Source organism: Rutidosis leptorrhynchoides, chromosome 3, assembly GCF_046630445.1.
Source record: "Rutidosis leptorrhynchoides isolate AG116_Rl617_1_P2 chromosome 3, CSIRO_AGI_Rlap_v1, whole genome shotgun sequence".
NCBI classification, from domain to species: Eukaryota; Viridiplantae; Streptophyta; class Magnoliopsida; order Asterales; family Asteraceae; genus Rutidosis; species Rutidosis leptorrhynchoides.
Window position 1 is genome coordinate 47,109,072 of NC_092335.1, and position 72,089 is coordinate 47,181,160.

At 30.9% G+C, this 72,089-nt stretch overlaps 1 protein-coding gene across 1 annotated transcript; it reads right to left on the bottom strand.

Annotated features, from left to right (window-relative positions):
- Nucleotides 1–28,454: 28,454 nt before the first annotated feature.
- Nucleotides 28,455–29,018, bottom strand: LOC139899947 (secreted RxLR effector protein 161-like). Its single transcript, XM_071882771.1, has one exon. It carries the CDS (start codon nucleotides 29,016–29,018, stop codon nucleotides 28,455–28,457), a length of 564 nt encoding a protein of 187 aa, XP_071738872.1.
- Between the last annotated feature and the right edge of the window lie 43,071 nt (nucleotides 29,019–72,089).

Consider the following 72,089-nt stretch of genomic DNA (forward strand, 5'->3'; position numbering starts at 1 on the left):
GTTATGATAAACATCGACATACACGGTTTGTAATTTCGGTGTTGTTGTTGGGCTTTATATTTTCCCCTATGTATTGGAGCTTCATACTTTTGTTTTCTCTTCCCGACTTTAAGTCAAGCGAATAATGGTCCAGAATTCATAGATATGAATTTCGAAATGAGCATAGTTAATGTTCTAAGATAGAAATGGTAATAGCACGATCTTGATTCGTCAAATTACCAGAATATCCAGGAAAGATAGAACTATCAAGAAAAATATGTTCTTGATATGTTTATAGATTAGACAGAACGTAAGAGTCGTGTAACATAGCACATGATGACGTTGTAATCTGTGAATCATCACATTCCATTTAGAAACTCAGCATGACTTACTGTAATATAATCAAGTTGATCAAGTGTCATTATATTATACTAACTCATGCATGCATCAGTTCCCAACACAACTTCAAAAACATTCATATTTTAAATTCGAAAGTTTACAGAATATAGAAACTAACAGTTTCTATATGATGTAACACTGATAGCACGAAGAGATTAATGATTTCAGATAAGATTAGTTATGAAAATATATTCAGAAATATCAAGGATATTTATAATGAAAGATACGATTATATCTAGGAATATCTAAGATCAGAGGATGATAGAAACTATTGTCCGCAAGGGTTTAGAGTAAGGAGCATGATATTCACTAAAGACTTTAGCAGACATTGAATCATTTGGATTCTTTGAAGTCAAACTTATTCTTTGTGATTTTTCCACGGCTTTCTTCATAGTTTCGCATAATCTGCTTTTCGGTACTAAATTTTTCTATTGAATGTTTCCAATATAATGACACACAGGAAGCACGAAGAGGTATATAATTTCGGACGAGAATATTTATGAAAATATCCTCAGAAATATCGAAGATATTGATGATGATATTTTGGAATTTCTAAGTTCGATGGTTGATGGAGAAAGATTTTCCGCAAGATTTTAACATGATTCCGGAGCAAGATATTCTCTAAAGATTTCAACGGATCCAGAATTACCTGAATCCTTTGAATATAGGGTTTGGTCCTTGTATTTGTCATTGGTCTCCTTCATGGGTAGCTCAATCTGTTTTTCAATACCCAATTTCGAGCGTTCCTAACACTCCTTTCTTTATCATCAAACTTTTGGCCGTTTAGACCATCTACCATTATTCTGTTTCTTCTGCATTTAATGCTATGATATCTGAATCATCGGTTATTAATCTGAGGTGGTTTCAGGAAAATTATATTTTTAGATGATTAAACGCTGATGGTAATATGGTGGAATATGAAAGGTTTCCTGGTAACAATAAAAGAGCACGCGTATATATCAACGTTATAATAAGGTTGTTTCGTACGAAAAGTCGAAGTTGTCTTGCTGGAGCTGTGACAAAATTTGGCTATTTTGAAGAAGAACTGCAAAGTTATTTTGGATAATAATAACACTAAAGAAATTAGCACAGTTATGTATTGAATGTTTACTCAGTTTCCGAGAGTCTTTCAAGTGCATTACTATATGCATCAATCTTTTCTTCCGTAAATGAAGTGCGGTTGGTTCATCCTCTCGATTGAGGTGTTTTCAAGAATCATGAAAGGTTTGAACGCAGAATGCAATCGTGAAGATACAAATGATGTTTAAGACGAAATCAAGTGGCAACTTGAAGAATTGTTTAGTTTCATATGTTATAATCAATATTTTAATTCATTTTAATTGTCCAATGTTATTAGTCCACAGTCGATAGTCCACAGTTGACAGTCCAATAATTCATATATAGTTTAATATATAATATTCGTATTAATTAATATGTGTCGTGACCCGTATACGTCTCAGACTCGATCACAACTCAAACTATATATATTATTGTAGAATCAACCTCAACCCTGTATAGAGAACTCGATCATTACTGCATATATAGTGTCTATGGTGATTCCAAATAATATATATAGATGCGTCGATATGATATGTCAAAACCTTGTATACGTGTCCCGATATTTAAAGTGCGTAAAATATATAACAGAAAATTAAATAACGATAAATAAAGTGCGTAAAGTAAATAGCAGAAATTTAATGACGATAAATAAAATTGCGAGAATGTAAATTGCGATAAAATAAATTGCGATAAATAAAATGTAATCAGTTAGCTAGGATTTTGTTAGCGTGGATTCTTAACAAAATTTCTCATAGTTAATTTGTTTGTTTCTAACAAATTTTATTTTGTCCAATATTTTCTTCATTATGCCACTTGTCAGATTCTGATAGGTCAAAATCCAAATATGAAATTGAATGAAAATGGTTATTCTGTGATGAACGGATTCGTATAGCTGTGGTTGCAAGTTGGATAGTAAATGACTGTTGAATCAGATTCGAAGAATGTACAGTGTAACTTATTAATGCGAAATCTAAATATTCCTCGGGTATTACCTACCCGTTAAAATATTTTCACAATTAACAGTTTGTACAATAAAAATTTTAATTACAATCTTTATGAAAACATATATACATATATATTTTCTTCAGATGTAATTATGGATTTAATGAGTCAATATGATATTAAACTCATTTGATTTACAGTTAGAATAAGAATATATAATCTCTAAAACATTAGAGATTACCTAATCGCCATGTCGAACGAAGATAAATGATGTAGAACGATTCGTAGAACGATGATTATACTCGAGGTACAGAATGAGATGTTGAGGCATGGATTGTTGAAACTTGGGTTGTTGGTTGTACTGGTCCCATTGGTGCTGAGGCTGGTGATGTTACCGGTGTTAGTGATACAGCTGGTGCTTGAAAATTGTATATCGTGCTCTCTAAAGTTAATACTCGAGCTCGGAGTTCTCTAACTTCTTCTACTAACTCTGGTTGATTATCAGTGTGAGGTAGTGGTCGGATATCTTCTCTAGTTCCGTTAATGGTAGATTCAAGATGAAAAATTCTTGCAAATAGGGTATAAACGGTGTTGCGAACGGGTTCGCCGGTGAGCGGGTCAAGTACTCCAAGGTTAGGTGGTAGATTCGATTCATGATATGGAGTACCTTCTTCCCTTTTCCATAGGGTGAGTATGTCGCGAACCCACCCCATTTTCTCCAGTAATCACGGTAGTTGATTGGTTGGTGTGCTCCTGTCACGCTGTCTTCGGAGTCAGAGGAACTTGGTTGATTCGTAGAGGCCATCTTACGCGATCTCAGGAAAGATTTTTGGTATGAAGAGTTTAGTGACAGCAATTTATAGTTGGATGGTATTCTCAATGCATAATTTGCATAGATATATATAGTACCAGGATCCCTTAAATTAAGGAGAAATTTACGAGAGATATCAGGCAAGGTCTACAGTAACAGATACGCTAAGATATGAATTGTCAGATACGCTAAGATATGAATTTTGTCTATACACTATTCATGCAGTCAATGCAGCAAGACGTGTCTAGACTAAGAATGATAAGCAGATAATTTTTGACACAAAATGATAAGCAAAACTTTTTGACATGCAGACACGGTCGAAGTCCAGACTTACTAATGCATCCTAACGACTTATCAGTTAGACACACTAATGCAGACCTGGTTCGCTAAGACCTCTGCTCTGATACCAACTGTGAAGACCTGTCCTAATCCATCCGGACGAAATCCATATAGATTATAAACGATTCACAACAGTTGATTACATCGCGAGGTATTTGACCTCTATATGACACATTTTACAAACATTGCATTCAATTTTAAAAGACATTCTTTCTTTACAACAAAAATTGACGGCATGCATACCATTTCAGAATATATCCAACTATAATTGACTTAATAATAATCTTGATGAACTCGACGACTCGAATGCAACGTCTTTTGAAATATGCCATGAATGACTCCAAGTAATGTTTCTAAAATGAGCAAATGCACAGCGGAAGATTTCTTTCTTACCTGAGAATAAACATGCTTTCAATTGTCAACCAAAAGGTTGGTGAGTTCATTAGTTTATCATAAATAATCATTTCATAATTTTAATAGACCACAAGATTTCATATTTCCATTTCTCATAAACATACGTCCCATGCATAGAGACAAAAATATCATTCATATGGATTGAACACCTGGTAACCGACATTCACAATATGCATATAAGAATATCCCCATCATTCCGGGATCCTCCTTCGGACATGATATAAATTTCGAAGTACTAAAGCATCCGGTACTTTGGATGGGGCTTGTTGAGCCCGATAGATCTATCTTTAGAGTTCGCGTCAATTAGGGTGTCTGTTCCCTAATTCTTAGATTACCAGACTTAAAAAAGGGGCATACTCAGTTTCGATCATTCAACCATATAATGTAGTTTCAATTACTTGTGTCTATTTCGTAAAACAATTATAAAAACAGCACATGTATTCTCAGTCCCAAATATATATATTGCAAAAGCATTTAAAAGGGGATTAATGAAACTCACCTAATGTATTTTGTAGTAAAAATACATATGACTATATTGAACAATGCAGGGTTGGCCTCGGATTCACGAACCTATATCAATTGTATATTTATTAAAACATATAATCGTAATCGAGCAAGTTTATATATATTATTATTAATAATATACTTGTTATATTTCATGTTATTTGGATCATTTTAATATATTTAATTTATATATTTTATATAGTTAATATTTATCATTATTTATATTATACATATATATGTAAGGTTTTATATATGATAGCAATATATATTTGTGTATTAACTGATACATTTTATATATATTTAATTTAGTAATTATCATTTTAATAATAACCATATAATGATACGTAATATTAATATTATTGTAATGTATTGTTGTATAAAATATCTATTTGTAATAATACCAGTATTGACAAGAATGATAATAGTAATGATAATAATAATAGTAATAATATTAGTAGTAATAGTATCTATTTTAATGTATATGGTAATCTTAATAAAAAAGCTAATTTTGATAATTTTAATTAAAATGATACTTTTAGTAAATGATAATAATATCAGTGCTAATAATACATATCAGATTTATAGTAGTGAAAGTAATATTAATATTAGTAAAGGTAACAACTTAATTGCATTAGATTTCTTATCTATATCTATTATCTATAACAGTATAACTAATACTGATATTAATTATTAATATTAATATTAGTATTAATAATAATAATGAAAGTAATAAAATCTTATTTAATTTGTTTAATAATATATTGTTAATTATGTAATATTTAATAATCATATAATATATTATATAGTAACTTTTACTGAATCTTTATCATTTAACTATATATATATTATTTAATAATATACATAAATCTCATATGTCTATATATTCATTTTAAATTTTACTTGATTATTTTGTATCTTATTTAACATATCTAATTCCAATGTTTAAATTATATTTTATAATTTTAAATTACTACACATATTTATATTTACATATATATATGTACAATTTTATTTACAAACAATGGTTCGTGAATCATCGGAATTAGTCAGAGAGTAATTGATTACATGACTATAGTTCTAAAACTTTTGAGGTTAAAAATTACAGACTTTGCTTATCGTGTCGAAAACATATAAAGATAAAATTTAAATTTAGCCAGAAATTCCCGGGTCGTCACACAGTCTCCCTAGGCCCGACTGGTGCCATTCACACAGTGTACACAAAATTCACATACAACATCAGGCAAACGATATTATTATTCTAACATGGCAATTTTTACACTATGCATGGTAAAAGAGTCAACCACAGTAGCCTGATATGCTACTTAAACTCTATCCGTAGATAGACCCACTCACCAATTACCAGCAACTGCTCAGTTATTATTTCTGAGCTTCCTCCTTGTCCTTATCTCCTCAGAACAGCAAAAGCCAAGTTAGAATAGTGTTCCCACCAAGATTAGACACACTGATAGCGAATTATAGCAATTTAGTAAAAAAAAAAATGCGTCCGCTAAAATTTTCATGCTTAACACTTATGCACTTTCAAAATTTACATCCTGAAAATCATAAAAACACACGGACAGCATAACAGCTATAATTCAACACTTAGTAAAATTTTCACTACCAAAGACCATCGGTCGATGGTCCCATCCATCGGCCGATCGTCAACACACCATCGGTCAATGGTCTCCCCCAATCGGTCGATCGTCAAAATTACATCAGCTGGTCAGAAATCATACACCATCGGTCGATGGTCTTGTCCACCGGCCGATCGTCCCTCACCATCGGTCGATGGTCAACGACCATCGGCCGAAGGTAGTTCATCAGCTGCAACAGCAGCAAAGTGACGGGTTTCAACCCAAAATCACCAAATCTCGACTTTGGACACGTTTTTGACCTCAAAACTGGTTACATCTTATACACTAGACATTTAGAAACATAAACCCACAACTTTTATGCACAAACAACAACAAATTGAACCAATTTGACACAAAACTCCATTTTAACAAAAACTAACTTAAAAACCCCTTTAATCACAGATTTGATCATGAAATCTTACAAACTTTACCTTGTTAGATTCACAATGACACAAGGAACGTTTTGACACCAAAATCAAGCTTCAATTCGAGATCAAATGATTTAGGGTTTGAGATGAAGATGGTAAAGTTTAGGTTAGGTGAATGTGTGAGTGAGAGGAAGGTTCAGGAAACCTCAAGAAATGAGCTGGTCACTAGCTTTTATTTGTGTTAAAACACAATACCCCATCGCACACGGGTATTTACCAGTTATCTGAAATCTTTCGCACAAGATTAGGTAATCCAAACGTGGTCCAAATAAAATAAACAAACCTGTTCTGGGACCCTTGTCACAAACTGGTCACAACACAAATATAATAAAACAATAATAAAATAAATAAAATAAAAGCACTTAAGACTAAGCACAAACCCTAAGGGCAAAAATAGTCCACTTACAACTAGCCCGGGTTTCAGTCTGTTACATATTCTAATTAAATTTCACTACACCAACAAAGACCCTCACATTTTTTTCAAATATTAAAATCGACCCCCCAAACAAGGGGGTAAAGTGTCAAATAACCATTTTCATAAAAAATCTTAAATAAACTTCACTCAAATATTCAACGGGTCATATCTTCTCACTCGCAACGAGTTAAATTTTTCCGACACCATCGTTAAACTCGAAATAATTTTAGGAACACAATGTCACTAACTATACGCAAAACGGACGCTTTTTAAAAAACGCTAAATATTTGGGGTACTTTTCATACACGTTGATTTTGCGTTAAATTTTCAATAGTCGATAATTACATAGCTAAACGCGGAGATGGACATATATTGTTAATTTAAAATAACATTTAAATCTTTCACGAGTTATACCTTTTAGTTCGACTCGAGTTGCACTTCAACGCCATCATTCTTTAGCCACGAAATAATTTTACAAACTGAACGCAATAAAATACATTGAAAACCGAACCTCCAGCGCGAAGCGAGGGTTCAACAACTAGTTAAATTCAATATCTAGTTCAATAGGAACTATATTCATCACCTTAGAAACTAGAGAGCTAGTGCAGTTTTTCTTTTTCCAACAACCGTTAATAAGTATGTTTGAATGAAGAAATCAAATGTGATAACTAAGTTATTGAGTGGAAGACAAATGACAATTGTCAAGTAGACATACCCACTTGTTAAGTTTTACGAGTAGTTTGTTTTGGTATGGGTTGTCAGTAAGTGTAAGACACACAATAAGAAGATAAGCTAAAAAATAAATGGATAAAGGCTTTTTTTCATACTGAAAAGTTAATGATTTTTATTCATATGTATACAGTTGAATCGGGATGTCTTATAACCCTTTATCCATGGCTAAGTTCAAGATACACTACTATTGAGATTTGAACATGAGAAGTGTTCAAGTGCGAATCTAGCTTACATCATGTTGTGTTCCTTAACACTACTAGTTTGGAATATTTTTACAAAAAATGTGTTTGGCTGAACTAGTTGGAGCTTGAAACTTATAGCTTAAGCTTTTTTAGTGAGAGGTTGAAGCTTATTTTTTGTAATTATTTAGTAAAGTAGCTGACATGTAGAGCTTATAGTTATAGTTGTAAATTGACTAAATTATAAATTACAAAAAGATATGACAGGGTATGTTAACAATTTTACATTATTATAAGCTCTACTTAGTTTTATGAGCTTTAAAATCTAGAGTTTATTTTTTTCTATAAGTTTTACATTTCAATGTTTATCAAACAAAACTTATTACGTGTAGTTTAATATAAGGGTCAAAGTCACAAATTGGCTATATACTTTCTCAAATGTCTCGATGCCGCCCATATACATATTGGCGTCCCACTGTCGTCTACAAACTTTCAAAAAATGTACTGATGTCGCCACTATACTTTTTTTTACATGTAACGAAAATAATTGATGATATGACTTCTAAGTAGTCGTGACACTCGGTGATACATCGGAACAGAAAATGAAAGTATATGGGCGACATCGGAACACGACTGAAAGTATATGGGCGACATCGGGACATATAAAATAAAGAAAAAAAAGTTAAATAATTAACTTTACCGGTTCAACAGGTAACCGGTAACGAAATGTCGACATTGATACATTTTTTGAAAGTTTTTAGACGATAGTGGGTCGCAAATGGGTATATGGCGACATCTGGACATTTGAGAAAGTATATAGCCAATTTGTGACTTTAACCCTTAGTACAATTATAAGTTTAAACTCTCATAAACTACATAAGCTCCCGTAAACTCATAGAAACTATTCATCCAAACACATCCAAAGTACTTTTCAAATTGTACTACATGATATCACTAATTTCAAGTATGCACCCCATATATTTGTGGGTTTATTGTTAAACCACTAAAATATCTTTCAAATATACTTACTTTTGGTAAAAAAAAAAAAAAAAAAAAAAAAAAAATTGTAACCCCTTTCATCTTTTATTTTAGATTCATCATTAAAAGTTTTATAAAGATATCATGACTCAACTACGAGACTCCATCCTTATGGTTTAAGATAAGGTACAAAGACCACACAAATTGAAGGGGAGGGGAGGAGACTTTTGGTCCCCAACCAACTTAACCAATATAATATACTAATAGAGTTGAAAGTGTAAAGCCATGAACATGGGACACTAGAAAAGACAAGTCTCCTATTCTATTTGCACACATTGTGGAGTTGTGGTCACTACCAAATGGTGTTAACTCATTACATAGTCTTTATATGGATACATAGCGTATACGTAACGTCACAAGCTTAGAACCCTAATCATAAGAATTAATACAACTTGACACTCCATTATGATAACAATTTCAAACAAGAAGATAATGCGATGTTTCTTGTTAGTTTGGATAGATTAATGTACTTACTCCTTTGTCTATCATGTGTAATATTCTGTATCTTTTTTCATATGGTCAGTTAGTAATATGTATTTTTGTCTTGATTTAATTGTATTTAAACTTATTTATTTATTTATATAAAATTTATTGTTTTGAGAAAAGTTATCGACTCAAATTTAATCACTCGGAAATATTTTTAATCAGGAGTATGATAATCTTACTTTTCTAATAAATATGTGCCACTTCTAGATAGGACAATAAAAATGAAAGAGAGGAGATAATAATCGTAATATTATTTAAGATTTTTCCAAACCCCGTCTTCATTAACATGCATAAAGTATTGCTTAAATTAATTATTAATTTTTGAGTGATTGGATGATAATGTTTTGCGTATTAACAACAAATATAAAGAGCACGTTTTAAAAATCATATCACTCCGTATTTAAAATGATCTTTATTCCGAATTAATGTTATACTCTTTAGACCTATTGCAACGCCCGTTGAGGCAACACGCCTGTAGAGGGGCGTGTTGGAGGGTGTGGATGGCCGGCATGCTGGCCAATGACACATGTCGATTTGCAAGCGTGTTGGACACGTGCAGCTCAGCAACTGGCTCCAGGCTTCCGGTCAAATTACCGTTTAAATAAAACACACACACACACACACACACACACACACACACATATATATATATATATATATATATATATATATATATATATATATATATATATATATATATATATCACCAGTTTCAACAAAATTTTATCACACTCGACTTAAACTCTCTCATCTCTAACTTTTTTACAATTCTTCTATTTATTTTTTATAAAACATTACTCGTCATGGATGCTCTTTAGCTATTGCCGATGATTTATCAGACGACGAACTATTGTTTAATTTAATGCAATCGTACGCCGAGGAATCCGATCGAGAAGCTGATGAAGTTTCAAGTGAGAGACCCCCACGAGGACCCCGAATTTATATTCATAGATAACGCAAATGTGCGGCACAACGTATATGTGATGACTACTTTGCCGAGAAGCCTATGTTTCCTTCTCAGAAATTTAAAAGATGTTTTAGAATGTGTAACCAATTATTTCTACGTATCGCACAAGGTATTTCTGAATGCTGTCTTAATCCGTTACTCGAGTACTTTATAATTTAATAAAAAAACGACGCACTTGTTTTGCTTGTGTTTTCATCATACTTGAAGTTGTTGCTTGGTATGATATGTGAATATGGCACGCGTTTTTTAGCTTTTGGCGTTTTTTGGTATTCCATGTTCCAACAATGACTTTGATGTTTTAAAGCGTTCATCATTATTTGTTTCTATGAAGGACAACAATGCTCCACCCGCACCATTTACCGTATATGGTCATAACTACACAAATAGTTATTATCTCGCCGATAGTATTTATCCGAATTGAGCTACTCTTATTAAGGAATTTTCATCCCCGACTGACGAGCAACGTGCAAAGTTTAAAGGGTTTCAAGAAAGTGCACGAAAGAATGTGAAACGCACCTTCAGTGTTCTTCAAGGGTTAACATACAAACTATCTATACTGAGTCTTATCTAACATAAACCGAAACATAACCAAACCCCAATTACAAACAAAAGCAACAAACTTTGAAACCAAAAGTAAACTACGAAACAAGAAACCCATAAACACGAACTTAAAATTTTATGTGGCAATGCAGTTGGCTGCTAAGTAAAACTCGTAATAAAATCACGTTATCTAGATTTGATTTCATTTATTATAAAAGTTCAAGCTAGGTTAAACAAAAACTTTATAATTAAACTTTTTTTCAAAAAAATAAAAACTTTATAATTAAATTTTTTTTTTTTTACCACATAGAGGAAAAAACAAGATACAAATAAAAACGTGAACGGGCAGGAAGAAAACTAATCCTTAACTACTTTTAAGTTATAAGGTAGTTGGTAAAGTTAGTAAATCCGAGCATACTTTTCATAGGGTTCGCCTATCTATAAACCGTCATCTAGGCTAGAATATACGAATATATGTATAACTGTATATGAGTATATATAGAATCATATCTAAAGCCATACCATAAAGATATATTCCGTATAACTAAAAAAATGACCCGTAGAATCACACGTTTCTTTAAACGAAACAGTTTAATGATATATTTTAGGTATTAAGTGAATGTAATTACTAAAGTCATGAGCTGTTTTGTAAAAGATTGTACAATTTTGTAAAGTTTGTACATATGATAATGAATGTGTTTTATTATAAGGTTGTATATAATGCTTCAAATATTGTACATATAGTTATGAGAGTGTTTTACCATAAGGTTGTACATAATGTTTCAAATATTATACATATGGTCATAGGGTGTTTTATTATAAGGCTGTACATAATGCTTCATATATTATACAATTAACATGTTAATATTATTATTAAATACAATTAATTATTTTAATGACATCATCATGAGGGTTTAGATTTTTTCTATTTATTTTTAATTTTTTTAAAGTTTGAATAATCCTTATTTATTAAATTATTATTTTAGAGATTTATATAATAGTATCTATCTATACATTATTATAAAACACGTGCTATAAATTCTAAGTGTCATTTTCTTAATTAATCTTAAATAAATAATCCTACGTGTCATTTTTTTTAGTTACCTAAATTAAATAATTATTAATATTTTTATTTGGTAAATATATTATGAAATCTTCTTGTACATCCATTTTATTTTGGTAATTACTGCAATTATTATTATTATATTATATTTATAAAAGTTAGATTAGATTTAACTTATCAAAACTTAATCGTCTCATAGAATTCATGTGACGCATCTTTTTTTTTAGTGTTTGTTAACCAGCTTTATTTTTGTTGAGATGCATCCCCTTAATTAAAAACATGGTTTATGTACATGCTTCTCATTAACTCGATGATATGTATTTTCAATCGTATTTATTTGTTTTGACATAAACTAAATCAAAAGCAATCATTGACTACTTTTTTTTTTTTTTGAAAAGCAAGCATGAATTACTATTAAAAAGAAATGCACAAGAACAAAAGATCAAAAGGATCCGCCACACATAACACACTTGGTTTGTGAGAGAAGCAAACAAATTACAATACACCGCAAGCACTCTGGATCCCTTCATGCTAAATATTCAAATTACAACACAAAATTCACACTAAATATTCAAATACACACTAGGATCACTTAACCACGTGAGCCAATCTAGATCCCTTCCATTAGATCTATTTAAAATCCAATCGAAGGACTTAACTTGGATCTCACTTAACGCCACCGGGATGTTCCAACTCTTATCTCGAAAAACTTTATTGTTTCTATTCTTCCAAATATAATATGCACACACTCATTCGACCGTTTGCCAAATTTTGTTACCAAATTTAGACGTTTGAGCCGAAGCATTACCTCTTAAAATCTCGTTGATACTAAGATTTGGAAAATTGCCCAAGGGCCACCATTCAAACACACGATTCCAAAGATCCAAAGAATGCTTGCAAAAGATAAGTGAGTGCTCCACCGTCTCCATGTCGTCATCACATATTGGACATCTAACAGAGTGCAAGTCAATGCCCTTTTTATCAAGCTCGATTCTAACGGGGAGTCTTCTTTTTAACGCACGCCAAACAAAACTCTCGACTTTTTTCGAAATTAGGTTGTTGCGTAGAGTTTCTGTAGAGTTGATGGTGCTTGTCAGAATCTGGTCATCGATACAATTGGACAACACCACCACCATTTACCCAAAAGAGCAAGATTTTTACTTTTTAAAGACCCAATGTTTAACCCCCCATTCTTGTAAGATGACAAAACAAGATCCCACTTAACCCAAGACATTTTTGAACCCGAAAGAGACCCGCCCTAAAAAAAATGTCGTCTCACACTCTCTAGATTTTTTAGCACACATTGCGAAGCACGGAAGAGTGAAAAGTAATACAACGGGAGACTACTTATAACCGACTTGATGAGAACTAATCTTCCACCGAATGACATCGATCGCATTTTTCAATCCGAGAGTCGTTTTTTATTTTTTCAACAATTGGGTTACAATTTTTTTTTTATTCATATTTGCACCGATTGGCAACCCGAGGTAAGTAAAAGGGAATTCTCCTACTTTGCATCCAATACGATTAGCAACATAGTTGACATCGCCATGATTAACCCCAATACCATACAAGCAACTTTTGTTGAAATTAACCTTTAGACCCGACACAAACTCAAAGCATTAAAGTAAATTTCGTAAACTATAAACATTAGACCTACTCCATTCACCTAGAAAAATGGTGTCGTCCGCATATTAAAGATGCGAAACGAGAATTTTATCACTACCAATCTCAACACCTTTAAATAGACCTTTTCCCACTTAACAATCATTGACTACTACTCCTTAATAAGTAATAACCATTCAAAATAACTCCCTGAATTATATCTTAAATAAAATATAATATAATATATACAATATTAATATAAAATAATATAATATATTAAGATATGGATTATTACCATATATTTAATATTATAAATAAAATAATATAATACTATCTTTAATATTTATAATCTCTATCTCAACTATATAAAAAACATAAAAACTTAATAGAGTAATTATTTAATTTATGGTTAATTTTTAACCATTAGATTAGGTAAATTACAATCGATACTTCTATAATCTAGCCATTCATCATTTATCCGAGTCCTCTTTATATATATATATATATATATATATATATATATATATATATATATATATATATATATATATATATATATATAGAGAGAGAGAGAGAGAGAGAGAGAGCGCAATACATACATCAAACCTTTAATTTTTATCCTTTTTAAGGCAAAATATTACACGCCAGTATCACGAATTAATTTACTAGATACACACAAATTTTTACGATAGTTATTATAATTATCAATGTGAATATATTCAGTGTATTTATCTACATCGAACTTTATTATAATATAAATTTATTCTTTTATTATATATTTAACAGTTGCAAATAATTTTTACACAGCTTTTTGTTCAACGGAAAGACTCATAAAAAAATTCCGTGTAATTATCTTCAACGAACTTCACCATGATATGTACTTTTGTTTTTGTTATATATTCAACACTTGCGAAATCATATTTTTACAATTTCTGACAGACAGCCGAATATTACTATAATATGTACATTTGTTTTTGTTATATACTCAACATTTGTGAAATCATATTTTTACAATTTATGTTGAACGGACAGGCTCATAAAACTATAAATTATATAAAGCGTGTGTAAATAATTTTTACGTGTTATCTTCTCATTGAAACTAACACATATCCTCATTTACTCATGTCACGTGTCATTCTATCAGTTATTTACATTTATTAATTGATTATTACATTGAATAATTTTATTTAACATACATATTTCATTTAAAATATTATATTACAAGTATTGATTAATTAAAAATTATCTAATTAGAATAATTAATCTATTATACTCGCTTTCTATATATAATAAAAGATATTAAGATATGATATGATTTAATAATTTTATATTTAACTTAAAAACACCATGCAAAGCACAAGCTCTTACATGAAGGATCTTCATGTAACAATTCTATTTTATTCACGTTTTCTTGTTTCTAATTATTGCCTACATTTGATCGATAACATCTGTATTTTCGTCAATACTAACAATTTTAAAACTAATATTCACAATTGTCGTTCAAAGGACGGGCTCATAAAACTAGTAATAGATAATAGATATCCTGTACACCCTATGCATTGAGCTTTATGTTTCATGTCCTCCAATTTCAATATGTATTTTTTTTACAGTGAATTTGTAACCGTAATTATAATCTCCATGGTTAATAGCACATATATAATATACTCCGTAATCAATATGGTAATTATATAATATAATCAACAAAAAAGCCAAATTTGGTTGGTTATTATTGTCTTATGATATGATATGAATCGTGTTATTCGAGTCGCGGCTATGAAAATAGGTATTACTCCAATATTATATTATAGAGAGGATACCAGTAAAAATATTTTCAGATTGAAAAACATTAGAATAAATAATGAATTTGAATAACAACAATGTACAAAACGGATTAATCGAAAATTGGAAATCTAGTCTAAAACAAATTGTGAAAACACACAAACGAACGAGCCACCAACACAGTAGGCCAACAGATGATAAAGCTAGCTAAGACAAACAAGGCTAAAATCTAAAGCCCTAAACTTGAATGCACCTAAACCATTATCGAAAATGAACGAACCATCAGGAGAACGTCGAGGTCCACTGAGCCGTCGAAAATCAGAAAACATAACAACTCCAATCACCACGAAGTTTCACGAGCCACCACAAAACTGATCCATGTTGTAAAAAAAAAAAATCCATCCCACTCCCAAATCTGAAACCAGATTTTCTACAGAGAGATCGTCGCCTAGTCCAAACCTGAAGGCGTACCTGGAAAGGAAATGACCCAAAGAAAATACACGGCAACAAGCACAAACCACCTCCTCCCGCTCCCATTGATAGCGAGAAACCACCACTTGCATGGTGGTGGACCACCTAGCAGGTTGACGAAGGAAAAGCTATGATGCCACCATGACTAGCCACAATCGGTGGTCACCACCAACTAGGTGGTGAACCACCGAATACTTCAGCTTAGGCCCATAAAAAGAATGAAAAGGAACTATCACACAACCCGTAATTAGTTTAATACTTTACGGAGTAATATGTTAGTGTGTTACTATTTGGCCATGAGCTACGGGGCATTTATAATGCCCTTTTTCTGTTGTGGCTAAATTTAACGCTCGTAACGCTTGTTACAGGGCGTTAAATATAACAAATTCAGAGTGTTAGAAGAGTTTAACAACCAATCTTCAAAGGAGACCCAGATTTAATCCCCACCAACCTCACTTTAGGGCTTTGCTTTTCAAAAAAAAAAAAAAAAAAGATTTTAACAACCAATAAAAATTTAACATTGCATTTGTATTTAATTATTTTATTTCTTTTTAATTCAACACCCAATTAATTATATTTTACCATATCACCTAACCATTTAACTCAAATTTAACATTCAAATCTAACACTCACAATAACACATCCATCAAATTTAATATTGTTACGTCACAATCAAGTTTTTCTCTTTCTTTCAAAAAGTGCAAAAAATCCACTACATGTCACTGCTAAAAAACCAAAACAATTCAAGGTAAACTCATGGTCTAGCCTTGAAAATAGAAAGAGTAGTAGTGTGCGTTTCAGTTTAATTTTTCCCTATCATATTAGTACAGTATTATATATTTGACGGATACCAAGAGGTTATGTGACTGGAGAAAGAGAATTAACCAAATTTAGAAAGGATGTGAGTTGGGGACAGCATGCTTTGGTGGTTATGGGCAAAAAATGGAGAACATATAAAAAATGGGAAATGTTTCCTATGAATACAGCAATCGTGTCTCGTGACCAAACCCGGATCAGGGTACAAACATGAATACTTGATAACCCATTGCCCACATGTTTTTAAATTTTAATACTCCGTATAATGTAATTTTAAATGGTCGTTTGGGCTTAGAAGGTGTCGACCTTCAATTGTATCTATGTACTCTTTGATATAGCTAATAAAATTTCCTGTTGCTTTTCAAAAAAAAAATAACTATTGTCAGCCAACTTAATATAAGTATCGATATATCGATATATAAATATATAATTCTTGAATCATCTATATATAGATATAGAAATATTCAAATCTAATTATTACTACCATATTATCTATTAGACAAACGCTATGAATAGTACCGAGGACATTTTCGTCATTTCAACTTTTTTCTTTCCTCAATAAGGCCCCAACACTTTGTTCAAAAAACAAAATCGACCCCCCAAACAGGGGGCAAAGTGTTAAATCAACATTTTCATAAAAAAATCTTAAATAAACTTCACTCAAATATTCAACGGGTTATATCTTCTCGCCCGCAACGAGTTAAATTTTTTCCGACAACATCGTTAAACTCGAAAAAACTTTACGAACCCAATGTCACTAACTATACGCAAAACGAACGCTTTTTAAAAAATGCTAAATATTTGAGTCCACCTTTCATACACGTTGATTTTTTCCTCACGGGCTCCGTAACTATTTTCATCCATATATTAACAGCATATACATATGGGTCTTATTATTTTTTTTAAAAATTATTTAGTAATTTTTTTGATATTACTCAGTAAATATTATATTCTTAAATCATACAGAGAGTTAATATAAGCTAACGAGTTAATTGCGTTAAATTTTAAAAAGTCAACAACTTCATAGCGAAACGCGGAAATACATATATATTGTTAATTTAAGATAACATCTAAATCTTTGACGGGTTATACCTTTTCGTTCAACTCGAGTTGCGCGTCAACGACATCATCGTTAGCCACGAAATAATTTTACAAAATAAACGTAATGAAATATATTGGAAACCGAACCCCGGCGCGAAACGAGGGTTAAAAAACTAGTTTACTCTATAGTAATTTGTCTTAAATTAAGTATCTACTTAGAGCGCTCTCATCCATCCCGTTCAGGAGCCCGCCCAAGACACCGCCCACCTGGGCGCCAATGGTAGCGGGCAGCCCACGCAGCCGTCCAGCGTATCGTCTCCATTTTCGTGCTTTCTTGAAATATTTGTGGACTGTCGGACGGTAGAATAAAGCTTTTTTTTTAGCTTAAAAGCCATGAAGAATTGAAGATGGAGATAGAGATAACGTCGACTGTATATGTATATGTATATGTATATGTATGTATATGTAAATGTAGATGATGAAGATGAGATATTTTTAATTTTTATTATTATTATTGTGGGTCCCACTTTTGTTGTGGCCAAAAATACTCCGTTATTAAATTTTTATGTAATTTTATTTTAAACTCTTTGTTTTAATTTTAATTATTTGTAATGTTTTTTTTTAATTATCAATGAAATAGTGTTTTATGTTATTAAATATTTATAATTTATAATAATATAATTAAAATAATTTCATTTTTGAAAAAATAAAAAAAATAAAAAAATAAAATAAAAAGGGAAGGAAGAAGTGTCATGGTTGGGAGTGTTTTGTCCTGAGTTTATTCCTGGGAAGGAAGTGGGAAGGAAGTGCTGATGTGGCGCTGATGTGACACTGAGGACTTAGATAGAGGAACTTCTCCATTGGGAGCGCTCTTACAAAAAATAACTAAGCCGTACCAACTATAGTTAAGCTTCCTAGTTCCTAATTTACCGTCATTTATTATTGACTTATATCTTAAATAAATTTAGTTAAACTTATTTTAAATATAATGACAAAAATGACATATATTATTCATTATATTATTATATTATACTAGCTTAATGCTCGCAAATTCGCGGAACTTTTTATTAGACTAATCGAGAATAAATTATGATTTATAGATGATTATGGCATCATCAAATATCAATACACAAAGTTTTGTACAGTAATGCACACTTCATAAAGCTTCTGTACATTGCAACAATTTAATTTTGAAACATAACTCCATAAAAGAAGTAAAAGATGATTTTAATACTATTAAACCTATACACAGTTGCATACAATGTATGATGCATACAACCATATAATAAAAAATAAACAACTTACATTATTAGTTGTGCCAATTTCACCTGATAAAAGTCCACCTAAGCTATATCATTTATGCAATTCCCAAAAAAATAAAATATAACTGTAACATCCTCAACTGGGCTTAGTTGTATGACTACTAAATTGCCCTTAAGTTGTGTTGCGTTATTATATGCTTTTATTTTTAATTAATATTTATTATTATTTAATGATGTGGTTAGGACCAGTTTAATGATGTCGATCGAGTGTGTATGACCCATGGCCGAGTGTGTCTGTGAGAGACCATCGACCGAGTGAGTGTAGACAGTCGACCGACTGTCTCTTACAGTCGACCGAGTGTCATTGGCGGTGAAATATTTTACTAAGTGTTGATTTTTAGCCGTTATGCTGCCCGTTTGTATGTTGATGATCAGGATGTAAATTTTGAAAATGCATAAGTGTTAAGAAGAAATTTTTAGCGAGCGCTTTTTGATACAAAAATTTCTGTACTGTGTTGTTTGATGTTAACGAACAGCAACTAACTTGATTTGCCTTATGTTCAGTTGATATGGATAAGGAAGCCGCTCAGTAGTAGATTATCTGAGCTAGTTGCTGGTATTTGGTGAGTGGGACTAACTGGAGTATATAGTATAGAGTAGCATGTTATATTATGATTGTCATGCTTGTTAGATATACTTGTTACTATGGTAGTTAGTATGTTGTGATGACTGCATGTTAGTTGATGCTTGTCTGTTGGAGCCCAGTGCATCCCTATTGTGTGGTAGCCTTAGTAGGAGAGATCAACCTGCGAGTTTGGTTCCTCATGTGGTAGCCTAGACAATCGTGGTGTATATATGTGTGAATGACGCGTCTGTCGCTTGTGGATTATATATATACAACACGGTGGTGGAGGAGCTTCTGGTAAGCCCCAGTCTGATCAACTGGTGGTTAATGGTTTGGCCGAGCCGCCAGAGTCTCTGTAGACGGCACTTGGGTGATGATTATGTGTTAGCCTTTGTGACTTAATTAGTATAACGGTTCCTGTATACTATTATCTGTAGTTAGTCGTACTCACTTAGTTTCATGCTAATTCCCCTCCATCTCCTCCTTGCAGGTTGATAGCTTTTGTAGATAGTGCTTTTTGGGAGAATATGGGCATGATGATGTTATGTTTGACAGAGTTAACTCTGATGTGGTCTTTTATAATTTGAACCGTGTACTTTTGAAAAACAGAATGCAATTACGTCTTTTCTAGTTAAATATGTAATTTGTTTTAATGACACGTGACATCGGTTTGTACAAATGTTGATTACCATTTATATCGTATTTGTTTAATAGAATGCTTACGCCACGTATAAAAAAAAAATTTAGCGGTGTCACAATAACCACACAAACAGAAAAATACTACACATTCATATTCCATTTGCTAAACTGAAATCACAAACTGATAAGGTAGACGTGAATAACATCACTTGATAATTTAATTTAACAAAATTTGAAGTACTTAAACACATAGATTTTTCTAGAATTTTATTTACATAAGATTATCTATGGAGTATATCTATTTCATGAAACAATCCCCTTATCTACTCATAACCATGGCTACTATATTACCTGTTTAGACCCACTCAGTTAGAACCCACTCAGTTAGAACCCACTAACTTTGGGTCATTCACCCATATATCGCACCATAAAACCATCGATTTAATATGCACTTTCATTCGTTCAAAGCTTCAAATCTACACCACTTGAGACTATCCAACACTTCTTAATTTTTTACCTTCAATAGGCAAACGTCATGTGTTTAAAATTGTTCAAATTCGGCTTCTTCTACTATCTTCAATTCATCTTGTGTTTATCCACTTTCCCTATTAAGAATTTTTTGCTGAAATAAAATCAACTATTTACAATGAAACGCCAAAGTTAATAGACAGTGAACTGAATACATAGTTGAATTGTGTTATAAAGTTATTCCATTATTAAACGTTTATATCACATGTGTTGTGGCGAAAGGTCTTTTAATGGAGGAATTATATGGAGAAAGAGATGACAACCTCAACCCATATACTAATAAATGGGCCAATTAGAGATATGCTTCAAAAATGATATAATAGGTAAAACGAAAAGAATTGTGATTATATGTTATAAGTAATAGGCTATAAGTCAAAAGGTTTAATAGAGCTAAAATATTGATTTCACTGTCAAAAGTAATAGAAATAAAGCCATGGAAGTGAATGTTTAAGACGATTACTCATAATTGTGAAAAAAATGAACGTGCGCCTTTAAAAATCATAATGCCTCAAACTACATACACATAAAACCAATCATAAGCAAGGTTAGCTCAAACTGATGCTTAATGCCGTCATCGTAAGTTGCATAGTAGTTACGTATAAAGATTACAGCCAATTACTTATGTACATATGTTTTAAGATATAAAGATAAGGTTTTTAAGATTAAATTAAACACCCAATGATAATATGAACTATACTTTACTTTAAATTTATCTAGAAACAGTTACGAAACACATACTCATAACCAATTACTTAAACCAAAGTAAAATCAGTCTTAAAGTAATGTTACATACATTTGATTATTTACGTAATTATAAAACACGATAGCACCTGCAAGTATTACTCTAATCTGCAACTATAACAACAATGGTTATATCAAAACTCGTATCCTATAAGAAGTAATTGCACTAATGGCTTCTTCTTTTCAGCTCTTGGTCTCTTCAAATAATGGATTTTATTAACAATAACCTTCTTGAAACGATTCGAGTTATATTCAATAAACAGATAATAATAGTATAGTTTTAGTATAAGACATAAAACAGGCCTTATTAGTAAGACTGGACTTGACTAACTTACATATAATGGGGTTACACTACCAACTACATAATCATACAGTTCTATATCAACGATGTTGAACTGTGTCGTATCCGTATGAAGACATAACATGCAAGCAAGATCAACCAAAAAGATGTCAGAGCGACGCTCAATAAAATAAAATACAACACAGAATCAAAAAATTATACAAACGCATAATGTTACAAATACCTAAGACATGATGTTGCATCACCTTTAGAAATTGGTGGTGATCATCGCCTTTCGAATAGAACTGTGAAATGACAACACTTTAAATAGCTAACACATATGACCTATTCAGCAAAAAAATATGGGCTAATGATATTATCACCATCATCAATGTTGATTGGTTTATTTTTGAAATGGCTTAATTATAGGTAATTAGTTTGAGTTTATTTTTAAATAAAATTTTATTTTCCTAAATTTGAAATGGTTAATCAAAATTTGAAGGGTAACGTATATAGATTCCATAATTATATGCAACTTATCGTAATCTTATACTAATATACTAAAATATAATCTGTGATATATTATTATAATTTTTAAATTTATTAAGAGTTTGTATTGTATAACAATTGTGAGACGTCTTAGGTTTTTTTATGAATGAAATTAACGTTCGATTCTAAAATATGGCTTAGGAATCTTGCATAATTATAGGAGTTATTGTGGAAATAATTGCTGATAGTAATCATCATTTGACTATAATTCAAAATCAAAGGGAGAATTATAGTAATTTGATGTTATCTAAATTTTTAAGATTGATTTATAACGTGATTGTAGTCATTTTAGCTATATTTGGAATATACATTTACGTGATTTAACTTTTGTTTTATCAACATTAATTTATAAAAAAAATAAATATGGACATACATCACTTTAAAATAGCGTAATCTGTAATATTAAGTTTTTGAACATAGGATAATTTTAAATTGTTACCATGTGGTCCTTTTTTGTATCAATATTAATTTTTAAAGATTATAATCATCGATATATTTATATAAATTAAGAACCGATATAATAGATAAGATCATATACATATATATATATATATATATATATATATATATATATATATATATATATATATATATATATATATATATATATATATATATTGAACATTTGAAATTCTGAAGTGTTACTATTTGGTCAGTTGAATATGTGTAATCTTTATTTCAGAATCTGATCACTTCCAAATGTGTTATCGTGTATATAAAATTGTTAAGAGAGATAATTAGATAATATCTAATTTCTTTTTATATATTTCATTATTAACCGATTCAAATTTGAGATGCATATTCACGACTAAAAATTGAGTTGTGTTTTATTATTATCATTTAGGAAGTGATGTTCTAAATAATGTTTTATGAATAATAACAATACAATACCTTCCTCTACTAACTTTTATATTGCAAATTTCAAATTTTAAGGATTATTAATCATATCGTAGTTAATAAGGATAACTTAAAAACAGACGTTTGATATATTTTTTTTATCAATTGTAAGGTTTAACGAATGTTCATAATATTCATGTTAAACATACTTTGATATTATTGTTTTTGTTTTATTCAAAATAATGATTATATCTTTTGAAGGTGTAGAGAAGTAAATGATTATGTAAGGTATAACCTCAACCCCAAAACATTGAAATGTAATATCGTTTATTTGAATTAGACATTAATTATACACATAAGAGACATTAATTTGATTGATATTTAATAACATTGACTTTTCGACTTCGTATTTTAAGGAAAGGTAGTAATTGTGATTTTGAATTTGAATTAGTATTCGTAATCGATAGAATTAAAGAGTATTTTAGAGAGGTTAAATGCTAATAATGATTTATTAGCTACTCGTAATATGTTTCATAGGATGATTAATGACCATTGGATCAAAGGGTAAGATGAAGTAATTAATTAATACAATAGTTATTAAAGAGTGTTTTCAAAAAGTTATTACTTAATAAAACTTCTCTATCATACACCCTTATATCTGTTTAACAAAAGCTTAATAAAACTATTTAAAATAAAAAACATGTAACTATCAACTATAATCACCAAAAATAACTCACAAAAATGTGAAAAATTCATGAGAACTTACAGTAGCGTTAGATTTCATGATTATCGATTACGAATTGTTAATTACACTATCGCACCGAGTTCCTACACGTATCTTCAATCAATTTGTAAATTCAATGATGGAACGATGTATAATTAGATAGATTAGGGTTAGCAGCAACAACCCTTTTAATAATCGATGAGATTGACACCATTAACAGATTACATTATGAATGATGATTATATGTTTCACAAAATGAGATTGACGCCATTAAAATACCCGTTCATCTGAAATTGAAATCATCACAAAGTCAAGATCACTACTTAATTCTTTAAGTTAATTAAGTTCTTAATAAATGTATTTAGTGTTTTAAAAGTATTAAAAAAATACATAATGCAGATTATGTGATATAAAATACATCATTTGATTCATTCGTTTAAGAACAAAAAAAAAAAAAAAAATGAAAACCTTAGTTCTGAAAAGTGTTTGAAATCTATGTGATACAATGTTCCAATAGTCCAAAATTTTATATCCATTAATCGACAATACTAAATACATGCAGTGTATTAAGGGAAACAAAAATTAATAAACCCTAAAAAATGAATAAAATACAAATCTCTATGATTTATGAATCATAGGTGACATGCAATACAACAGATAATTTTCAAGAATATGTATAAGGCAATTGAATATTAAAACCTTATAATTGAAACGAAAATTAAGTAACCTGTTGTTTACAATTGAACATGACTGGACACAAGATGTTAGTGCAAGCATGCTGCTGGCAAACGTTTGCCGAAAAACGATTGAAGATGAGTGATTTGAAGTTGTGATGTTTAGGAGGAGACGACTGCAGGAGGTGATTGCGTTTGTAGGAGTGTGATTGTAGGTGACGATTTTAATGTATATAACATAATGGTTTCTTGTAAAATACCTTTGTAAGTAACTAGAGGGGGGTGAATAGTTACTTAGTCAATTTTTCAAAATTTTCTTTAGTGTTTTGTTGAACTTGAACTTGATATAGTGTGATTTGAAATGTTTGTTCTCTAATAATGCTAGCGATACAAATATATGTTAAATTGTAAATAAAAGATAAGGAAAGAGAGAACAAACACAACGATTTATAGTGGTTCGGGAAGATGTTAACTAATCTTCCTTAATCCACTCCTCAATTCTACGAATTGAGATTTTTCTTCACTATGATACTCCAAAATCGGTGGAGTGTCCGGATACAACACTAGTACTTCGATAAGCCGCTCCTTGTGAACTCTTACGTCCCTTTGAAGACTTCACAAACACCTATAGCTCTTACCACAAGATCCTAATGAACTTTATCCTAGTGAAAACACAACTATCCTCTAGATCCCTTTAAGAAGATAGTTTACAAGTAAACTTACAACTTTAAGCTTACAAGTACTCTTGCTAGAATCACTCTAAAAGATTACAAATTAAGTATAAGAATGATATCAGTAAGTATGAGAAAATATGAGTCCAAAAGGTGAGTCTTCAAAGATTCAAGGCTTGGCTTTTATAGGAAAGAGAAATCTTCCTGGAAGTCATACGGATCACTGCACGGTCGACCGTGGTTCGACCGTGTACTCCTGACATCTGATTCTTATTGCCGTTTTTGTCCTTTGAAAATTGTCATTTTCCCTTGTTGAATAACTGCAACTAAAGGCCAATTACTTCTGAAATTATCCTCATTACCCTTTATGTTTTGGACATAAGCTTAGAAGTTGACATATCCATTAAAGAAGAAAGCCTTTAATCTTTGACCATTTGTCATTGATTACCAAAAGAGGTAATTGCAGATTTTTGTCTCTTGACAAACCATTATCTTCCAAAATCTTCATCAACCTTTCTTAATCACTTGTCATTTAACTTATGGGAGTTTCTTGCCTTTTAGAACATTGTTACAACTTAAATGAACTAGTTTGAACATAATGATTCTTGTTACAACTTGACTAGACTTGAACTAATTACATTCTCATACAAATAATGATACATAGAACTAATGGGAGAGCAACTCTTTAATTGGGACTTTTAATGACCATTATTAGTATGTTTAAATGACACTATGTATTTAGACCAAAGGATATGTCACTTGAGTGTTTTAGCCTAAATCAAGCTTAAAGTGTCATTAAGATGTCATTAGGTGTGATTAGTAAAAATTAACATCTTTTGGTTCAAAACTCTTTTGATATCAAAAAGGGCAACTATTATAAGTGTGTTTCAAAAGGTTTCATAAATTATAGATGCCTCAAAGTGGTTTATCTTAAAGTGGATGAATTTGGTAACAGAGAAAACTGCGGTCGGGCTGCAGTCGTCCGTGAAGTCAACTGTAGATTTACAGTTTTAGAAAAACTTGAACTCGTTGATACAAGACACACACGGTTGGTTTCACGGTCGACCGTAGTACAGTCGGGTAGCATTTTTACCAAGATAATTACTTATGTGTTGGTCTTTTGCTAGAGATAGTTTAGGCTTATGAACTCATGTCGTCCTACATATGATTAACTACTAGGTTCTTGTGTGTCATCATCAAAACAAGGTGATTAACTTTTGAATATTATTAGTTGAATCTTAACCAACATTCTCCCCCTTTTTGATGATGACAAACACATGAGTAAGTGTTAGCTATGTAGGTTGACATAAGTGTTAACATCACTTACCATACACTTTATCCCCCTTTTATCAAAGCAAAAAGGTTAGTCCCACATGAAACTAAGCGCACCCTAGAGTAACGCTCCCCCTTAAATCGTACACACTTATCAATTGTTCTTGTTAATAAAATGGCTCCCCCTCGAACCAATAGTAGACATAAAAAGTAACAAACATGATAAGCATAGCAAGTGCATTACAATAATCAATACATAACAAGTTTTAATCCTAGGAGAAATGTTGTATCTACCCGCCCTTATAAATAATTCTTAACCAACATTAATTATTTTTAAGGATAAATGTCGTTGGTGCTAAATGCATCGGAGATTGTTGAGCTTTCATTGTCGGAAGAGAGAATAATCACCGAATGAGCTATCCAATAGGTTATCGGAATAGTGGACACGGGTTGAGAAATTTGAGAGGAGTTGATGGCACCAACAAATTGGAAAAGTCTATTAATATGGTTTGAGTGCGAAAGTGGACGAGTTCCTAGTTCTCGAATATAACCCATTCTTTGAGTAGTGAGATAGGCGAGATTTATGGGTTCATGAGTGAGAAGTGACCACATGACAACGACTTCGGTTCCGGAGATGTGAGTAGCGGTGGGTTCCCAATAATAAACATTGTTCCTAACGACATTAAGAATAAGTTGAAGATCATGGCGGATTTCGTTATCTTGAATGCGAAGCCGTCAGTTGAAGTTTCGTTGTACTCCCGGAGTAGTGATAAGATCTAAGATGGGTTGCAGCGGAAATGTAGGGTTGAGTGATCTTAGATCGGTTGAAGGAGTATAGAAGGAACGCCCATTTGAAGGAATGGCCATGACGGTTGCGAATTGTTCAAAGGACCAAGTGTAAGGTGTATCGAAAAGTCGAAATGCAACTTGGTCAGGATTTGAAACATCAAGATTAGCATAGAATTCCCTAATTAACGTTGGATAAATGGTTTCATCAAGCTCAAGACACGAGAAGCAATTATTATGGGTGAAAAGTTGAGTTAATTCGGGAAATTCGGTATGATGAACAACACATTCCTCATGAAGTGTTATAATCTCTATGTGTTGCCGATTGTTCGTGATATGTTGATTTCTCGTGTTGGTCATTTCCTAGAAAAACCACAAATGTAGCAAAATAATCAAGTTGTTAAGTTTGAAAAACTATATGCTAAACATGTGTAGATTAATCTTTGTCTAGACTCATTTTGAAAACTATGAATTTAAAATTAAATTGTATTATTTTTCTTTTGAAAATTTAAACAAGTTTCATCATTTTGCTATATGTTTGTCAAAAGTAGATACTAGTCATGAGATTGACAAGTATCATAATGGTTTGTTCAAACATGTGTGTGTGCATGAGTGAGTTCAAAAATTTAAAGCATATATGAGTTTTTTTATGCAAGAAAACACTATTATAACTCATAAAAAAACTTTTTAGAACAATTTTACTCATATATTTTAAGAAAATCATGCAATCAACAAGTGTTCCTATTAGTTTGGAAATATCAAAAATATAATCAATTTAGTAAAATTGAAAGTAAAATTTTGGATGCTTACCTTAAAGAGAATTGAAAGAGTATGGACTACTTTTTGAAAAGTACTTGAAGGTAGGACAAAAGTAAATCTGAAAATTTAGTGGTTGGGGATTAAAGAGGAGATGTGATTGGTGAAAAGGTTGTTTGGATATTAAAAGAAAAGCATAGAGGACAAAGAATTTCGTCAAACATCAGGCGGCTCTTCACACGGTCGACCGTGATTCGACCGTGCGTGATCAGGATAGAATTTTACGGAGTGTGTTCCATCATTCCCAACCCATTCCTAAGCAAGTTAAAGGTTTCCTTTTTAAGGGGCTTAGTGAATATGTCAGCTATATTTTCCACAGATTCTACCTTATCTATCACAATATTACCATTTTGGACGTGGTCACGAAGGAAATGGTGCCTAATGTCTATGTGTTTAGTCCTAGAGTGTATTATTTGATTTTCGATAGGTCTATAGCACTTTTGTTATCACAACATATGGGAATTTTAGTTGAGATGATACCGTAATCGAGGAAGGTTTGCTTCATCCATAACACTTGTGTGCATGCTCTTCCCATGGCTACATATTCGGCTTCGGTGATAGACAATGCAACGGATGTTTGCTTCTTTGAGAACCATGACGTTAAGCAAAGCCCCACGAACGTGCATACTCCACTTGTGATTTTTCTATCAATCATTGATCCACCATGATCGGAATCCGCAAAGCACATAATATCAATCTCGATAAACTTTGGATACCATAACCCAAGATGCATTGTTCCTTTTAAGTATCTAAGGATTCTTTTAACGTCCTCTACGTGCGACGTCTTTGGATTTTCTTGAAATCTTGCACATAAGCACACACTAAACATGATGTCGGGTCTACTTGCCGTTAAATAAAGAAGAGATCCAATCATTCCCCTATATTTAGTACTATCGAATGGTTCTCCTTCTCCTTCTAAAGTAAGTTTCACATTTGTTGCCATCGGAGTCACCATTGGTTTTGAGTTCTCCATTCCAAATTTGTTGATCATTTCATGAACATATTTTTGTTGATTGATGAATGTTCCATCTTCTAGTTGCTTGATTTGTAGTCCAAGAAAGAACTTGAGTTCACCCATCATGCTCATTTCAAACTCATCATGCATTAACTTAGAAAACTCATTGCTGGGAGATTCGTTAGTAGATCCAAATACAATATCATCAACATATATTTGAATTATGACTAAATCCTTTTCATGCCTTTTGATAAAGAGTGTATTATCAATTTTTCCCATTTCAAACCCACTATTTATTAAGAATGTTCTAAGTCTTTCATACCATTCTCTAGGGGCTTGTTTAAGTCCATAGAGAGCCTTTTTAAGTTTATAAACATGATAAGGTTTTTCGAAATCTTCAAACCCCGGAGGTTGTGATACATAAACTTCTTCATTTATGACACCATTTAAAAAGGCACTTTTGACGTCCATTTGATAAAATTTGAAATTATTAGCACATGCATATGCAAGAAGTATTCTTATTGACTCTAGCCTAGCGACGGGAGCAAATGTTTCATCATGATCAATTCCATTTTGTTGGCTATATCCTTGTGCAACTAGTCTAGCTTTGTTTCTAACTACTTTGCCATCCTCATCTAGTTTATTTCTATAGACTCATTTTGTACCTATGATGTTGCTCTCACTCGGTAAAGGAACCAAATCCCATACTCCTTTGGAATTGATTTAATTCCTCTTGCATAGCTTCTATCCAACTTTCATCTAATAGGGCTTCCTTAATATTTTTGGGTTCTATTTGTGAGATAAAAGCATAGTTGGCAATTAGGTTAAATGCTTGTGACCTAGTGGTTCTAGTGTTGATGTCTCCTATGACTTGGTCTATGGGATGATCCTTTATATGTTTAATATCTATTGAGGATGCTAAGTTATCCTTACTTGGTTTCAAATGAGATCCATCCTCATTGGTGTCATTGAACTCGATTTGAGTTGGCATTATTTCTATAGCATCTTGTTCGATCACATCATCATCCTCTAAAGGTTTAGTCTTAGGTGGTGGAGGAGTTTCATCAAATGTGACATCTAGGGATTCTTCTATGACATTTGTATATTTATTTAGAACCCTAGATGCCTTACTTTCTAACAAATATCCTAAGAATACTCCTTCGTAAGCTTTAGGCTCAAACTTTGTAAGATATTCCTTTTTGTTTAGGATAAAATATTTGCACCCGAATACTCTAAGATGACTTACGGTTGGTTTTCTACCATTTAAAATTTAATAAGGTGTTTTATCCATTGATGGCCTAATTAAAACTCTATTTTGAATGTAGGTGTCGGTGGCAACGGCTTCACTCCAAAACTTTTGAGGTATTGTCTAACGACCCGTCCTAATCCATCTGGACGAATACATTACATTTGGTTACATCGCGAGGTACTTGACCTCTATATGATACATTTTACAAACATTGCATTCGTTTTTAAAAGACAAACTTTCATCACATGGAAAGTTGATAGCATGCATACCATTTCATAGTATATCTAACCATAAATGGCTTAATAATATTCTTGATGAACTCAACGACTCGAATGCAACGTCTTTTGAAATATGCCATGAATGACTCCAAGTAATATCTCTATAATGATCAAATGCACAGCGGAAGATTTCTTTCAAACCTGAGAATAAACATGCTTTCAAGTGTCAACCAAAAGGTTGATGAGTTCATTAGTTTATCGTAATCAATCATTTCAATCATTTTAATAGACCACAAGATTTTCATTTTCATTTCTCATAAATATATATCTCATATCAGGCATTTCGTAAACTGCATAGAGATAAAAATCATTCATATGGTGAACACCTGGTAACCGACCTTAACAAGATGCATATAGAATATCCCCATCATTCCGGAACTCCCTTCGGACATGATAAATTCGAAGTACTAAAGCATCTGGTACTTTGGATGGGGCTTGTTGGGCCCAATAGATCTATCTTTAGAATTCGCGTCAATTAGGGTGTCTGTTCCCTAATTCTTAGATTACCAGACTAAAAAGGGGCATATTCGGTTTAATAATCCTGCCATAGAATGTAGTTTTAAGTATTTGTGTCTATTTCGTCAAACATTTATAAAGCAGCGCATGTATTCTCAGTTCCAAAAATATATATTGCAAAAGCATTTAAAAAGGGAGCAAATGAAACTCACGATACTGTATTTTGTAGTAAAAATACATATGACGACATTGAACAATGCAGGGTTGGCCTTGGATTCACGAACCTATATCATTTATATATTTATTAATATACATAGTTGTAATCGAACAATTATATATATATATAAATTTACTAATTATATTCCTTTTTATATTAATAATATATATATGTTTCTTATATTCATTTTGTTATATAAAATATTAATCTTGTTATGTTATGTATTAAATAAATTTTTAATATATATATATATATATATATATATATATATATATATATATATATATATATATATATATCAGTTGTATATTAATAATAATAGTAGTCAAATAATATTAATAGTTGTAAAAATGATAATAATTATAATACTTAATATTACTAATAAGATAATAATGTTAATAATTCTATCAATGATAATAATAATGATATAAATAATTATAATTGTAAAAATATTAATTTTTCTATTAATGATAATTATGATACTGGTTTTAGTAATTACATAATAATAATACCTGTGATAATACAAATAATGTTACTTATGTTAATATTAACAATTCTATTATTTAAAAAATACCAATACTAATATTTACGATTATAATAATAATTTTTATTATTTTCATAATGATAATAATCATAATTTTTGATGATAATACTAAAATGGTAAAAATTATGTTTTTAGTAATACTTATAATAATACTAATGATAATATTAACAACATTACTACTTAATAATAATATTGGAAATGATTATAATGTTAGTAATAACAATAATAATAATAGTCCTGTTTGTGGTTATAATTAAGATAATAATATTAATAATAAATGGTAACTAATACTTATTTTAGTGATAATAATAATAATAATTATAATACTTGTACTAATAATAATAATAATAATAATAATAATAATAATAATAATAATAATAATAATAATAACATTCATTAATAATAACAATAACAATAATTTTAATCATAATCATAACAATAATAATGATACTAAATGTTATTACCTTGTAATGATGATAATATAAATAATCATAATATTAGTAATAATTTACTTTCTTTAATCATGATAATATTAATAAGTGTTAATTTATAATACAAGTAATTATAATGCTAACAATAATAATAATCAATATAATGATAATGATAATGATAATAATTATAACAATAATAATATTAACAATAATAATAATAGTAATAATAATAATAATAATAATAATAATAATAATAATAATAATAATAATAATAATTATTTTTGTGATGAGTGCTACCTTCCAATAATCTTTATATAAAAAAATTGCCCCAAGCCTGGCTCGAACCCGTGACCTCCCGCTCACCGCTAACACTCCTAACCACTCGTCTGATTTCTGTTTTCCTGAATATATCCCCAAGAAATTTTCTTTTATCCTATTCCTTCTGTTTCCCCACTATCTTCTTCTTCAAAAAAAAAAAACCATGGCCGAGGATTGAACCCGCGACCTCTCGTACACCCGCCAACACTCTCGGCCGTTGGGCTGTTGCCCATTTTCTGTAATAAACCTCAATTAAGTTTTATCTAGCCCGTTATTTTTCTTTTTGATTATTTCATCATTTTCTTCAGCAACATTCAATCAACCACCCATCGATTTATATATGCTAATTAATTACATAAACGATTTTAAGATTTTTAAACAAATTATAATCAGGCCATATTGATCTTGGATTACTTTGAAAAAAATATAAAAAAAAAAAAATAAAACAGCCTAGTACCATTGCTGTTATGAAAATAAAAAAAAAAATTGATTTTGATTTTACGAAAGTTTTAGACAATTGTTATAACATGAAATCAGTTTAAAATCGTTCATAGAATCTATCTCAATCCTCAAATTCACTTTAATCATAACATATATTATGAATTCAAGTGAAGAACAATATTTGACTTTTTACTCCAAAAACTTTGATTTCGAAATTCATACATAATTTGAGGAATTAGAGAATGAAAACTTACAAATAGTACAAATGAATCATTCCTAACACTCTTGCATTTTTAGATTTTAAAGATTGATTAGGAAATTAGCTATTGATTAAAAATATCGCGTACAGAGGAACCACACTTGTGTTCCAATTTTTCTGACTAATTCCTCCAACTATAGTAACTAATAGATGAGTATGATTGATAAAGATTATGGAAGATTGAATGGCTTTTTCTCCACTAAAACAATCGATCATCTGTGATATAATGGGTGTGGGGGTGTCGACCAAAGTTCACAAGTATAACAGAAAGTGAGAAAAAAAATAATTAGAATAGATAGTGATATATTGCGTATGTATCTGTGATTATATAATTAGTCTTTCAAATCTATTTATATACTTGTATTTATCTGTATTTATAATATCTGTATATAACTATATTTATATATCTGTATTTATATATAATAACCAATCTTGTTAATTAATAAATATAACAATAATAATAATACTAATTATAATAATACTAATATTAATAATAATAATAATAATAAAGTTATTAATAATAATATCGAAATACTAATAATAATACAATAGTTATATTAGTAATAATACTAAATAAAAACAATAATATAGATAATAAATTTAATAACAATTTATAATAATGGTGACAATAAAAAAATACGATAATAATAATCCTAGTAGTTATAATAATATTATTATAACAATTCTATATATTATGTTTTATCAAATTTTATTACATAGATAGGTATATTAATTAGATATATTGAAACAAATAAATTTAAATTATACATAATTACTAAGTCTAAAACTCATTTAACCTATTTTTGAATCACCGTTTATTTTAAAATCACATAAGCTTGATTTTAACCTTCTTAATATCGATCGGAACATCAACGATTATTACAATTATTTAATATTTATTTCTAATATACATTATATATATATATATATATATATATATATATATATATATATATATATATATATATATATATTCATTTTAAAATACAACTTTATTATATCTTATTTTATTTCAAATTATCTTTCAAATCATTATTTATATGTACTTATATATATATATATATATATATATATATATATATATATATATATATATATATATATATATATATATATATATATATATATATATATATATATATTCATATAGTTGTTCGTGAATCGTCGGGAATGGTCACCGGTCAATGATCTTATGAATATAGTTTACAAATTTTAAGACTCGGTTTAACAGACTTTGCTTATCGTGTCAGAATCTTATAAAGATCAAGTTTAAATTTGGTCGGAAGTTTCCGGGTCGTCACAGTACCTACCCGTTAAAGAAATTTCGTCCCGAAATTTGAGTGAGGTGGTCATGGTTAACAATAAAAATGTTTTCATGACGAATATGAGTTGATAAATAGAGTTTTATCATTATTGAGTAATACAAATAAAACAATTCGATGAAGCGTATGAGTGAAGCTATCGCAAAAGATTGAAATAGGAAAAGTAAAGATTCGTCTTAACTTTTGACAGAGTCAGGGTTGAATTCCGAAATTCAAGAGATCTAAAGAAAATCTTCGAAATCTAAAAGATTTGATTCTTCGGCGAAGAAGGAAATTAAGATCTCTTTAATTAAATACGGTGATCTGCCTCGATTACTCTATCTGATATTTCCATTATAAATTAAACTCTTCTGTTCCATTATTCTCACCATTCCTATACTTTCTTTCTTAGTTCATACATTCCAAAAGATCATGAAAATGCTTAATCTAGTTCTAATCCTTGATATTTTCCTAATTATCATTTTTGTCATCCTTCTTTTCAATCTTTCACCAGAAAAATCTGTTTACTTTTACTATTACCTTAGGGTGATACTATTCTTAATTCTATTGTGTCCTTATATTGCTATTCATATTAATGTCCACGGTTTGTAACCTCCATGTTGTTATTGGGCTTTATATTTTCTCTTATATTTCGGAGCTTCATGCTCCTGTCTTCTCTTCCCGACTTTAAGTCAAGCGAGTAATGGTCCAGAATTCTTAGGTATGTAATTTCGAATGAATATAACAAATGTTCTAAGAGAGAGATTGTAATAGCACGATCTTGATTGGTTAAATTACCAAAATTCAAGAGAAAAGATAGAACTATCAAGAAATTATGTTGTTGATATGTTTATATATTAGATAGAATGTAAGAGTCATGTAACATGGCACATGATGACGGTATGATCTGTGAATCATCACGCTCCATTTAGAAACTCAGCATGACTTACTGTAATATAATCACGTTGATCAAGTGTCATTATATTATACTAACTCATGCATCAATTTCCAACACTACTTCAAAATCATTCATAATTCAAACTCAAATTTTAAGGAAAATTTAGAAACTAAAGTAGTTCCCTTTTTTTTTCTTTCTCTTTAATGTAATATAGATAGCACGAAGATATAAATAATTTCGGACGAGATTATTTATGAAAATATCTTCAGAAATATCGAGGATATTTATAATAAGAGGTACGATGATATCTTAGAATTTCTAATATCGATGGATGATGATGAATATTTTTTCGTAAAAGTGTAGGATCAGGAGCAAGGTATTCGTTAATGACTTCAGCAGATACTGAATCATTTGGATTCTTTGAAGCAGGTTTAGACTCTGTGATTTGTCCATAGCCTCCTTCATGGTTTGCTCAATTCGTTTTTCAGTATCAAAATCTTTGAGCTTTTTCAATATTCCGAGTATTGATTCACAGACTGGGTGTGAAACGACCAGACCCAATCCATAGGGACGAATACAATAATATATGATTACATCGCGAGGCATTTGACCTCTATATGATACGTTTTATAAACATTGCATTTTTTTAAAAAGATATACCATAAATGAATATTTAAAATTCAATGTTTTCGACATCTGATGATTTCTACATGTAGACAATCACCGTAAATAACAGTTTACAAGAATACTTCCGTTGACAATGCAGTCAAAATAAATACACGGTGATGATTTTGTGAATGCAATGCTTCCTCGAATAAAACATGTATGACTCCATGCACATGGTTTCTCTAACATATATTCAAACAGCGGAAGACTTCTAGGAACCTGAGAATAAACATGCTTTAAACGTCAACATAAAGTTGGTGAGATATAGGTTTAATGCTAGCAGCGTTATAAATATAGACCACAAGATTTCATATACATAAACGTTTTAATAAAAATATTCTAAGTAGTTGAGCACTTGATAACCATACTTAACATTTAATCAACGTCGCATATTCCCTTTATTATGAAATCTCACTACACTGTACCAAGTGTAGTCACCGAAACGAAGTACTGTGCAACCGTTGAATACTGGTCATCCAGTCCGGTTGGGGTTGTCAGGCCCGATAGATCTATCAACAGGATTCGCGTTTACAATACCACATGTAAATAGTAGTTACCAAGCTACAGGGAAGTATGCCAGTGGTACAACTCAACGTAGAATATATTTTTTATCACTTGTGTCCATAACGTAAATCATAAAATGCATGTATTCTCATCCCGAAATATTTAGAGTTTAAAAGTGGGACTATATACTCACTTTTGCCTTGAAGGTATTTAACTCGACTTGGTCTCCGATAGATATCACGAACCTAACCATATATATATATATAATATATCAACATATTTTCTTTTCAAGTAATCGTTACACACACACACACATATATATATATATATATATATATATATATATATATATATATATATATATATATATATATATATATATATATATATATATATATATATATATATATAATACTTTTAATATTTTCTTAGTCCGTAGTTAGCAGTCCGATGTTAGTGGTCCACAATTAGTTGCTCAATAAAATAAATAAAGACCCCATCGTATTCGTATTGATCAGAATTAATCTCGACCAATGGTACCATGTTGTCAAATGACGTGTTGCGTACATAAAGTACTGTGTTGTCAAATGACGTGTTGCGTACAATCATGAGGTCTTATGATTAATCTTCTCGTGTTGTTTACGGGTGGTCCTGAAATATATAAAATCAAATCATAAGTAATTATATATAAAATATCATATTAATTAGAAAAGATATGATTAATTTACTTTATCTCCAAATATTTTCGTAGCTAAACTAGCTTCGGATACCCAATCTTGTTTTAGTCGTAGTTTCTTCATTACAACTCCGTTTTTGTTGGTTCAACTTGCCACTTCCTTGGATCGAGTCAAATTTTAAGAATATGAACTGAAAATACCTTAGTTTGTATTCGAAATCACAGGTTATAGGTCAAACTTTGGTAAAACTTATGAAAGTGATCATTTTCCATCATAAAAACAACATTTAATGATCATTTTTCTAAAAATACTTACACTTTGAGTTAAACCATGAAATTTTTATGTGTTAACATATTCATAAGAAATATCATTTTTCCAGAACATGAACTTCCAATTCAAAGTTCAAGATAGTTTTTAATTATCCAACCCAAAACAGCCCCCGGTTGCACTCCGACGACGTAGATTCAGTTTTAAGGTGTTCTTTGTAAAACCAAGTTATATCTTGTTAAGTTAGCATATCATTATGATATATTACAGGTCTTGAAGTATTTTAAAAGTTAAGTTAGAAGGATCTATTTAGTTTGCAAACAAGTTTGAAATCATTCAAACTATGTTCTTGTTGTTAAAATTTTACAACATAAAATAAGATAGCTATATAATTATGAATCGAACAAGATTATGAACAAGGTAACTACCTCAAGTTACTTGGACAAAGTTACTGTAAGAGATAAGAAAAAAATCTTGGAATCAAAGAGTAGTGGAGTTAGATCAAAAGGTTGGAAGTATACTTCTTCAAAAGGGTGGTTATTTTGATATGTTCTTGAAAGAGTTTTCTTATGGTGTTTAAGGCTTGTAATTGAAGCTAAATGATGGGTAAAATGCTTGGAGGTGATCAAGTATGAAGTTAGGAGTATTTTGAGAGAGAAATGAGGGTGTAGGTATGAGAAAATGGAGTGAAGAAATGGTGTTCATTCATAAAAACATTTTTAGTTTATAAAGAAAGAAAAGGATTCCTAATTTTGTTTTCTTACTAATAATTCATGCTACTTGACAAATCCTAATTACCTCATATCTAGGGCAGTAATAATGTTGATTAGGATGTTGATTTGATGTGTATATACCAATAGTAAATACATATAGAAGCTGGGTATGATACGGGTACATATACCCTAGATATACGTATAGAAATCTTGAGGAAACGGAATGAGAATTCAAATATAGCTATCTTTTGTGAATATACTTATATTGTTTTATGTATTTAAGTCCTTAAAAAGTGATTAAATACATTATATATACGATACATGTATAAGCATTATAGGTTATAAGTATATATATCAAATAATGTTACGTATAGTTATCGTTTTGAAAACTTAAGTTAGTAGTTTCAAAATATACTTATAACTCATTGTCATTAGTACACAATGAGATGTTAAACCATCCTTAGATCATGTTAAATATATATAAATACATATATATACACAAACGTATAATTATCGTATGTTATATAGTTCGTGATATCATCGGTTAAATTGGACGGTCAAACGTTGTGTAAAACTCTTTTCAAAAACACAAGTCTCAACAATTTGGATTGTTTATCATGTTGGTAAGGTTTAATTTATGTAAATATTAATCTCATAAGTATAAAATTATTGGAAAAAATCCGGGTCGTTACAGTACCTACCCGTTAAATAAATTTCGTCCCGAAATTTGAATGGGATGGTCATGGCTGACAATAAGTATGTTTTCATGACGTATACGAGTTGGAAATTAGAGTTTTATTATCATCAAGTAATATTGATAAAACAATTTGATTTTTGTGAAGAGTACGAGTGAGGCTATCACCAAAGGGTGAAATGAGTAGGTATAGATTCGTCATATCTTTTGACGTAGATATGATTGATTTCCAAGTTCAAGAGATTTGGAGTAAAATCTTCATAATGAGATTTGATTCTTCGATAATCAAGGAAATTAGAATCCGCTTTAAATGCGATCATCTATTTTGATTACTCTGTCGGATCTTTTACTATAAATCCACCTCCCTTCATTTCCTTACAACTCATACCTTCTATTCTTCCTCCCTCAATTCATACTTTAAAACATTTATCAGTATGCTTCATCCAGTACTGATCCTGGATATACTCTTAACTTTCATCTCTGTCATTCTTCTTTTTCATCTACCTCCGGAGGATTTTATTTATTTCTACTATTACCTTGGGGTTATAGTATTGTTAATTCTCCCGTGCCTTTACGTTGCAATACGTATTGATATACACGGTTTGTAATTTATTTGTTGTTGTCGAGCTTTATATTTTCTTTTATATTCAACAGTTCCATACTTCTGTTTCCTCTTCCCGACTTCGAGTCAAGCGAATAATGGTCCGGAATTCGTAGGTATGGATTTTGAAATAAACATAGTTAATGTTCTAAGAAGGAAATAGTAATTGCACGATCTTGATTTGGTAAGTTACCAGAATGTCCGAAAAGATAGAATTATCAAGGAGATATGTTCTTAATATGTTTGGAGATTATGTAGAATGTAAGAGTTGTGTAACATGGCACATGATGACGTTATGATTTGTGAATCATTATGTTCCATTTAGAAACTCAGCATGAATTACTGTAATATAATCACGTTGATCAAGTGTCATTATATTATACTAATTCATGCTTCAGTTTCCAACACTACTTAAAAACATTCATATTTTAAACTTGAATTTTTCAGGATTTAGAAACTAACACAGTTTCTTTTATGTTGTAACGCAAATATTGTGAAGAGATAAATGATTTTTGATGAGGATAGTTGGGAATATATCTTCAGGAATATCGGAGATATTTATAATGAAAAATACGATGATATCTTAGAATATCTAAGATCAGGGAACGACGCGGAAAATCTGTCTGTGAAGGTTTAGAATAAGGAGTAAGGTTTACTAACGGTTTCAGCAGACACTGAATCATTTGAATCCTTTGAAGGTAGATTTCGTCATTGTGATTTGTCCACGACCTCCTTTATACTTTGCTCAATCCGTTTTCCAGTACCAAATTTTTCATTCGAGCTTTTCCAATCTATTATTCTTTATTGTCAAACTTCTGACCGTAATTGTTGTCTACTGTCTTTACCACTTTATCAGTCTTTTCCAAAACTTAATAGCACTAATTCGTAGACTGGAGCATTTTTTAGAAACTTCACATTTGAAATATGTAATTCTTGGGGATAGACGTTGTATATATATATATATATATATATATATATATATATATATATATATATATATATATATATATATATATAACTGCCGAAATAGAAATGCTGCGAGATTTCAAAATACCAATTGTTGATTCCGCCAAAGGGGTAACGAGTTGCTGGTACATCTGCTGATAATGTCGTGGAATATAAAAGGTTCCCTGGTAACAAAAGGGTAATCGTATGTATTACAGGTTATAATAAGGCTACTTCGAATGGAAAGTCGAGGTTGACTTGCTGAAACTGTGACAAAATTTGCTATTTTGAAAAGGAATCGCAAAGTTATTTTTGCTAATAAATGCTAAAAGATTTAACGCGGATACGTGTTAAATTATGTCCTTGGTTTCGAGAGCTTTTCAGGTGCAAGACTGCGGGCAATGTGTGGTTGGATCATCATCTCGATTGTCCATTATTTGAAGTGTCTTCAGGAATTTCAAAGGGTTTGATCATAGATTGTAATCGTTAATATACATATGATGTTTTAGGACTTTGAATGATACAAATATTTTTCTGGGTTCCAAGAATCGAATGATGTTCTAGCATAGTTTTGAAGTCAAAGTATAGTTTTGAAAGATGTAAGAGTCCTAAGAGTGATGTCTTCTGTTAAGTCTTGACTTGGATTTCGTTTTGTCGTAATCAAATTTGGATGAGAATGGTTGTTTTGATTTCTATGAAAGAATGTATATTATTGTGAAGGTAGTGAGTATAGTTGATGATTGTTGAATCAGAGTCGAAGAATATAATCATATTAATTGTGAATTTATATATCTCTCGGGTATTACCTACCCGTTAAAAAAAATTTCACAAGTAATGTTTTGTACCAGAGAATTTTATTACAATATTTATGAAAATATATGTACATATATATCTTCTTCAGATGTAATCATGAATTTAATAAGTCAATATAATATTAGACTCATTTGATTTTCGGTTTGAGCTAGAATAAGTAATCTCTAAAACAATTAGGAACCACATATTCTTCACAGAATATTAATGAAGTTATGGATCAATACTTCATTATTTATTCTTATATATATTTCCTTAGTGAATCATGCTGATACTCATTGAACTCTTACTAACTTCGCAAGATATGAATGTTGTTTCCCAGTAAGCTTCGAGTACATTGAAGATGAAAGTGTAAAATCAAACATATTATTGAATAATACACTTGGTTTATTGTAAAACGAAATTCATTGAATTGAAACAGTGATTGTCGTTAACGATGATTAAGTTGCTGACCAAGGACGTACATCATTGCATATTTGTAATATGAATTTAAACGAGTAGTATCTACCCTTTTTCAATTCATACTTAATAGCTTAGTACGAAAAGATTTATTTTGGTTTCCGAATTCATATATATAAAATATTTATATAAATTCTTCAGAAGAATGAGTTAATACTTCATAACTCGTTGATGCAATATACGCGTTATTGATGATGTCCACGGTGATTCTTGAACTGGTGGAGCTTGTGATGTTAAAGTTGCTGACGATTCTAACGATGTTGACAGCACTGACTGTGTTGGTGAGGCTAAGGGTACTGCTGATGCTATTGGTAAAACAAGTCTAACTTGTACCTTACGCATCATTCTTGTCAGGATTTCTACTCTTCCTTTTATCATTTCTGTCCACTCATCTGATTTATGGATAAGGCAGAAATAGGTAATCTCTATGTCTTTAGAGATTACATAATCACCATAGAATGTTTCTCCGATGAAGTTATGAATCAATACTTCATCGTTTGTTGTTGTTGGTACTTCTTGGTATCTATGGTGCGTGTGACATTGATATCTGAGGTACGGATGGTGATATTGAGGCGTGTGATGCGGATGTGATTGTTGGTGGTGGTAATGATCCTGTTGATGTTGATGTTGATGATGGTAATAACGTTGATGCTGGTGATGCTGCTGGTGCTTAGGGTATTGAGGCTTGCGATGTTGATGTTATTGACGGTATTAGTTATGCTGCTGATGCTGCTGATGGTGTTTGTAACCTTCGTACCGTATTCTCCAAAGCCACTATCCGAGTGCGAAGCTCGTTGACTTCTTCTATTATACCGGGGTGATTGTCGGTTCGAACGAGCGGATAAATAAAATCTAGAATTTAATGTAGTATATAATCGTGACGAGATACTCTGGAAATGAGAGAGAAAATGGTTTCTCGAACAGGTTCGCCGGTAAGTGCTTCAGGTTCATCGTCAAGAGGGCAATTTGGTGGATGGAAGGGATCACCTTCTTCTTGTCTCCAATGATTGAGGAGGCTATGAACCCATCCCCAATCCATCCAAAATAGATGATGATTGATTGGTTGATCCATTCCGGTCACACTGCTTTCGGAGCTTGAGTGGTATTCCATATCGGAATCCGAGGGACTTCAACTAGTGACGAGTTCCATTTCGTATGATTGAATAAAGGATTTTTCGATATGAAATGATTTTCCGGCTATCGGGTGGTATTCTAATTATATAGAATATCCACATATATAGAACAAAAGATCTCATAGATTACGGAGGGATTTACGGAATATGTCAGTCAAAGTTTACAGTAACAGATACGCGTAGATATGAATTAGCAAATACGCTAAGATATGAATTTTGTCTATACACCATTCATGCAATGAATGCAGTAAGACGCGTTTAGACTTAAGATGATAAGCAGGTAATTTCCTACAGATGATAAGTAGATGATTTTCGACACAAAATGATAAGCAAAATTTTGACATGCAGACACGGTCGAAGTCCAGACTCACTAATGCAACCTAACGACTTATCAGTTAGACACACTAATGCAGACCTGGTTTGCTAAGACCACCGCTCTGATACCACATGAAACGACCCGACCCAATCCATAGGGACGAATACAATAATATATGATTACATCGCGAGGCATTTGACCTCTATATGATACGTTTTATAAACATTGCATTCTTTTGAAAAGATATACCATAAATGAATATTTAAAATTCAATGTTTTCGACATCTGATGATTTCTACATGTAGACAATCACCGTAAATAACAGTTTACAAGAATACTTCCGTTGACAATGCAGTCAAAATAAATACACGGTGATGATTTTGTGAATGCAATGCTTCCTCGAATAAAACATGTATGACTCCATGCACATGGTTTCTCTAACATATATTCAAACAGCGAAAGACTTCTAGGAACCTGAGAATAAACATGCTTTAAACGTCAACATAAAGTTGGTGAGATATAGGTTTAATGCTAGCAGCGTTATAAATATAGACCACAAGATTTCATATAAATAAACGTTTTAATAAAAATATTCTAAGTGGTTGAGCACTTGATAACCATACTTAACATTTAATCAACGTCGCATATTTCCTTTATTATGAAATCTCACTACACTGTACCAAGTGTAGTCACCGAAACGAAGTACTGTGCAACCGTTGAATACTGGTCGTCCAGTCCGGTTGGGGTTGTTAGGCCCGATAGATCTATCAACAGGATTCGCGTTTACAATACCACATGTAAATAGTAGTTACCAAGCTACAGGGAAGTATGCCAGTGGTACAACTCAACGTAGAATATATTTTTTTTTATCACTTGTGTCCATAACGTAAATCATAAAATGCATGTATTCTCATCCCGAAATATTTAGAGTTTAAAAGTGGGACTATATACTCACTTTTGCCTTGAAGGTATTTAACTCGGCTTGGTCTCCGATAGATATCACGAACCTAACCATATATATATAATATATCAACATATTTTCTTTTCAAGTATTCGTTACATATATATATATATATATATATATATATATATATATATATATATATATATATATATATATATATATACTTATAATACTTTTAATATTTTCTTAGTCCGTAGTTAGCAGTCCGATGTTAGTGGTCCACAATTAGTTGCTCAATAAAATAAATAAAGACCCCATCATATTCGTATTGATCAGAATTAATCTCGACCCATGGTACCATGTTGTCAAATGACGTGTTGCGTACATAAAGTACCGTGTTGTCAAATGACGTGTTGCGTACAATCATGAGGTCTTATGATTAATCTTCTCGTGTTGTTTACGGGTGGTCCTGAAATATATAAAATCAAATCATAAGTAATTATATATAAAATATCATATTAATTAGAAAAGATATGATTAATTTACTTTATCTCCAAATATTTTCGTAGCTAAACTAGCTTCGGATACCCAATCTTGTTTTAGTCGTAGTTTCTTCATTACAACTCCGTTTTTGTTGGTTCAACTTGCCACTTCCTTGAATCGAGTCAAATTTTAAGAATATGAACTGAAAATACCTTAGTTTGTATTTGAAATCACAGGTTATAGGTCAAAATTTGGTAAAACTTATGAAAGTGATCATTTTCCATCATAAAAACAACATTTAATGATCATTTTTCTAAAAATACTTACACTTTGAGTTAAACCATGAAATTTTTATGTGTTAACATATTCATAAGAAATATCATTTTTTCAGAACATGAACTTCCAATTCAAAGTTCAAGATAGTTTTTAATTATCCAACCCAAAACAGCCCCCGGTTGCACTCCGACGACGTAGATTCAGTTTTTAAGGTGTTCTTTGTAAAACCAAGTTATATCTTGTTAAGTTAGCATATCATTATGATATATTACAGGTTTTGAAGTATTTTAAAAGTTAAGTTAGAAGGATTTATTTAGTTTGCAAACAAGTTTGAAATCATTCAAACTATGTTCTTGTTGTTAAAATTTTACAACATAAAATAAGATAGCTATATAATTATGAATCGAACAAGATTATGAACAAGGTTACTACCTCAAGTTACTTGGACTAAGTTACTGTAAGATATAAGAAAAAAATCTTGGAATCAAAGAGTGGTGGAGTTAGATCAAAAGGTTGGAAGTATACTTCTTCAAATGGGTGGTTATTTTGATATGTTCTTGAAAGAGTTTTCTTATGGTGTTTAAGGCTTGTAATTGAAGCTAAATGATGGGGAAAATGCTTGGAGATGATTAATTATGAAGTTAGGAGTATTTTGAGAGAGAAATGAGGGTGTAGGTATGAGAAAATGGAGTGAAAAAATGGTGTTCATTCATAAAAACGTTTTTAGTTTATAAAGAAAGAAAAGGATTCCTAATTTTGTTTTCTTACTAATAATTCATGCTACTTGACAAATCCTAGTTACCTCATATCTAGGGCAGTAATAATGTTGATTAGGATGTTGATTTGATGTGTATATAGTAATAGTAAATACATATAGAAGCTGGGTATGATACGGGTACATATACCCTAGATATACGTATAGAAATCTTGAGGAAACGGAATGAGAATTCAAATATAGCTTTCTTTTGTGAATATACTTATAGTTTTTTATGTATTTAAGTCCTTAAAAAGTGATTAAATACATTATATATACGATACATGTATAAGCATTATAGGTTATAAGTATATATATCAAAGAATGTTACGTATAGTTATCGTTTTGAAAACTTAAGTTAGTAGTTTCAAAATATACTTATAACTCATTGTCATTAGTACACAATGAGATGTTAAACCATCCTTAGATCATGTTAAATATATATAAATACATATATATACACAAACATATAATTATCGTATGTTATATAGTTCGTGATATCATCGGTTAAATTAGACGGTCAAACGTTGTGTAAAACTCTTTTCAAAAACACAAGTCTCAACAATTTGGATTGCTTATCATGTTGGTAAGGTTTAATTTATGTAAATATTAATCTCATAAGTATAAAACGATTGGAAAAAAATCCGGGTCGTTACAGGGTGCTTTTCAGAATTTCAGAATTGAAGATCAAAATTTTCAGGAGTTACACATTATATGTATATATAACTGTTGAAGTGAAAATGCTTGCGAGATTCGAGATTGTTGATTGATGGTTCCCGGTTGTTGGTATGGCAATTATTGTTACAAGATGTAGATGAATGAGTATATGATAGGGTTTTAATGAACAATGTAATGATTCTTCGGAGAGACTTAAGTCAATGAGTAATGAAGTTGCTGGTAAGTTTACTGCTAATGTGTTGGAATATAAACGGTTTCCCCGGTAACAATAAAAGAGCACGCATATATATATATCAAGGTTATAATAAGGTTGTTTCGAAAGAAAAGTCAGAGTTGACTTGCTGGAGCTGTGACAAAATTGGCTAATTTGAAAAGAAATTTCATTGTTATTTTCGGGAATAGCAATGCAAAAGGAGCTAGCACAGATACGTGTTAAATGTTTACTTAGGTTCCGAGTGTTTTCAGGTACATAACTATATGCATCAATCTTTTCTTCCGTAGATGAAGTGTAGTTGATTCATCCTTTCGATTGAGGTGTTTTCAAGAATCATGAAATGTTTGAACGCAGATTGTAATTGTCAAGATAGAAATGAGGTTTAAGATGAAATCAAGTGGCAAACTTGAAGAATTGTTTAGTTTCATATGTTATAATCAATATTTTAATTCATTTTAATTATCCAATGTTGGCAGTCCACAGTCGATAGTCCACAGTTAATAGTCCAATAATTCATATATAGTTTAATATATAATATTTGAATTAATTAATACATATCGTGACCCGTGTACATGTCTCAGACTCGATCACAACTCAAAGTATATATATTATTTTAGAATCAACCTCAACCCTGTATAGCTAACTCGAACATTACTGCATATAGAGTGTCTATGGTGCTTCTAAATAATATATATAGATACGTCGATATGATATGTCAAAACCTTGTATACGTGTCCCGATATTTAAAGTGCGTAAAATAAATAACAGAAATTAAATGACAATAAATAAAATTGCGAGAATATAAATTACGATAATTAAATTGCGATAAATAAAATGTAATCAGTTAGCTAGGAACAGTTAGCGTGGATTCTTAACAAAATTTCAATTAGTTAATTTGTTTTTTTTCTAACAAATTTTATTTTGTCCAATGTTTTCTTCATTATGCCACTTGTTGGATTATGATAAGTCAAAATCCAAATATGAAATTGAATAAAAAATGGTTATTCTGCGGTGAACGGATTCGTATCTCTGTAGATGTAAGTAGGATAGTAAATGAATGTTGAATCAGATTCGAAGAATGTACAGTATAACTTATTAAAGTGAAATCTAAATATTCCTCGGCTATTACCTACCCGTTAAAATATTTTCACCATTAACAGTTTGTACAAAAGAATTTTTAATTACAATCTTTATGAAAACATATATACATATATATTTTCTTCAGATGTAACCATGGATTTAATGAGTCAATATAATATTAAACTCATTTGCTTTTCGGTTTGAGCTAGAATAAATAATCTCTAAGACTTTAGAGATTACATAATCGCCGCATAATAGTTCTCCAATGAAGTTATGAATCAATACTTCATCGTTGATTTTTATTAGTACTCCTCGGTATCTATGGTGCGTACGACGTTGATGCTCGTGGGACAGATTGTGAAGTTGAGGTTTGCGGTGCGGATGTGGTTGTTGAAGGTCCTGTTGCTGATACTGGTGGTACTGTTGGTGCCGGTGATGTTGCCGAAGCTGGTAAGTTTTGCACCATATTCTCCAAATTGATTACTCGAGCGCGGAGCTTGTTGACTTCTTCCATTATTCCGGGATGATTGTTTGTCGGAACGAGCAGATGGATAAGGTTTAGAATTTTGGGTAGAATATAATCGTGTCAAGCTACTCTGGAAATGAGAGAGAAGATGGTATTACTAACAGGTTCGCCGGTAAGTGCTTCAGGTTCATCGTTAAGAGGGCAATGTGATGGATGGAAGGGATCACCTTCTTCTTATCTCCAATGACTGAGTAGACTACGAACCCATCAGATGAATTGGGGATGGATGATTGGTTGATTCATTCTGGTGACGCTGCTTTCGGAGCTTAGGTGATCATCTATGTCGGAATAGTTGTTGGAATCCGAGGAACTTGAACTGGTTGTGACTTCCATCTCGTACGATCAGGGAATTGATTTTCGATAAGAAATAGATTATAGAATGTAGATTAGTACCCTGCAAGACATAATTTACATATGCATATATAATACTAAAATCCCATAAGTTACGGAGGAATCTACGGAAGCTGTCACAAAAGGTAACAATAACATATACGTTAAGATATGAATTTATCTATACACTGTCTATGCAATAGAGGCAGTAAGACTTGTCTAGACTTTAAGGATGATAAGCAAATAATTTCCGACACTAAATGATAAGCAAAACTTTTGACATGCAGACACGGTCGAAGTCCAGACTCACTAATTCATCTAAACAACTATCAGTTAGACACACTAATGCAAGACCTGGTTCGCTAAGACCACCGCACTGATATTAACTCTAACGACCCGTCCTAATCCATCTAGACGAATACATTACATTTGGTTACATCGCGAGGTACTTAACCTCTATATGATACATTTTACAAACATTGCATTCGTTTTTAAAAGAAAAACTTTCATCACATCGAAAGTTGATAGCATGCATACCATTTCATAACATATCTAACTATAAATGACTTACTAATATTCTTGATGAACTCAACGACTCGAATGCAACGTCTTTTGAAATATGTCATGAATGACTCCAAGTAATATCTCTATAATGAGCAAATACACGGCGGAAGATTTCTTTCAAACCTGAAAATAAACATGCTTTCAAGTGTCAACCAAAAGGTTGGTGAGTTTATTATTTATCGTAATCAATCATTTCAATCATTTTAATAGACCACAAGATTTTTATTTTCATTTCTCATAAATATACATCTCATATCAGGCATTTCGCAAACTGCATAGAGATAAAAATCATTCATATGGTGAACACCTGGTAACCGACCTTAACAAGATGCATATAGAATATCCCCATCATTCCGGGACTCCCTTCGGACATGATAAATTTGAAGTACTAAAGCATCCGGTACTTTGGATGGGGCTTGTTGGGCCCAATAGATCTATCTTTAGAATTCGCGTCAATTAGGGTGTCTGTTCCCTAATTCTTAGATTACCAGACTAAAAAGGGGCATATTCAATTTAATAATCCAGCCATAGAATTTAGTTTTAAGTACTTGTGTCTATTTCGTCAAACATTTATAAAGCAACGCATATATTCTCAGTCCCAAAAATATATATTGCAAAAGCATTTAAAAAGGGAGCAAATGAAACTCACGATACTGTATTTTGTAGTAAAAATACATATGACGACATTGAACAATGCAGGGTTGGCCTTGGATTCACAAACCTATATCATTTGTATATTTATTAATATACATAGTTGTAGTCGAACAATTATATATATATAAATTTACTAATTATATTCCTTTTTATATTAATAATATATATATATGTTTCTTATATTCATTTTGTTATATAAAATATTAATCTTGTTATGTTATGTATTAAATTAATTTTTAATATATATATATATATATATATATATATATATATATATATATATATATATATATATATATATATATATATATATATATATATATATATATATATATATCAGTTGTATATTAATAATAATAGTAGTCAAATAATATTAATAGTGGTAAAAATGATAATAATTATAATACTTAATATTACTAATAAGATAATAATGTTAATAATTCTATCAATGATAATAATAATGATATAAATAATTATAATTGTAAAAATATTAATTTTTTTGTTAATGATAATTATGATACTGGTTTTAGTAATTACATAATAATAATACCCGTGATAATACAAATAATGTTACTTATGTTAATATTAACAATTCTATTATTTAAAAAATACCAATACTAATATTTACGAAAATAATAATAATTTGTATTATTTTCATAATGATAATAATCATAATTTTTGATGATAATACTAAAATGGTAAAAATTATGTTTTTAGTAATACTTATAATAATACTAATGATAATATTAAAAACATTACTACTTAATAATAATATTGGAAATGATTATAATGTTAGTAATAACAATAATAATAATAGTCCTGTTTGTGGTTATAATCAAGATAATAATATTAATAATAACTGGTAACTAATACTTATTTTAGTGATAATAATAATAATAATTATAATACTTGTACTAATAATAATAATAATAATAATAACATTCATTAATAATAATAATAACAATAACAATAATTTTAATCATAATCATAACAATAATAATGATACTAAATGTTATTACCTTGTAATGATGATAATATTAATAATCATAATATTAGTAATAATTTACTTTCTTTTATCATGATAATATTAATAAGTGTTAAATTATAATACTAGTAATTATAATACTAACAATAATAATAATCAATATAATGATAATGATAATAACTATAACAATAATAATATTAACAATAATAATAATAATAATAATAATAATAATAATAATAATAATAATAATAATAATAATAATAATTATTTTTGTGATGAGTGCTACCTTCCAATAATCTTTATATAAAAAAATTGCCCCAAGCCGGGCTCGAACCCGCGACCTTCTGCTCACCGCTAACACTCCTAACCACTCGTATGATTTCTGTTTTCCTAAATATATCCCCACAAAATTTTCTTTTATCCTATTCCTTCTGTTTCCCCACTATCTTCTTCAAAAAAACATGTCATGGCCGAGGATTGAACCCGCGACCTCTCATACACCCACCAACACTCTCGACCATTGGGCTGTTGCCCATTTTCTGTAATAAACCTCAATTAAGTTTTATCTAACCCGTTTTTTTTCTTTTTGATTATTTCATCATTTTCTTCAGCAACATTCAATCAACCACCCATCGATTTATATATGCTAATTAATTACATAAACAGTTTTAAGATTTTTAAACAAATTAAAATCAGTCCATATTGATCTTGGATTATTTTGAAAAAAAAATATATAAATAAAAAAAATAAAACAGCCTAGTACCGTCGCTGTTATGAAAATAAAAAAAATTTGATTTTGATTTTTTGAAAGTTTTAGACAATTGTTATAACATGAAATCAGTTTAAAATTATTCATAGAATCTATCTCAATCCTCAAATTCACTTTAATCATAACAGATATTATGAATTCAAGTGAAGAACAATATTTGAGTTTTTACTCCAAAAACTTTGACTTCGAAATTCATACATAATTTGAGGAATTAGAGAATGAAAACTTACAAATAGTACAAATGAATCATTCCTAACACTTTTGAATTTTTAGATTTTAAAGATTGATTAGGAAATTAGCTATTGATTAAAAATATCGCGTACAGAGGAACCACACTTGTGTTCCGATTTTTCTGACTAATTCCTCCAACTATAGCAACTAATAGATGAGTATGATTGATAAAGATTATGGAAGATTGAATGGCTTTTTCTCCACTAAAACAATCGATCATCTGTGATATAGTGGGGGTGTCGACCAAAGTTCACAAGTATAACAGAAAGTGAGAAAAAATAATAATTAGAATAGATAGTGATATATTGCGTATGTATCTGTGATTATATAATTAGTCTTTCAAATCTATTTATATACTTGTATTTATCTGTATTTATAATATCTGTATATAACTATATTTATATATCTGTATTTATATATAATAACCAATCTTGTTAATTAATAAATATAACAATAATAATAATACTAATTATAATAATACTAATATTAATAATAATAATAATAATAAAGTTATTAATAATAATATCAAAATACTAATAATAATAATACTAATAATTATATTAGTGATAATACTAAATAAAAACAATAATACAGATAATAAATTTAATAACAATTAATAATAATGGTGACAATAAAAAAATACGATAATAATAATCCTAGTAGTTATAATAATATTATTATAACAATTCTATAATATATGTTTTATCAAATTTTATTACATAGATAGGTATATTAATTATATATATTGAAACAAATAAATTTAAATTATACATAATTAATAAGTCTAAAATTCATTTAACCTATTTTCAAATCACCGTTTATTTTAAAATCACATAAGTTTGATTTTAACCTTCTTAATATCGATCAAAACATCAACGATTATTACAATTATTTAATATGTATTTCTAATATACATTATATATATATATATATATATATATATATATATATATATATATATATATATATATATATATATATATATATATTCATTTTAAAATACAACTTTATTATATCTTATTTTATTTCAAATTATCTTTCAAATCATTATTTATATAGTTTACAAATTTTAAGACTCGGTTTAATAGACTTTGCTTATCGTGTCAGAATCTTATAAAGATCGAGTTTAAATTTGGTCGGAAGTTTCCGGATCGTCACATATTGATTGTTCATTTAACATAGTTCGACTCATTTCTTGAAGAGTTCGGTTTTTCCTTTCAACAACCCCATTGGATTTAGGTGTGTGAGGAGCCGAGAAGTTATGAGTAATACCATTTAAATCACAAAAGTCTCCAAATTGAGCATCATTATCAAATTCTCTACCATGATCCGTTCTTATTGTTACTATAGTACAACCAAGCAAATTTTATATCTTAGTAGCAAAAATTATAAATCTTTCACATGCTTCATTTTTATGCTTTAGAAATAGTGTCCATGTATATCTTGAAAAGTCATCTACTATTACTATAGTATAAAAATTTTCTCCATAACTTTGAACTGCCGATGGCCCAAATAAGTCCATGTGCAAAAGTTTTAGACATCTTTTAGAAGAAATGAAATTCTTAGGTTTATAACTTGCATGAACTTGTTTTCCTACTTTGCATGCATCACAAAAATGGCTTTCATATTTTAATTTAGGCAAGTCTCTAACTATGTCCCTTGAGGATATGTTATGAATTAGTTTCATGTTTGCATTCCCTAGTCTCCTATGCCACAAAGTAGTAGTATCATGTATAGATGTGAGACAAATATCTACATGCTTAAAGGCATCCAATTTGCATGTATAAAGACCTTTCTTCCTAATTCCATTTATGACACTTTTACCATCTTTTATTATGTGTGATGAATTTTTAGTAAATATTATGTTATATCCTTTGTCACATATTCTTCCTACACTTAGCAAGTTAAAACTTAAGTTTTTAATGTGTAACACATTATCAAGTGTAATCTTTTGATTAGTAATGTTACCTTTACCGACGATTTTTCCTTTCACATCGCCACCAAAGATTACATCACCTCCATTATGCTCCGAATGCTTTGTGAAGAATTCTTTGTTTCCCGTCATGTGTGTTATACATCTGCTATCAATTATCCATTCTTCATTTTGTACAACACCATTGAAACAAACCTCATTGTCGGTTTGTCCGACTTGTGATCCTTTGTCGTTATCACTTGGTATGTCAATGGCCAAGAGACACGTTTCCTTTCCTTCTTCTTGAGTGTCGTTTTCTTCATCATCCCATGCACCTCCAAGAAAGGCATTTTCATACTTTCTTTTAGGACATTCACTTATTAAGTGATTTGGATCACCACACCCAAAACATTTTCGTACAAACTTTTTCTTGAGATCGAATGGCGTCTTCCTTTGTTCCATCGGAGGGCGAACTTGGTTTCCCAGCCTTCGAAAGAATTTCTTAAATGAGCGAATGATAATGCTAAAAACGAACATATATTTCATAACATTATTCCTCAAGAAAGACAAGCTTTTAGTTGCAATTGTTCTATTTACAAGTGATATTCGTTTAAATAATAAAAGGTGAAGACAAAAGACAGATTCGACGAATTAAAGACGCAAACGACCAAAAAGCTCAAAAGTACAAAAGACAATCAAAGAGGTTCCAATTATTGATAAGAAACGTCTCGAAATTACAAGAGTACAAGATTCAAAACGCAAAGTACAAGATATTAAATTGTACGCAAGGACGTTCGAAAATTCGGAACCGGGACCAGAGTCAACTCTCAACGCTCGACGCAACGGATTAAAAATTATAAGTTAATTATATATATAAATATAATATAATATATAATTAATTATATTAATTATATATATATTATATTTATAAAATAAATCGTCGACAAACAAAGAGCCAAAAGCTGGTGAGCTGTATTTACAAACTCCGCGACTCGCAGAGTTTGAAGGCAAAATTGGCCGCGAGTCGCGGAGCCCCAAAGTTTGAAACTCCCTATAAAAGCAACCGAATTCTGAGCATTTTTCATCCATCATATATCCATCTCTCTATCTATATCGTATATATTTATATTTATATTATAATTTTAATTTTAATTTTAATTCTAATAATAAGGGTATGTTAGCGAATGTTGTAAGAGTGTAAGTCGAAATTCTGTCCGTGTAACGCTACGCTATTTTTAATCATTGTAAGTTATGTTCAACCTTTTTACATTAATGTCTCGTAGCTAAGTTATTATTATGCTTATTTAATCCGAAGTAATCATGATGTTGGGCTAATTACTAAAATTGGGTAATTGGGCTTTGTACCATAATTGGGGTTTAAATAAAAGAACGACACTTGTGGAAATTAGACTATGGGCTATTAATGGGTTTTATATTAACTAAACAATACCTTGTTAATTTAATATACAAACTTATAATTCGACGTATTTATATATAACCACATACGCTTGACTGGGTACGGTGGGCGGGATATCTATAAATACCAATAATTATTCATTTTACCGGACACGGAACTGGATTAATAGTTAATAGACTTGTTGAAACAGGGGTGAATTATATTCAAGGGTAATTGGTGTAATTGTTAACAAAGTAGTAAAACCTTGGTTTACACACAGTCGATAACCTGGTGTATTCATTAAACAAAGTATTAAAACCTTGTTACAATTCGAATCCCCAATTAGTTGGAATATTTGACTTCGGGAATAAGAATAATTTGACGAAGGCTTTCGCTCTTTATATTTATGACTGATGGACTATTATGGACAAATCCGTATAGACATATTAAATAATCCAGGACAAAGGACAATTAACTCATGGGCTTAAAATTAAAATCAACACGTCAAACATCATGATTATGGAAGTTTAAATAAGCATAATTCTTTTATTTCACATTTAATTTCCTTTATTTTATATTTAATTGCACTTCTAATTATCGCATTTTTATTGTTATTGTATTTAATTGCACTTTTAATTATCGTACTTTTTAATTATCGCAAGTTTATTTTACCGCACTTCTATTATTCGCAATTTCATTATCGTTATTTACTTTACGCTTTAATTTAAGTCTTGTATTTATTTTTAATATTTTACATTTGGTTTTAACTGCGACTAAAGTTTTAAAATCGACAAACCAGTCATTAAACGGTAAAAACCCCCCTTTATAATAATAATATTACTTATATATATATATATTTGTATTTTTATAAAAGTAAACTAATATAGCGTTAAGCTTTGTTTAAAGATTTCCCTGTGGAACGAACCGGACTTACTAAAAACTACACTACTGTAGGATTAGGTACACTGCCTATAAGTGTTGTAGCAAGGTTTAAGTATATCCATTCTATAAATAAATAAATATCTTGTGTAAAAATATATCGTATTTAATAGTTTTTCCTGCAAAAATATAAGCTATTTTATATACTACTCTGCTACCACATCAAGTATTTTTGGCGCCGCTGCCGGGGAACTCTTAAAAGCCGGAAGCGCAACGCTAATATAATAAAAAAAAAAAATTATTTTACTTTTATTAAAATTCGTTTTTATAAAAGTACGTTTTAAATATTCAAAAATATAAAAAGAAAAACAAAAATTTATATATTTTTAAGAGTTTGTTAAAAGTTTTATAAGTTTCTTTATTTTTATTTTAGTTTATAAAAATATAAGTTTTATTTAAATATCTTTTATTTATATAAAAGCAGAAAATTAGAAAACATAAAAAAAAAACGCGTCGATTTAAAACTGTTCCAGAGTTGAAATTTGGATCCCCGCGACTCGCGGAGGTTTTCTGCATTGAATACCGCGACTCGCGAAGCTTTTCTGACACGCGACAGAAAACCCTAAACATCATTAATTACGGGTATTAATTAATTATTATTATTATTATTTAACCCTAATTATTATTATTATTATTATTAGTTTTATTTTAAGTTTTACTTTTTATTTAATTTGTTTTATTTAGTTAAATTAGTTTAATTAAATTATAAAATTAGTAGTTTTATTAAATAAATAATATAAAAATAATATTTTTATAAAAATTGTAACTTTTTACAACTTTTTGTATATTTTTATATTTTGTCCCTTTTTAATCATTTTAGCGTAATATTTGTATTTTTAGCTCATATTTAGTTTTAAACTTTGTTTTTGCCATAGTTATTTTTACTTCTAGATTTTTAGGCTTTGCCGTAGAATTCCTTAAATGCTTTTTCTTTAGACTAAGATTTAGGTGCTTTAGAATTTTGCGATGCCTTTTTAAGTTTTAGTTTCTTTTTAAGTTATTTCCATTTGGGATATAGTTTTTCCTGTAAGCTTTAATATTTTTAGACGACTTTTACCTATGTATCAATTATCATTCCAATTAGTAATCTCAATTTGCGATTATAATTTTAAGTTAGTTGTAGTAATAAGGTTAGGTTAGTCAATTGTTTTTAAGTTTTATAAGTTTCTTTTATTTTTCCGTCACCTTTTATTTTTCAACCATTTTTCTTTTTCGACTTTTTTTCGACGAACTCTTTTTCTTTCTTATTTCTCGTAATTCTAGTTTTAGGACATAGATTTTTATTCTACTTCTTATCTAAATTTCTTAAAATTACGAAAATTTATTTTAAGTGGTTAAATTGATAGACATCAAAATTTTCTGGTTCGTAGTAATAGTTGGATTTGTACGTGGACCGGGTTATTGGAGCCAAACAGTCCTCAATTATATTGAGACCAAACGAATCCTGCCCCTCTGCTGCATCTTTTGGCTATTCGAAACGTGGGCAAAATCAGAAAAGTCTATTGATTGGATAACTTATTATAATTTTTCTTTCCTTTTAAAAACTAATAGGATATTCAGTGAATGCACCGAGCAAGACGTTCACCACCTTTTGTACGTTCACCACCTGTAACTAGATCAAGACATTAAGCAAATATTACCACCGTTGATTTTTCTTTGGAATCGTCATCCAGTCAACCAAGTACTTCAGTTCAAATTTCCAATAATCCATTTTTTGAACCCGACCTCACAATTGAGAATCCGGAGAATATTCAGGAACGATTCATAGATTCTGAACCACTAAACTTTCCTCCGGAACCACCAATCATTCAAACAGAGATTGTTGAGGAACGAACCATTAAATCAGAATCCTCTAGTGATTCAGATTCAACAAATTCAATTATGGAGAATCTGGAACCTTTAAGTATAGAAGACCGAATGAGAGCTAAACGCACTGGCCAAGGTCACGCAATTACTCATCCAGACATTAATGCGCCAGATTATGAAATCAAAGGACAAATTCTACATATGGTGACTAATCAATGCCAATTTATTGGTGCGCCGAAGGAAGATCCAAATGAACATCTACGTACCTTTAATAGGATCTGCACACTATTTAAAATCCGAGAAGTTGAGGATGAACAGATATATCTCATGTTATTTCCCTGGACTTTAAAGGGAGAAGCCAAAGATTGGTTGGAATCATTACCTGAAGGGGCGATTGATACATGGGATGTTTTAGTTGAAAAATTTCTTAAACAATTCTTTCCGGCATCTAAAGCCGTAAGACTTCAAGCAGAAATTGTTACGTTTACACAGAAGCCGAATGAAACTCTATATGAGGCGTGGACTAGATATGGAAAGTTATTAAGAGGATGTCCGCAACATGGTTTAGACACCTGTCAAATAGTACAAATATTCTACCAAGGATGCGACATCACTACAAGGAAAGACATAGATATAGCAGCTGGTGGTTCTATTATGAAAAAAACCGAAACTGATGCTTACAAAATTATTGATAACACTGCTTCCCACTCACATGAGTGGCACCAAGAAAAAGATATCGTTAGATCATCTAAAGCAGCTAGAGCCGATTCTAGCCATGACTTAGATTCCATTTCCGCAAAGATAGATGCTGTGGAGAGACGAATGGAAAAGATGACTAAAGATATTCACTCAATACGAATTAGTTGTGAGCAGTGTGGAGGACCACATTTGACAAAAGATTGTCTCAGTATTGAATTAACAATGGAACAAAGCGAGAATATTTCATACATAAACCAAAGGCCTGGAAATAATTATCAGAATAATTATCAACCGCCAAGACCGATTTACAATCAAAACCAGAATTATAACCGAAATATTCCATACAACAACCAACAAGGTCCTAGCAATCAACAAGTATCCAATAATACTTACAATCAGCAAAGACCTAATTTTCAAAACAAACCACCACAACAAACTGATGATAAAAAGCCGAATTTAGAAGATATGATGACGAAGCTAGTAGAAACTCAAACGCAGTTTTTCACATCTCAGAAACAAACTAATGAACAAAATGCTCAAGCATTTAGAAATCAACAAGCTTCTATTCAAAATCTGGAACAAGAAGTAAGTAACCTAGCAAGGTTAATAGGTGAAAGAAAACCGGGAAGTCTACCTAGTGATACAAATGCTAACCCCCGGAATGAAACAGCTAAAGCTATTACCACAAGAAGTGGTACAACACTTAAACCACCTAAAATACCTGTAACTTCTAATGAAGCTATTCCTACTCCACAAGAACCACAACCTGATCAAGATAAGGAAAAAGAACCGGTAGTTGAAAAGGTTAATGAAGATAACACAGTTAAGGCTAAACCTTATGTTAAACCATACCAACCACCACTTCCTTACCCGAGTAAAATGAATAAAGAGAAACTTGAAGCCGAGCAATCTAAATTATTGGATATGTTTAAACAGATAAATGTAAATCTTCCTTTCATTGATGTGATTTCAGGAATGCCTAGATATGCTAAATTCTTGAAAGATCTAATCTCAAATAGAAAGAAAATGGAAGAACTCTCGGCTGTTACTATGAATGGTAATTGTTCAGCAGTGCTGTTGAATAAGATACCAGAAAAACTATCTGATCCAGGAAGTTTCACAATTCCATGTTTTCTGGGTAGTCTTAGTTCAATAGAAGCATTGGCAGACTTAGGTGCTAGTATAAATCTAATGCCGTATTCACTATACGCTAAACTAGACCTTGGAGAATTGAAACCAACCAGAATAAGCATACAACTAGCCGATAGATCAATAAAATATCCTAGAGGGATAATGGAGAACATGCTAGTTAAAGTTGGTACTTTAGTATTTCCAGTAGATTTTGTTGTTTTGGACATAGAAGAAGATTCTCAAGTTCCTCTCATATTAGGAAGACCATTCTTAAACACGGCTAAAGCAATGATAGACGTGTTCGGTAAGAAATTGACCCTAAGTATAGAGGACGAGAGTGTTAACTTTTCAGTTGATAGAGCAATGCAACAACCACAATCTGCAGATGATACATGTTATTATATTCAAACTATAGATGCACGTGCAGAATTATTAGAAGAATTTCCAGAATTACAAGGAACAGGAGAATGTTCTTTAGGAGAAGGTAATGAACCAATTGATGAAGCTGAAATATTAGCTACACTTATAGCTAATGGATATGAACCAACAACAGAAGAAATTCAAATGCTAAAAGAAGAAGACAGATATCGATACAAATCATCGATAGAAGAACCTCCGAAATTAGAGTTAAAGTCACTTCCAAACCATTTGGAATACGCTTATTTACATGGTGAATCTGAATTACCTGTAATAATATCGTCTTCTCTTACTGAAAATGAGAAATCACAACTCATTTCTGTGTTGAAAGCTCATAAACCAGCCATTGCATGGAAGATTCATGATATTAAAGGAATAAGTCCTTCGTATTGCACACATAAAATCCTTATGGAAGAAGGTCATAAAACGTATGTGCAACGCCAACGAAGACTAAATCCTAATATGCAAGATGTAGTTAAGAAAGAGATTATTAAACTGCTAGATGCAGGTTTAATTTATCCAATCTCTGATAGTCCATGGGTAAGCCCAGTTCAATGCGTGCCTAAGAAGGGTGGCATGACTGTCATTACAAATGAGAAAAATGAGCTTATTCCTACTAGGACCGTAACAGGATGGCGTGTATGTATTGATTATAGAAAATTAAATGACGCCACCAGAAAAGATCACTTTCCCTTACCTTTCATTGATCAAATGTTGGAAAGATTAGCCGGAAATAGTTACTATTGTTTTCTAGATGGATTTTCCGGATATTTTCAAATTCCAATAGCACCCGAAGATCAAGAGAAAACCACATTCACGTGCCCTTATGGTACTTTTGCTTACAAACGCATGCCATTTGGACTTTGTAACGCCCCTGCAACCTTTCAAAGGTGTATGATGGCGATTTTTCATGACATGATAGAAGAATGCATGGAAGTTTTCATGGATGACTTTTCAGTCTTCGGTGATACATTTGAAACATGTCTAGCTAATCTTGAACGAATGCTTATTAGATGCGAACAATCAAATCTAGTACTTAATTGGGAGAAATGCCATTTCATGGTTAAAGAAGGCATCGTTCTTGGTCATAAAATTTCAAAAGAAGGAATTGAAGTGGATAGAGCTAAAGTAGATGTAATTGCTAAACTTCCACATCCCACCAATGTTAGAGGAGTTAGGAGTTTTCTAGGGCATGCCGGTTTTTACCGACGTTTCATAAAAGATTTTTCTAAAATTGCCACTCCTATGAATAAACTCCTAGAAAAGGATGCTCCATTCATCTTTTCCGATGAGTGTATCAAATCTTTTAATATTCTTAAAGAGAAACTCACTAATGCGCCGATCATGATAACACCAAATTGGAATCTACCATTTGAACTAATGTGCGATGCAAGTGATTTTGCAATGGGAGCCGTTTTAGGACAAAGGATTGAAAAACGATTTCAACCTATATATTATGCTAGTAAGACGTTACAAGGAGCACAAACGAACTATACAACTACTGAAAAAGAACTCCTTGCTATTGTCTTTGCTTTTGACAAATTTCGATCATATCTCGTTCTAGCAAAAACGGTGGTCTATACTGATAATGCTAAAAACGAACATATATTTCATAGCATTATTCCTCAAGAAAGACGAGCTTTTAGTTGCAATTGTTCTATTTAAAAGTGATATTCGTTTAAATAATAAAAGGTGAAGACAAAAGACAGATTCGACGAATTGAAGACGCAAACGACCAAAAAGCTCAAAAGTACAAAAGACAATCAAAGAGGTTCCAATTATTGATAAGAAACGTTTCGAAATTACAAGAGTACAAGATTCAAAACGCAAAGTACAAAATATAAAATTGTACGCAAGGACGTTCGAAAATCCGGAACCGGGACCAGAGTCAACTCTCAACGCTCGACGCAACGGACTAAAAATTACAAGTTAACTATGTATATAAATATAATATAATATATAATTAATTATATTAATTATATATATATTATATATATAAAATAAATCGTCGGCAAGAAAGACTCCAAACATGGGTGAGCTGTAAAAGTAAACTCCGCGACTCGCGGAGTTTGAAGGCCAAAAAGGCCGCGAGTCGCGGAGCCTCAATTTCAGAAACTCCCTATAAAGCTCGCGCATTCTGATCGTAAAAATCATCTTTTTCTTCTCCTCATTCATACGTAAAATATATATATATATATATATTTATAATTTATATTTTAATTTTAATTATAATTCTAATAATAAGGGTATGTTAGCGAATATTATAAGGGTGTAAGTCGAAATTCTGTCCGTGTAACGCTACGCTATTTTTAATCATTGTAAGTTATGTTCAACCTTTTTACATTAATGTCTCGTAGCTAAGTTATTATTATGCTTATTTAATCCGAAGTAATCATGATGTTGGGCTAATTACTAAAATTGGGTAATTGGGCTTTGTACCATAATTGGGGTTTGGACAAAAGAACGACACTTGTGGAAATTAGACTATGGGCTATTAATGGGCTTTATATTTGTTTAACTAAATGATAGTTTGTTAATGTTAATATAAAGATTTACAATTGGGCGTTCCTATAAATTACCATATACACTCGATCGGACACGATGGGCGGGGTATTTATATGTACGAATAATCGTTCATTTAACCGGACACGAGAATGGATTAATAGTCACTAGAATAATTAAAACATGGGTGAAATTATGTACAAGGACACTTGGTATAATTGATAACAAAATATTAAAACCTTGGGTTACACTCAGTCGACATCCTGGTGTAATTATTAAACAAAGTATTAAAATCTTGTTACAGTTTAAGTCCCCAATTAGTGGAATATTTAACTTCGGGTATAAGGATAATTTGACAAGGACACTCGCACTTTATTTTTATGACTGATGGACTGTTATGGACAAAAACCAGACGGACATATTAAATAATCCAGGACAAAGGACAATTAACCCATGGGCATAAAACTAAAATCAACACGTCAAACATCATGATTACGGAAGTTTAAATAAGCATAATTCTTTTATTTCATATTTAATTTCCTTTATTTTATATTTAATTGCACTTCTAATTATCGAACTTTTATTTATTGTTATTTAATCGCACTTTTAATTATCGTACTTTTTAATTATCGCAATTTTATTTTATCGCACTTTTATTTATTGCAATTTCATTATCGTTATTTATTTTACGCTTTAAATTAAGTCTTTTATTTATTTAATATTTTACATTAGGTTTTAACTGCAACTAAAGTTTTAAAATCGACAAACCGGTCATTAAACGGTAAAAACCCCCCTTTATAATAATAATATTACTTATATATATATATATATATATATATATATATATATATATATATATATATATGTATTTCTATAAAAGTAAACTAATATAGCGTTAAGCTTTGTTTAAAAAGATTCTCTGTGGAACGAACCGGACTTACTAAAAACTACACTACTGTACGATTAGGTACACTGCCTATAAGTGTTGTAGCAAGGTTTAAGTATATCCATTCTATAAATAAATAAATATCTTGTGTAAAATTGTATCGTATTTAATAGTATTTCCTGCTAAAATTAATAACTATTTTATACCCCTCTGCTAAAACATCAAGTTATTTTTGGCGCCGCTGCCGGGGAGTCTCTTAAAAGCCGGAAGCGCAACGCTAATATAAAAAAAAATTATGTATTTTTAAGATTTTGTTAAATATTTAAGTTTTATAAAGTTTCTTTATTTTTATATAAGTTTTATTTTAGTATTTTGTTTTTATTTAAAAACATATAAAAAAAATAATATATATAAATCTAGTTTTAAGATTTTTTATAAAATTATAAAGTAATTCTATTTTTATTTAAGTTTTAAATATAAGTTTTTATTATACACATATTTTTTTTATAAACAGAAAAATTAAAAACAGAAAAAAATAAATAAATAAAGAAAAACGCGTCAAATTTAAATAAGCTGTCATCTAAATTTCTGAACCCCGCGACTCGCGGGGTTTTCTGCATTGAATACCGCGACTCGCGGAGATAACCTGACACGCCGACAGAACCCTAATCAGGCATTAATTACGAATAATTATTATAATTATTAATATAAAACCCTAATTAGGTTTTAATTAAATAATTATTTTAGTTTTTATTAACATTTTGTTTAATTAGTTTAATTAATTTGTAAAATTAGTAAGTTTTAATAAAATAAATAATATAAAAATAATATTTTTATAAAAATTGTACTTTTTACAACTTTTTGTATATTTTTATATTTTGTCCCTTTTTAATCGTTTTAGCGTAATATTTGTATTTTTAGCTCATATTTAGTTTTAACCTTAGTTTTTGCCATAGTTATTTTTACTTCTAGATTTTTAGGCTTTGCCGTAGAATTCCTTAAGTGCTTTTTCTTTAGACTAAGATTTAGGTGCTTTAGAATTTTGCGACGCCTTTTTAAGTTTTAGTTTCTTTTTAAGTTATTTTCATTTGGGATATAGTTTTTCTTGTAAGCTTTAATATTTTTAGACGACTTTTACCTATGTATCAATTATCATTCCAATTAGTAATCTCAATTTGCGATTATAATTTTAAGTTAGTTGTAGTAATAAGGTTAGGTTAGTCAAGTACTTTTAAGTTTTATAAGTTTCTTTAATTTTTCCGTCACCTTTTATTTTTCAACCATTTTTCTTTTTCAATCTTTTTCCGACGAACTCTTTTTCTTTCTTATTTCTCGCTATTCTAGTTTTAGGACATAGATTTTTATTCTACTTCTTATCTAAATTTCTTAAAATTACGAAAATTTATTTTATGTGGTTAAATTGATAGACATCAAAATTTTCTGGTTCGTAGTAATAGTTGGATTTGTACGTGGACCGGGTTATTGGAGCCAAACAGTCCTCAATTATATTGAGACCAAACGAATCCTGCCCCTCTGCTGCATCTTTTGGCTATTCGAAACGTGGGCAAAATCAGAAAAGTCTATTGATTGGATAACTTATTATAATTTTTCTTTTCTTTTTAAAACTAATAGGATATTCAGTGAATGCACCGAGCAAGACGTTCACCACCTTTTGTACGTTCACCACCTGTAACTAGATCAAGACATTTAGCAAATATAACCGCCGTTGATTTCTCTTTAGAATCGTCATCCAGTCGACCAAGTACTTCAGTTCAAATTTCCGATAATCCATTTTTTGAACCCGACCTCACAATTGAGAATCCGAAGAATATTCAGGAACGGTTCGTAGATCCTGAACCATTAAACTTTCCTCCGGAAACACCAATCATTCAAACAGAGATTATTGAGGAACGAACCATTAAATCAGAATCCTCTAGTGATTCCGATTCAACAAATTCAATTATGGAGAATCTGGAACCCTTAAGTATGGAAGACCGAATGAGAGCTAAACGCACTGGCCAAGGTCACGCAATTACTCATCCAGACATTAATGCGCCAGATTATGAAATCAAATGACAAATTCTACACATGGTGACTAATCAATGCCAATTTAGTGGTGCGCCGAAGGAAGATCCAAATGAACATCTACGTACCTTTAATAGGATCTGCACACTATTTAAAATCCGAGAAGTGGAGGATGAACAGATATATCTCATGTTATTTCCCTGGACTTTAAAGGGAGAAGCTAAAGATTGGTTGGAATCGTTACCTGAAGGGGCGATCGATACATGGGATGTTTTAGTTGACAAATTTCTTAAACAATTCTTTCCTGCATCTAAAGCCGTAAGACTTCAAGCAGAAATTGTTACGTTCACACAGAAACCGAATGAAACTCTATATGAGGCGTGGACAAGATATGGAAAGTTGTTAAGAGGATGTCCTCAACATGGTTTAGACACCTGTCAAATAGTACAAATATTCTACCAAGGATGCGACATCACTACAAGAAAAGACATAGATATAGCAGCTGGTGGTTCTATTATGAAGAAAACCGAAACTGATGCTTACAAAATTATTGATAATACTGCTTCCCACTCACATGAGTGGCACCAAGAAAAAGATATCGTTAGATCATCTAAAGCAGCTAGAGCCGATTCTAGCCATGACTTAGATTCCATTTCCGCAAAGATAGATGCTGTGGAAAGACGAATGGAAAAGATGACTAAAGATATTCACTCAATACGAATTAGTTGTGAGCAGTGTGGAGGACCACATTTGACAAAAGATTGTCTCAGTATTGAATTAACAATGGAACAAAGAGAGAATATTTCATACATAAACCAAAGGCCTGGAAATAATTATCAGAATAGTTATCAACCGCCAAGACCAATTTACAATCAAAACCAGAATTATAACCGAAATATTCCATACAACAACCAACAAGGTCCTAGCAATCAACAAGTATCCAATAATACTTACAATCAGCAAAGACCTAATTTTCAAAACAAGACACCACAACAAACCGATGATAAAAAGCCGAATTTAGAGGATATGATGACGAAGCTAGTTGAAACTCAAACGCAGTTTTTTACCTCTCAGGAACAAACCAATGAACAAAATGCTCAAGCATTTAGAAATCAACAAGCTTCTATTCAAAATCTGGAACAAGAAGTAAGTAACCTAGCAAGGTTAATAGGTGAAAGAAAACCGGGAAGTCTACCTAGTGATACAAATGCTAACCCCCGGACTTAAACCACCGGAAATACCTGTAACTTCTGATGAAGCTATTCCTACTCCATAAGAACCACAACCTGATCAAGATAAGGAAAAAGAATCGGTAGTTGAAAAGGTTAATGAAGATAACACAGTTAAGGCTAAACCTTATGTTAAACCATACCAACCACCACTTCCTTATCCGAGCAAAATGAAGAAAGAGAAACTTGAAGCCGAGCAATCCAAATTCTTGGATATGTTTAAACAGATAAATGTAAATCTTCCTTTCATTGATGTGATTTCAGGAATGCCTTGATATGCTAAATTCTTGAAAGATCTAATTTCAAATAGAAAGAAAATGGAAGAACTCTCGGCTGTTACTATGAATGCTAATTGTTCAGCAGTGCTGTTTAATAAGATACCAGAAAAACTATCTGATCCAGGAAGTTTCACAATTCCATGTTTTCTGGGTAGTCTTAGTTCAATAGAAGCATTGGCAGACTTAGGTGCTAGTATAAATCTAATGCCGTATTCACTATACGCTAAACTAGACCTTGGAGAATTGAAACCAACCAGAATAAGCATGCAACTAGCCGATAGATCAATAAAATATCCTAGAGGGATAATGGAGAACATGCTAGTTAAAGTTGGTACTTTAGTATTTCCAGTAGATTTTGTTGTTTTGGACATGGAAGAAGATTCTCAAGTTCCTCTCATATTAGGAAGACCATTCTTAAACACGGCTAAAGCAATGATAGACGTGTTCGGTAAGAAATTGACCCTAAGTATAGAGGATGAGAGTGTTACCTTTTCAGTTGATAGAGCAATGCAACAACCACAATCTGCAGATGATACATGTTATTATATTCAAACTATAGATGCACATTCAGAATTATTAGAAGAATTTCCAGAATTACAAGGAACAGGAGAATGTTCTTTAGGAGAAGGTAATGAACCAATTGATGAAGCTGAAATGTTAGCTATACTAATAGCTAATGGATATGAAATAACAACAGAAGAAATTCAAATGCTAAAAGAAGAAGACAGATATCGATATAAATCATCGATAGAAGAGCCTCTGAAATTAGAGTTAAAGCCACTTCCAAACCATTTGGAATACGCTTATTTACATGGTGAATCTGAATTACCTGTAATAATATCGTCTTCTCTTACTGAAAATGAGAAATCACAACTCATTTCTGTGTTGAAAGCTCATAAACCAGCCATTGCATGGAAGATTCATGATATTAAAGGAATAAGTCCTTCGTATTGCACACATAAAATCCTTATGGAAGAAGGTCATAAAACGTATGTGCAACGCCAATGAAGACTAAATCCTAATATGCAAGATGTAGTTAAGAAAGAGATTATTAAACTGCTAGATGCAGGTTTGATATATCCGATTTCTGATAGTCCATGGGTAAGCCCAGTTCAATGTGTGCCTAAGAAGGGTGGCATGACTGTCATTACAAATGAGAAAAATGAGCTTATTCCTACTAGGACTGTAACAGGATGGCGTGTGTGTATTGATTATAGAAAATTAAATGATGCCACCAGAAAAGATCACTTTCCCTTACCTTTCATTGATCAAATGTTGGAAAGATTAGCCGGAAATAGTTACTATTGTTTTCTAGATGGATTTTCCGGATATTTTCAAATTCCAATAGCACCCGAAGATCAAGAGAAAACCAGATTCATGTGCCCTTATGGTACTTTTGCTTACAAACGCATGCCATTTGGACTTTGTAACGCCCCTGCAACCTTTCAAAGGTGTATGATGGCGATTTTTCATGACATGATAGAAGAATGCATGGAAGTATTCATGGATGACTTTTCAGTCTTCGGTGATACATTTGAATCATGTCTAGTTAATCTTGAACGAATGCTTATTAGATGCGAACAATCAAATCTAGTACTTAATTGGGAGAAATGCCATTTCATGGTTAAAGAAGGCATCGTTCTTGGACATAAAATTTCAAAAGAAGGAATTGAAGTGGATAGAGCTAAAGTAGATGTAATTGATAAACTTCCACATCCCACCAATGTTAGAGGAGTTAGGAGTTTTCTAGGGCATGCCGGTTTTTACCGACGTATCATAAAAGATTTTTCTAAAATTGCCACTCCTATGAATAAACTCCTAGAAAAGGATGCTCCATTCATCTTTTCAGATGAGTGTATCAAATCTTTTAATATTCTTAAAGAAAAACTAACTAATGCACCGATCATGATAACACCAAATTGGAATCTACCATTTGAACTAATGTGCGATGCAAGTGATTTTGCAATGGGAGCCATTTTAGGATAAAGGATTGAAAAACGATTTCAACCTATATATTATGCTAGTAAGACGTTACAAGGAGCACAAACGAACTATACAACTACTGAAAAAGAACTCCTTGCTATTGTCTTTGCTTTTGACAAATTTCGATCATATCTCGTTCTAGCAAAAACGGTGGTCTATACCGACCATTCTGCTCTTAGATACCTATTTTCAAAACAAGATGCTAAACCAAGATTAATCCGTTGGATCTTACTCTTACAAGAGTTTGATATTGAAATCCGAGATAAAAGAGGAGCAGAAAATCTCGCCGCTGATCATCTTTCTCGTCTTGAAAATCCTGAGTTAGAAGTTCTAAATGAATCGGCCATACAAGACAACTTTCCTGATGAATATCTATTGAAGATAGATTATAAAGAAATTCCATGGTTTGCAGACTATGCAAACTATTTAGTATGTGGATTCCTTGAAAAAGGATTATCGTACCAAAGACGAAAGAAATTCTTCAGTGATATAAAACACTATTTTTGGGAAGATCCACATCTGTTTAAAAGTTGTCCCGATGGAATAATACGCCGATGTGTATTTGGAGATGAAGCTAGTAAAATATTAAACCATTATCACACAGGACCAACAGGAGGGCATTATGGGCCTCAACTAACAGCAAGAAAAGTTTATGATGCTGGATTCTATTGGCCTACAATTTACAAAGACGCACACCTACTTTGCAAATCCTGTGATGCTTGTCAAAGGGCCGGAAAAATAAGTCAACGTGATGAAATGCCACAAAATGTCATCCAAGTATGTGAAGTATTTGACATTTGGGGTATTGACTTTATGGGTCCATTTCCAAAATCTCATAATAATCTATATATACTCGTAGCCATTGATTATGTATCTAAATGGGCGGAAGCACAAGCTCTCCCAACTAACGATGCACGAGTTGTAGTCAACTTTTTAAAACGTCTTTTTGCACGGTTGGAACACCGAAAGCTTTAATAAGTGATCAGGATACTCATTTCTGTAATAATCAACTTGAGAAAGTTCTTAAAAGATATGGAGTAACTCATAAAATCTCCACCGCATATCATCCACAAACAAGTGGACAAGTTGAAAATACCAACCGAGCCTTAAAACGTATTCTAGAGAAAACCGTAGGATCAAATCCGAAGGAATGGTCCATTAAATTGGAGGATGCACTCTGGGCTTTTAGAATAGCCTACAAAACTCCAATTGGAACCACACCTTTTAGACTTGTTTATGGAAAAGCATGTCATCTTCCAGTAGAAATTGAACACAAAGCATTTTGGGCTTTGAAGACATGTAATCTTGATATACATGAAGCTGGACGTCTACGATTAAGTCAACTAAACGAATTAGAAGAATTAAGACATGAAGCATACGAAAATTCGTTAATCTATAAAGAAAGAACGAAGAAATGGCATGATAAAAGAATCAGAAGTTCAAAAGAATTTAAAGAAGGAGACAGAGTTCTTCTTTTCAATTCACGATTCAAGCTATTTCCTGGAAAATTGAAATCAAGATGGTCTGGACCATTCATAGTCAAAAGAGTTTTCCCATACGGAACGATAGAATTAATAAATTCAAATGGGATTGAATTTAAAGTTAATGGTCACAGAGTTAAACATTACATACATGGTCCGATGGAAGTCGACAACGAAGTTAATCACAATTTCGACACCACAGCTAACTAAGTGTGGGGAGAATCAAGTTTTTAAAGGATAATATGTATTTCTGTTAGAGTTAGATTGTCTGTTTTCGTGTAGTTCTCGAAAATGGATCCCGAATGGTCTTTCCCTAGCAGACCCTAAAGAACTAGTCTTCTCCCCCCATTCTGAATTTTTATTTTTTTTAGGTTTTTACAAAATGAAGACTGCCTGTGAACTAAACCATGGTCTAATGCTACACGCTTTGATCACTAAACGTAATAATGACATACTCCCGAGTGAATTAGTATCAGTAATCAGAGAAAGAATGGACGGAGTTAGAAAAGAATCCAGATGCGAAGATAATAAGTTACAATTTGGTAAAGGAAAATCAAAATCCGCAGCGAAAAGAAGAGCACGACACCTAGAAAGATGTCACAAATGCGGAAAATGGTCACATGGAGGTAAATGTTCAAATAATCAAACCTATTCAAATACCGAATTTGTTACTTTATGCAGAGACGGACCGTTCATATGTTTAGAAGAAAAGACACTGAATGCTCGAGGTTACGCCTATGTAGCTATGGAAAACCAATTAAACCGACTATCTTATGAATGGGATAGATCATATAACTAAGAAATCTATTTCACAGGTATGTTTGTACAGTTTTTATATTATTTTTTTATTATTTTTAACCTTTTGATAATAAACGCTAATTTGTTCGCTAAAAAGTATTAAATTGGTATTGAATAAAATTAGGTTTGGCGACCGAAATTATTGATATCATTCAAAAATTTATTACATCACTGCGAAATTTAATGTTTATTCTTAAGCTATAAATATCTTTAATCAATCAACCCAAATTATTTCAAAAATTCGTCATGAGTTAAATTTGGTTTTGGAACCGAAATTACTTTACCGAAAAGAGGGGCGCATATTTTTGATAATATTTGATTGATTAAAGTGGGATAAAAAGCTAAAAAGATTTTTAATTTTATTTTTACCATGTTTTTAAAATTAATATTTAAATCTTAAATTAATATTGTAAACTTTGTAAAAACAATATATTTAAAATTGTAAATATTTGAAAAATTAATATAAGTTTGGTATGAATTTATAAATTTTTAAATTAAGTTTGGTGTGAAATTTTAATTTTTAAAATATGAAATTTTAATTTTATGCATTTCAAATTTTAAGTTTGGTGTGAATTTTTAATATTAATTTTGAATTTCATATTTAAGTTGTGTGAATTTAAAAACAAAAATTTACTTTATCTCATTAAGTTAAAAATATGATTTTTAAAATTCGTCGTAAGTTAAAGACTAGGTCTTTGAACCGAAATTGCTTTACCCAAGGGAGGGACGAGAAATTTTATTATCATTATTTTTAATCTTATTGAATTAAAGTATACCAAAAACATTAAAAAACCAAAAATCTTAGCTTTTAAAACAATCGCTACAAAAAGACAAATTTTAAAATTTTGTCGAGGGACAGACTAGGACATCGATCCGAAACGACCTCGTCCTCAATAATAAGGAAAACAAAATTTTTAAAAAATTATTTACTTAATTGTTTTATAAGTTAAAGATTATATAAAAAATATATATATATATATAT

Bases quoted from the DNA above. Each gene is read 5' to 3' on its own strand.
- LOC139899947 (XM_071882771.1), bottom strand. From the start codon at position 29,018: ATGGAGAACTCAAAACCAATGGTGACTCCGATGGCAACAAATGTGAAA.